Source organism: Pseudonaja textilis, chromosome 1 (genome assembly GCF_049901715.1).
Source record: "Pseudonaja textilis isolate UNSWEBS1 chromosome 1, rPseTex1.2, whole genome shotgun sequence".
NCBI lineage: Eukaryota > Metazoa > Chordata > Lepidosauria > Squamata > Elapidae > Pseudonaja > Pseudonaja textilis.
In genome coordinates, this window is record NC_141990.1 from 21,113,953 (window position 1) to 21,171,479 (window position 57,527).

The 57,527-nt window shown below is 40.6% G+C and overlaps 2 protein-coding genes across 3 annotated transcripts; one reads left to right on the plus strand and one right to left on the minus strand.

The window, feature by feature from the left end:
- The first annotated feature begins 801 nt into the window (after positions 1-801).
- Positions 802-29,447, plus strand: LOC113441577 (eosinophil peroxidase-like). Of its 2 annotated transcripts, none has more exons than XM_026708653.2 (13): positions 802-938; positions 3,842-3,919; positions 8,221-8,335; positions 10,337-10,512; positions 11,794-11,917; positions 13,292-13,421; positions 14,493-14,696; positions 16,819-17,134; positions 19,654-19,814; positions 22,557-22,809; positions 24,789-24,959; positions 26,926-27,163; positions 27,832-29,447. In XM_026708653.2, exons 2-13 carry the CDS (start codon positions 3,844-3,846, stop codon positions 28,028-28,030), a joined length of 2,163 nt encoding a protein of 720 aa, XP_026564438.1. In that variant the 5' UTR covers positions 802-938; positions 3,842-3,843; the 3' UTR covers positions 28,031-29,447. The 2 variants fall into 2 exon arrangements, with proteins under 2 accessions (XP_026564438.1, XP_087783782.1); XM_087927656.1 differs by having other exon boundaries at positions 809-938; positions 8,254-8,335.
- A 508-nt stretch (positions 29,448-29,955) lies between these two features.
- LOC113441576 (myeloperoxidase) lies at positions 29,956-55,787 on the minus strand. Its single transcript, XM_026708652.2, has 15 exons — positions 55,773-55,787; positions 54,705-54,754; positions 52,776-52,853; positions 51,638-51,731; positions 50,847-51,022; positions 48,357-48,483; positions 46,260-46,389; positions 43,923-44,129; positions 41,247-41,565; positions 38,740-38,900; positions 34,912-35,149; positions 33,424-33,594; positions 32,994-33,231; positions 31,287-31,504; positions 29,956-30,113 (listed from the first exon to the last, which is right to left on the minus strand). The coding sequence occupies exons 2-14, from the start codon at positions 54,709-54,711 to the stop codon at positions 31,300-31,302; spliced, it is 2,151 nt and encodes a 716-aa protein (XP_026564437.1). The 5' UTR covers positions 54,712-54,754; positions 55,773-55,787; the 3' UTR covers positions 29,956-30,113; positions 31,287-31,299.
- Positions 55,788-57,527: the final 1,740 nt, after the last annotated feature.

Consider the following 57,527-nt stretch of genomic DNA (forward strand, 5'->3'; position numbering starts at 1 on the left):
GAATTCTGAAGAGCTTGTTACTAGAGGGATGGAGCAGAACTGGGCAAAGACATCATCTGTGGACTACACTTACTTTATTTTTTACTATTAGAATAATGTTTAGAAATGAAAGGGAAACAGATATGGCTAAGAAAAATAATATAGAAGCCTCACAAACACCATTGAATGATTCAATTGTTGGATTTTGCATGGGAAAACCCAGGTTCAAGTCCCCATTCAACCAGGAAGCACATTAGATAACTTAAGGTTGTTTTGGCTCAAGCAACTCAAGTTTCTTTTTGTAGAGGCAAAATGAAAAGACATCTCACATGTGGTAGTCCTTGGTGCTTTCTAATCTTGGTAATTTTCTTGCAGATGTTTCATTACCCAAACTAGGTAACAGCATCAGTGATAATAGGGAACCATCATTTCCTACAAGCACTGATGGTGTTACCTAGTTTGGGAAATGAAACGTCTCCACTCTCAAGCTCTGGGCTGTGAGCTTTCCAGTGAGTCTTAACCACTGAATCATTATATCACCTCTTCTATTTCAAAATTCCTTCAGTCCTTTATGATTATCTAGAAATTACCATTCTTTTGTTTTCCTGTGTACTTAGTTTAAAACGCCTCCCATACTGCACAAACATTAATCTGCAGGGTATGATGTGGGTTATAGTCCAAAAGCATTGGCAGGCACAGTGTTAGTTAATGATGTCAGATCTTTTCTTTGCTAATCTGAATGAATATGTTTCAGTTTCCAGAACAAGGAAATGGGCTTTCTAAGTTTCATCTTGGAATAGCCCACTAAATACTTTCTTTTGGTCCAAATCAAACAAAGTTTTTTTTTTAAAAAAGTCCCATCTTATTCATTCATGTCCACACCCATTGATCCAAGGAGTATAAAAATTTAGATCATCTCTTCTCCAGAGTGGAGAATCATCTGAAGAAAAACAGAGCAGGTGAGGATTGCTCTCCTAAGCACTTATCTTGTGGCTGATGGGAAGGCGATGGATTTGCCAATGAGGAACTGATCTCCCTTTCTCTTTCTAGTTGATTGTTAAGCTTGATCTCCCCTTTCTCTCTCCAGTTAATTGTTGATCTGCTTCTCAACACCAGTTTGGGTTCTTTATGGGGTTAGGAAAGTGAAAAATGATATTTGAACAGAACAGAATAACAGAATTGGAAGATCTTTGAGGTCTTTCTAGTCCAATCTCCTATTCAACCAGGAGACCTTATTCCATTTCAGACAAATGGCTGTCCAATCTCTTTTAAAAACCTCCAGTGATGGAACATCCACAATTTCTGAAGGCAAGCTCTTCCATTGATTAATTGTTCTGTCAGGAATTTTTTTCCTTATTTCTAGTTTGGATCTCTCATTGATGTATTTCCATCCATTGCTTCAGATGCTTTGGAGAATAGGTTGACTCCTTCTTTTGTGGCAGCCTCTTAGATATTGGAAGACTGCTATTATGTCACCCCTACTGTTTTGGGATCATTTAATCCAGAATGATCAGTGTTAACACCGCAACAAGGACTCTTTGGTTCTATTAATTTATTTAATTCACCATGTTGGCTCTCCAATTTACTCCAGAACAATTTAGTTAAATAAGCTAATAAGGTTTTGTTATTAGGATTTATTGGGATTTGTTTTTCAAATAATTCTGAAATTCAGTTGCAGGATGGGGCAAGGCGAACCTGCATCCTCCAGTGCAGCTGTAATGGTGCCCATCTGGGAAAAACTTTTCCTGATGACCTTCTGACTTTCCTCAGAATGAAATTTCATTTTAACGTATGCTGATTAGTGTACATTCAAAATAAAGTTAAAGTTATTCTTTTCTCTACCTGATAGAGATTTGACTTTATATGGATAGTCCTCGACTTACAACAGTTCATTCAGTGACTGTTTAAAGTTACAATGGAACTGAAAAAAGTGACTTATGACTATTTTTCACACGATCATTGCAGCATCCTCATGGTCACATGATCAAAATTCAGATGCTTGACAACTGACTCGTATTTATGACGGTTGCGGTGTCCCGGAGTCATGTGATCCCCTTTTCCAACCTTCTGAGAAGCGAAGTCAATGGTGAAGTCAGATTCACAACAACTGTGTTACTAACTTAACAATTGCTGTGATTCCCTTAACAACGGTAGTAAGAACTGTTGTAAAATGGGGCAAAACTCACTTAACAACTGTCTCATTTAGCAATAAAATTTTTGGGCTCAATTGTGGTTGTAAGTCGAGGACTACCTGAACTCATATTTCTGATCTCTCCATACAGTCTTCTCTGACTAATAACATCTCTCAAATCGTTTCAGGAGGGGAAAATCCCTGACTCTCACCTTTGCCTTATTTTTCTCTGATCCAAGATAATGAATCTGATGTCTTTCATTTTCAAATGAAGGAAATCTGTCCATTTTAACAGCACTTTCTCGTAACCTCGATGTCCTCCAGATATGTGAGGATCATCAAATTGCAAAAATCTCAATCAGTTGGAAGTTCTTGGAACTGGTCCACACATCTGGAAGACCCTAGCTTGAGAAGTCTGCAGAGTCAGGCCACAAATTCCTTTAAAATGATGCCCAAAGGTCAACAGATAGATATCCTAATCCTGTTAATTGGGAAATGTTGAGCTGCAATTGTTAGAAATTGAACATAGGGCTTTAAAAAAAATATTCGTTTGCCATGGAGATTATGTCTTATTATGTAAAAAGTTGACTTGGAGATCCTAATTGTCAGGAAGTCTTCTTGTGGCTGTATTTCTGAGATCCCATTGCTTCTTCTTAAATTCAGTGCTATTTAAAATTCAAAATAGATTAGAGCTGGAAGGGACCTTGGGAGGTCTCCTAGCCCAGTCCCCTGCTCAAGCAGGAGAACCTATACAATTTCAGATAAGTGATTGTCTCTTCTTAAAACCCTCCGGTAATGGAGTGCCCACGATTTCTGAAGGCAAGCTGTTCTACTGGTTAATTGTCCTCACCATTAGGAAGTTTCTCTTTAATTCCAGATTGCTTCTCTCCTTGATTAGTTTCTATCCATTGTTTCTTGCCGTGCCCTCTGGTACTTTGGAGAATAATTTGAGCTTCTCTTCTTTGTGGCAGCCCCTCAAATACTGGAATACTGCTATCGGTATCATGTCACCCCTAATTCTTTTCTTCAGAATAGCCAAATCCAATTCCTGCAGCTGTTCTTCATATGTTTTAGTCTCCAGGCCTTTGATCATCTTAGTTGCTCTTCTCTGAACTTTTTCCAATATCTTTTTTGTAGTAGGGTGACCAAAAATTTTCAGATCATATTCTGCATCTTAGGATAGGTTTATGGTATTCACACTTCAATGGCAAATATTGTCCAAGAAAATTATGGAAATTATGTGGAAATTATGTCCAAGAAAATCAGGAAACAGAATTAGAACAGAATTCAATATTCCAACACTGGAGATTTTAAAGAAGAAATTAGACAGTCATTTGTCTGAAATGGTATAGGATTTCCTGTTTGAGCAGGTGGTTGGACTAGAAGACCTGCAAGGTACTTTCCAACTCTGTTATTCTGTTAGAAATTAATCTTAGAAACTACCTTGACACATCTACAAACAACTGTGAGCTAAATTATAAGCCGCCCAGAGTCACTGTAACTCCTTTACTCTAAGAAGTTCTAAAGGCTTTATGTCCTATAAAGGTTACCTCAGGTGCCAATAAACTCATTTAAAAAATGAAGCCTTAGGAACACAAACTAGTTTGGGACAAAATTAGAAAGTCACAGATAAATTAAAGAACATGCTGCATCTGTGTTTACTTTTGTAGGGTTCTAAAAGTATATTTCCCTAAATTGATCAACTTGTACCTTCTCTCTTTTCTTTTTCAGAGATGGGGAGAACAGTTGTTTTGCTCAGTCTTTTGATAACATTCAACCTCTTGATGGTATCTGAATCTTATGTGGAAGGTAAAATTATAAGTCTTGCTTTGCTTCTGGAAACTTTTTCACCAGCATAATTCTTCCTGGGAGAGAGAAATGCAGCTTTTAATGGCCTCTTGAGGGATTTATAAACAAGACAGAAATGAAGATTTTGTTGATGATCCAAAGTCTGTCGAGGATTTTGGAGTACTCATCTCTAATGATCTAAGTGCTAGAGCCCACTGTAACTACATAGCCAAAAAGGCATTAAGAGTTGTTAACCTAATCTTACATAGCTTTTTCTCTGGTAATATTACACTAATAACTAGAGCATATAAAACATTTGCTAGACCAATACTCGAATACAGATCATTAGTCTGGAACCCACATTACGTATCTGATATAAGCACAGTTGAGAAAGTCCAGAAATATTTCACAAGAAGAGTTCTCCACTCCTCTACTCGTTGCAGAATACCTTATGCCACCAGACTTGAAATTCTAGACCTAGAAAACCTTGAATTACGCCCTCTTCGGTCTGATCTAAGTATGGTATATAAAATCATACATTGCAATGTCCTACCTGTCAATGAATACTTCAGCTTCAACCATAACAACACAAAAGCAAACAATAGATACAAACTCAAGGTTAATTGCGCCAAACTTGATTGCAGGAAATATGACTTCAACAACAGAGTGGTCAATGTCTGGAATACTCTACCTGACTCTGTGGTTTCTTCCCCAAACCCCCAAAACTTTAACCTTAGACTGTCTACTATTGACCTCACTCCTTTCCTAAGAGGTCTGTAGGGGGCGTGCATAAGCGCACCAACGTGCCTACCGTCCCTGTCCTATTGTTTGTTTTATTTTTTTTCTTATATGTATCTATTTATTCATAACTATGTTTTTTACTTGTAAGCAATTGACAAAAATAATAAACAAACAAACAAACAAACAAACAAATAAGTATCAAGAGCAATTAGCCTTGTTTAACATGGGCTATTAATCTTGGTGGCCATCTATTGAGAGGCTAGAGAACTTGCTTATGCACTTGGTTAGTCAGTGTGAGAACCGACTGCTGGACTAGACGAGCCAGGGGGCTGATCCATCAGAACAGGGGTCTCCAACCTTGGCAACTTTAAGACTTGTGGCCTTCAACGTCCACAAGTCTTAAAGTTGCCAAGGCTAGAGACCCCTGCATCAGAACACAGCTTGTATTAAATGGTGGGATTCAAGAAATGAACATGGGATTTTCTTTAAAAAATATATTTATGGGGCATGGATAGGGCTAACAAATTCTTCTAGGGAAGGTGATGGGAAAAGTACAGGTAGTCCTTGACTTATAACCATTCATCCATCAGAACAAACACTTTGACTGATACATTCACACACTGTAAATATTACTAATTACTACGGTAGCCTCAAAACTTCCCAAATGGTTGCTACCTTGATTGCTGTATCCCATGCTATCAGAGAGGCCACCCTTCTTTTCAAGCAGTTTGTCCAGTGCATTTCTTTTGTGACCTTCTCAGAAATGGACCCAAATTTCTTCTGACGATATAAAATTACAGCTTCCAGCATCAGAAAGATTGTTTTTTTTCTCCAATGGCAGGAATGTACTGGAAAAAGTTAAAAGGCAAAAGCTTCCAGGATGCAGCTGATCGCTTTGTTCCTTGTATGTACACTGAGTGCTAATGCACTGGAGATAAATTCCTTGTGTGTCCAATGCCACTTGGCCATTATTCTATTCTATTCTATTCTATTCTATTCTATTCTATTCTATTCTATTCTATTCTATTCTATTCTATTCCATTCCATTCCATCCCATCCCATCCCATCCCATCCTATCCCATTCCATTAAATTTTGTCACCTTTCAGGCAACAATTGCCAGCCCGAGTTCATAACAACTAATTAAAGTTTCAGGGGTAGTTTAGGGAAGCACTGGCCTCAAACAGCTGCTCAGAAAGCAGTAGCTTGTAGCTACTCTAAAAAGGCAATATTTGATTTTCAGGCTATGCCTTGAATATTTGATTTTAAGGCTATGTCTGCAGGGTGAAGGACATGAGGACAAAAAGGAGGACCTGTAGTCCTTTTGCCAGAGGACTGCTAACCCTAGGTGTGGCATTAATTTTCAAAAAATGTCTTTGATTTTGTGGTAGACAAACTCCTGTGGCTAATCTGTCTATCTATATAAAAGCAAAATAGCACTCACGCATCATCACAAAATCTCCAGAACCGGAAAGCATACAAACTTGAAATTTGGCAAGTATGTTCCTCTTGGCTTCTAGGTGCTCACTAAAAAAGGATTTTTCAAAATGACCATCAGAGCATTACTATTTTATATCTTATTATTAACACACTCTGATGCTAAGCAGTTCTACTGCCCCTCCCCACCTGAAAAGAAATCTGTTCCAAATGCAAAACATAAGAAGAGGAGAGGAGTTTCAGTTTCAGAGTACCAAGCAGCTTTAGTACAGAACAGTTGAGCTAAGCCACGCCCAGGCTCCTTGCTGTTTCCTTCTTGTTCACACAGCAAATACTGTTTCAGTTTCCAAACAGCCCTCAACTCTCTCACACACTGACAGGACACTAGCCAATACAGATGGATACTGGTAGGCAGAGGCAGAATTCCCCCCCACACACTATTTTCCTCCCCAAAAACTAAGCCCGACCACATAGTTTTTTAGCGAAGCACAGGTATTGAGCTAGTTGAGACTATTATCAAAATGCCCAAGAAGGTTCTTTTTTAAATAACCTAAATGTAAGGCATCCAGAAAGTATCCATGATATCAATCACTCTGAGACATTTTCTCTTCAATTGATTTATTTAGCAACAGATCTGGTACGTCTAAGGCAATTTCCCAAAGTGAAAGTATTTTCGCTTATTACACAGAATCCACCTTCTCTCCTCCCACTTCTACACTTCATAAATCATGAGAACCAATTAACTGCAACTGGAATTTCTTAGTACGACATACAGAATAACTTTGAACTTTTCAACTCCTCCCCCCCCCCTTCCATTAAATGTGGCAGCTGAATTTCAAAGCTGACACTAGAATCACATCTGTTCCTCTCTAGTGTGCCACCAATAATTTAATCTGAAGGTCTGTCATTAAGTTGAGCTCATTAAAAAAATGAGAGGAGGCTTACAGATGTTAAAAAAAGGGGAAAAATTTATGGGAAGGGAACCTTATTAGCAACCCTAACCCTAACCCCTTATTAGCAACTGTTGGAACTGCTAACATAAGTGTAACTTCCTACAGTATTCAGGGAAGGTCAAAAATGGCAAAATGAATCATACCATTGTCTTGAGTTGTTTGGCATACATGCAGTGTAGACACCCCTGATTTAGGGCAGAATGCCATTAAATAGTTCAGTCAGACTTTATTCCTTACTTCTGGCTAGAGAATCCTGATAGTCATTGCTGGTAACAATCATTTTTGTTACATCTTATTTATTTATTAGGAAAATTTGTATGGATGCTTAACTCACAGTGACTTGGGGTAGTTGGGCTTATAAAATATGTTACAAAACATATTCAGTGTTGTTTGCTTATTATTCAATTTCTTATTTTGCTTCCCAGCCAAGAAGATTTTTAGATATACAATTTTAGATTTAAGATTTTAAGATATAAGTAGCAGGGCAGTATTTGCCTTCAGGCTTAACAATTAAATGATATTATAGCAGGGGTGGGATTCAAATTTTTTAACAACTGGTTCTGTGGGCATGGCTTAGTTGGTGGGCGTGGCTTGGTGGTCATGTTATTGGCTGGGTGTGGCCAACTCAATATCACTCACATCGAGGCATGCATCTCCTCGCCTGACCTCTCATGACTGTGGGGATGATGCAACAGTCATAGGTGTGAAAAATGGTCATAAGTCACTTTTTTCAGTGCCATTGTAACTTTGAATGGTCACTCCACAAAAGCAAAGTACCAGCAAAGGAGGGGGGAAAAAACTCCAGAGAAGTTCCAGAGAAAGGAAGTCTAGTCCTGCCAAGAACATAATAAGGGTTAACGGAGAGGCAGTTTCTGTAAGCAACACCAGAATGTTTTCTTCCTGCCTTCCTTACAGGATTAGGCCAGTAATTTCTTCTAACAACCGGTTCTCTGAACTGCTTAGAATGTTAACAACCGGTTCTAGCGAATAGGTGTGAACTGGTAGAATCTCACCCCTGTATTATAGGCAAGAAATAAAAATGGACAGGGAAGCAGATACACACTCTGCTTTCTTAAAGTGTTTAAAGTGTGATGCTCTAGGCAGCCATCCTTTTCATCTCTCCTGCTCCTGGTTAATGGGGAAAAAAAGCCAGAATCTTATTTTTCTTCTAACATTGTTTTATTCTTCCAAAGATCATGATGATGATGATGATGCTTTTTCTGAAGAGCTGACTGGTAGAGAGTTTTTCAACAGCATTAATGAAGCCAAGCAGAAGGTGGATCTGGCATTTAAATTATCCCGGGAAAGGTGAGCTTCTTCTGTATAAAACTATCAACAACTTCCTTTGTGGTCTAGGGTTTCCTCCAAAGTCCCTTTCAACTCTGTTATTCTATTCTGTCATGTTTCATCATGGACTCTAAGCCTCAATTTTTCATGATGAACGTTTAGAATGCCTAGGAAACAGATGGGAGAAAAAAAGTTTAACCTAAAGAGCAATAACACACACACAAACACACACACACACACACACACGGACAAACTTGTGTGGGCCTGAAACTTCTAGAAGCTTAAGAGGGCAAGTTTATTGGGACCTTCTCAAAATTGCCACTAAATTATAAACTTTATATTGACGCAGGTAGAAAATTATTAAATAAATGGGGAACAGTAATTTTAAATGTAATTAATTAGATGTAAATACATTTAATTTCATTTTCGTTCTATCCACATTTTGGTCCCATCTTTCCAATTTGAGAGAATGTACCTTCGTCCGACTTTGGGTTGGGATAAAACCCCCATACATACCTGCCTTACAATAAATTACATAACTGCAAAAATAACAAAAATACCAACTTGATCTCTGAAGGCTAAGATTCTTTTCACACAGGACAGCTTCAGCCATACAACGTATTTAAATTGGCTGCACAATTAATCAGTATTTTGTGTTAGAACAATATAGTGAAAGATCATAAATAATTCAATGAGCTATGACAGGAAAGTAACCTGAGTTTATATGTAGTGCCAAGGAAGCCTCAAACTCTTTCAGGGTCCTGGTTAAAATTGTTTCAGAATCAAGCAATGAGTCCCAACAGAGGAGGAAAGAGAAATGGTTGGTTCCAAACTCTCATTGCATAGTGACATGCACTGCAAATTTCCTTTTCCTTTTTCCTTTCCTTTCCTTTTTCTTTTCCCTTTCCCTTTCCCCTTTATTCCCTTCCTTTCCCTTCCTTCCCTTTCCTTATTCTCTTATCCTCTCCTCTCCTCTTTCTTTTCCCTTATCCCTTTATTTCCTTTCCTTTTTCATTAGCCTCTCCTCCCCTCTCCTTCCTCTCTTTCTCTTTGTTTCTATTTGAATTTATATGGCTGCCTACCTCAGTGTTGTGACTCTCAAGCCCACACCTGTTTACTAACTATCCTCCTCATTCATTCATTTGCTCTGCTGTAACAAAAACCCCTCTCAAAGCTGACTAGTTAATCCATTATCTCTGAAGGAGCTTGGGTGTCCAGCAACTTACAATCATACAGGAGTCTGAGTATATACTTCTTAAATATGATATTGTAGGAGGACTCCCTTTCCCCCAAAGACTTAAGTCTTATGAAACATCCAGATGTTTGAGCAATAGTAAAGATAGGAGAGAAGAAGAAAAATACACAGATTTATTGTGGCATGGAAAAATAAGAATTCAGGCTGCATACATTAATCCATGCGTATTGGCTAAATGGGGTTCTCTGGTGAAGAGGCAAAATGGTTATGTGGAAGATTTTTATAACACTGGTTATAGTTGTTTTTCTACCTAGAAAGAAAGGAAATAACATGAAAGAGTAAGAATACCTCCGGTCTATTCAGTGGTGGCATTCAAATTTTTTTACTACCAGTTCTTTGGGCCTGGCTTGGCAGGCGTGGTGTGGCTTGGTGGGTGTGGTGTGGCTTGGTGGGCGTGGCTTGGTGGGTGTGGCAGGGGAAATCCCTATTCCCTCCCCACCCCACTAACCTGCTTTCCAGCTCCGTTCTCCTGTGCAGGGCAACAAAAGAAGACCCAGCTGATCAGCTGGGACTCAGGAGGCAGAGAATAGACAGGGGTGGGGTCAACCAGAGGTGGTATTTGCTGGTTCTCCAAATCATTCAAAATTTCCGCTACCGGTTCTGCAGAACCTGTCAGAACTGGCTGAATACCACCTCTGGGTCTATTTTTCTCTTTGTGGTGCAACTTTCTTGCTGCTATTTTAAAAACAGCATTGTGTAAACACAACTATATTTTGCATGGGATTTTCTATTGTGGTTGCTGTCATCAACTCTACTTCTTTTTCCAGAATAAAAGAAAGTTTGAACAAGGATGATCTCAACCCTTCTGATTTTCTGAAATATTTAAAAGCACCCGTGGCAGGAACCAGGACTGCAATCCGAGCTGCAAGTTATATGGAAACTGCTTTGGATATTTTAGAGAAGAAAATACAAAATAAGCACCTGAGACCATTCAATATTACAGGTAGGATGAAAAACCAGAGATACCTATGAGGATCAATGAAAACAAGGCCTGATCACAGTGCCTTTAAAGAACGTCCCACTTCTGGAGTGCTCCAGAACTTTTACTTAGATAGGTAATTCAAGAGGATGAGAAGTGGACAAAAAAACGAAAATCCCACATGTTAGGTCATGAATACTACAGCTTAGACTCCAGAAAAATTCTTATTTCCAGAATGAAAGCAATTGAACACTGTCCTTTACGTCTAATTTACAGTTTTACAGTATAGGTCGGTGGTCACCAACCAGTGGGCCGGGGACTATTGGTAGTCCACGTGAAAATTTTGGTGGTCCGCAATGAAATGTCCCCCCCAAAGCAATCCAGGCTGTGCGGGAACACAAGGCTGTGCTGCCCACATGGCCTGCCCACCTGCTGGCCCCCACCCTTTGGCCGAGCGCAAACCTTACCTTGAGTAGAGCCATGAAAGCTGGAACTGGAAGGTAAGACCAACAGCGGGGGAGGAAAATCCGCCCCGGGGTGGCTTGCTGACGTTGGTGGGAAAGTTGGTCCCATATTCCAGAGCTTCAGTAGTCACAGGACTGGCCCTTTGGTCATCCCGGAGCTGCTCCTCCAGTCCATGGCAGGCCGGTGCACCTGGATGGAGGAGCAGTTGCTCTGGGATGCCCAAAGGGCCACTCCTGTGACTACTGCAGCTCTGGAATATGGGACCGACTTTCCCACCAACATCAGCAAGCCACCATCAGTCAAAATTCACATTAGTGGTTCGCGGGATTTAAAATTATGAGTTGGGTGGTCCCTGGTATAGGTAGTCCTCAACTCACAACCATTTATTTAGCAACTATTCAAAGTTACAAAGGCACTGAAAAAAAAAAAGACTTACAATCCCACACTTATAATCTTCACAGCAACCCCATGATCATGTGATCCAAATTTGAGTGCTTGGCAACCAGCATGTATGGTATTTACAATGGTTGCAACATCCCAGGATCATGTGATCATCATTTGTGATCTCCCCAGCCAGCTTCTGGCAAGCAAAGTCAACGTGGTAAGTTGGATTTGCTTAACAACTACATAATTCATTTAACAACTGCAGTGATTCACAACTGTGCAAAAAAAGATAATAAAATCAGATATGACTGATTCAACAACCAACTGGCTTAGCAAGGGAAATTCTAGGCCCAATTGTAGTCATAAATCATGGACTGCCTATATTGATATTAGCAATTAAATTAACATTAATTAAATTAATATTACATCAAATCCTTGATTTCTTTTCCGGTTTAGACATATTAAACAGACAGCAGAAAGAGACACTCTTCAGAACAACTGGTTGCAATTATGTGACGCGGCCAATCCGTTGTCCACTGAACAGTCCTTACCGCACCATCACTGGCGAATGCAACAATAGGTACACAACTCTGGCTGAAAGTCAGGTTTTAAATCAGGTCTTTTTAGGATATGGTGATTTTGTGGAATCAGAATTGATAGAGCTGAAAAGTTTAGGCTTACTTTCTGTGCAAAGCATTAGAGCTGTTGAAGGAGCAAAATTGATGCCTGCAGCCTTTCAAGGCATCTCTTCTGCAGCTTAGAAGCCCTCTAAGATGCGGGAAAGTTGATTGGAAGGATTTTGAAGGGTGCAGTGAGAATCCTAAGCTTTTCCCTTCTTTACCTCTTGCTGGGTTATCCACTTAGATGGAAATATGGTCTGACTGGCTGAAAAGCATCTTTGTATGCTGAGCTATTTGTCTGAAAAATAAACAGGTCCTATGAGAAAAAAGAATTTTAACAGACAGAATGCTAGAATAACCGAATGGAAGGGACTTTGGAGGTCTTCTAGTCCAACTCACTGCTCAAGCAGGAGACCCTGTACCACTTCAGACAAATGACTGTCCAGTCTCTTTTTAAAAGATTCCAGAAATGAGCCTCCACAAGTTCTGAAAGCAAGCTGAAAGCAAGTTCTCACTGTCAGGAAATTTCTCCGTAGTTACAGGTTGCTTCTGTCCTTGATTAGCCTCCATCCACTACTTCTTATTTAGCCTTCTAGAGCTTTTGAGAATAGGTTGACAGCCTCTTCTTTGTGGCAGCCCCTCAAACATACCATCTTGTCAGTGGTGGTATTCAATTTTTTTACTACCAGTTCTGTGGGTGTGGCTTGATGGGCGTGATATGGCTTGGTGGGTATGGTGTGGCTTGGAGGGCATGGCTTGGTGGGCGTGGCAGGGAAAGGATAGTGTAAAATCCCCATTTCCACCCCATTCCAGGGGAAGGATACTGTAAAATCCCCATTCCCTCCCCACCCCACTAACCTGCTTTCCAGCTCTGTTCTCCTGTGCAGGTCAACAAAAGAAGACCCAGCTGATCAGCTGGGATTCTGATCAGCTGGGACTCAGGAGGCAGTCTTCTTTTAAAAATACCAGGCACCACTGGGTCATCCGTGTTAATAGCAATCAGTTCCAGAATGTCTGTATGGAATTGTTTTATTTCTAGCCATTTTAAGTTTAAAACTTCATTTCATTTGTTGGTTAATCTTAAGGGGGAGTTCTAAAACAAGCTTTCAAAAGGCACATTGAATCAGTTATAGTTTCTCAAAACAGATATTTACACAGAGGTTTCATGTTCAACATTCAGAGGAGAACAAAACCTGCCCATTAAATAAACTTCCACCTTCAGGGAGGGAAAGGAGATAATTTTTGTATAGAGATTATTGTTCCAGCATATTTGATTAAATGATGGACATATCCCTAAAAGACCTCCCATGCACTACATTATTTTCTCATTCTAGAGAGCACCCACATTTTGGAGTAGCCAATCATGCCTATGCACGCTGGCTTCCAGCAGAATATGAAGATGGCATATCCCTTCCAAGAGGACTGATTGGGGGGCAACTTTATCATGGACATCCTCTCCCTCTGGTAAGTGGTAGGAAGTCAACTACCTGTTTGGGTCATGCGTACAGTTGAGGAATTGTCAGGGGACAATGGTAAAACCATTGTGGCATAGGATGAGATGATCCTTGTAGAGCAATACCTAAAGTGGCCAATAGAAACTGGCCCATTTCATCATCCCATTCCTCTCCAAATCACCTGACTTTACCACCAATAACATGATTAATGAAGTGGATTAGGTCATACCCACCCCCCACCCCCAGTTGCCATTGTGTATTGTTTACCTTAGAACAGAATTTCTCAATCTTTGGCTTGAAGATTTGTGGACTTCAACTCCCAGAATTCCCTAGGCTAGTATGCTGCCTGGGGTTTCCCTTGAAGAGCATTCAGAAGCTAGAGCGGGTAGTTTTGTGAATCCCAAGAATGGCCCCCTGTAACACCACTGCTCTGCGAGCTGCATTGGTTACCAGTCTGCTTTCAGGTGCAATTCAAGGTGTTAGTGACCACCTTTAAAGCCCTTCATGGCATGGGTCCAGGTTATTAGAGGGATCATCTCCCCCACTGGGACTGGCCCACTCATGCCGGCAGAGGAGGCATGCTGCGGGCTCCTGTTAGCCCGATGATTCCGGCTGGTGGGGTTCAGAAGGAGCGCCTCCTCTACTGTTGCTCCTGCCCCCTGGAATATCTTTTCCTCCCTCAATGTAAACGGTGTGCCCCCAACTGTCCTATCTTTTTGTAAGGGCCTAAAGATGTGGCACTGCCAGTTGGCTTGAGGCCCCAGTGGGGGAACAGCGCAATGGGGGTGATTGGTTGAGTAATAACAGATTCCACCCACCCACTACTCTGCCCCTGCCCTCCCCATGTGTCTTTGGTTTTAATGCCTAATTTTAACTTTTTATGTGTAAATTTATAGGTAACTATAAGTGCCCAGAGTTACCCTATGGGTGGCCAACAAATTTTATAAATAAATAAAAATAAATAAATAATAGTTTTAATTCCCTTTGTATGACCAAGGAAAGACCACTTAGGAAACTGGGGGATTTCAATCCAGACAAATTAGACTTGCTTATCTGACCTTCTTTGGGGGCTTCCTGGCAGGTACGGCAAGTGTCTAATGAGATCATCACAACTTCCAACGAGGATGTGACAGCTGATGACCAACGCTCTCTTGCATTCATGCATTTTGGGCAATGGATTGACCATGACTTGGATTTAGCTCCTGAAAGCTCAACCAACATGGATAATGGGAATGGCCACTGTGAATCTTGTTGCAATTATGCACCTCCTTACTTTCCAATTAAGGTAATAGAAACTCTGCTCTGGGGAAAAATGGGGACAGCATTGTATAGCCACAGATTAATTTTAGCTTTGAGAGATATTCCTTCTGAGGAGATTTTTTCCATGGTTTTGATAAGGTAATACAACATAAAAATTCTGTCTCTTTAAAATAGTTTAAAATAGTAACTTTAAAATACAGTAGTATCTCTCTAAAATAATTGACAATAGTTATGCGACCTCTGGGCATAATAATGACTTTTTATAGCACTTAGACTTAAAACTATTATTTATTTATTTATACCACTTTACAGCACTCTCCAAGTGGTTTACAAAGTCAGCCTCTTTCCCCCAACAATCTGGGTCCTCATTTTACCAACCTCAGAAAGATGGAAGGCTGAGTCAACCTGGAGCCAATCAGAATCAAATTGCTGGCAGTTAACCTGCAATACCACATTCTAACCACTCCACCACTATGGCTGTTTTATATTTTCTAATGATTATTTTTTTATTTTGTTTTTATTGATTGTTGTACATAGCCCAGAATGATGTGTGGCTATATAAATGTGATGATATAGATAGATAGATAGATAGATAGATAGATAGATAGATAGATAGATAGATAGACAGATGATAGAAAGATAGATGATAGATAGAAAGATAGGTAGAAAGGTAGGTAGAAAGATAAATAGAAAGGTAGGTAGAAAGATAAATTGAAAGATGATAGATGGTAGAAAGAAAGAAGGATAGATAGATAGATAGATAGATAGATAGATAGAGGGGTGGGATTCTACCAGTTCGCACTTATTTGCTAGAACCGGTTGTTAACATGCTAAGCAGTTGTTAGAAGAAATTATTGGCCTAATCCTGTAAGGAAGGCAGGAAGGAAGCATTCTGGTGTTGCTTACAGAAACTGCCTTTCCGTTAACCCTTATTACATTCTTGGCAGGACTAGACTTCCTGTCTTAGGAACCTCTCTGGAGTTTTCTTTCCCTCTTTTGCTGGCACTTTGCTTTTGTGGAGTGACCATTCAAAGTTACAATGGCACTGAAAAAAGTGACTTATGACCATTTTTCACACTTACAACTGTTGCAGCATCCCCACAGTCATGAGAGGCCAGGCGAGGAGATGCATGCCTCCATGTGAGTGCTGTTGAGTTGGCCACGCCCAGCCAATAACATGACCACCAAGCCACGCCCACCAACTAAGCCACACCCATTTGAATCCCACCCCTGGATGGATGGATGGATGGATGGATGGATGGATAGATAGATAGATAGATAGATAGATAGATAGATAGATAGATTTAAATTTCGTTTGTCTCCTTTGTAAAGTCAAGGGAAAATGGTGATGATGAAGACTAATTCTTTAGTGGGTGTCCTGCTATGTATTTCTAATGAAATGGGGCTTATACAACACATTTCACTTCTTTAGTCAATTATCTTATTTTCTGGACTCATGTAATTAATTGACTAGAAGTGAATCAAATAAGTTGGTTGACAAACTATGCTGAAATACAAGCTCTTTCACGGACCTGCTGGCCTCTTATTAGTCTTGAAATCTCATGAGATTTAAAAATAATTTTAAAACCACTTTAAAAAAAACCCACCCCATTTATTAAAAATCAACTGAAAAATCAAAGTATTTAAGTGCTGGAACCTGAAAAATATAGAAACATAGAAAAAGGATAGCAGAAAAAGATCTAATGGTCCATCGAGTCTGTCCTTTGAGATTTTTGTATTTTTGTTTTCTTTTCAGTGAATGAATGAATGAATTAAACCTCAACCTTTTACTTTATCCTCTTAAAGCATTATAGCAGAACTCTTAAAATAAAATAAAATAATTAATTATTTTATTTTATTAAGAGTTCAGGTATAATGTTTTAAGTTGGTAAAGTAAAAAGGTTGAGGCCATTGTTGTATTCTATATTTATTGTGCTGAAAAAATCCGGAAGTCAAATGCTTTTTCTCTTTTTCCTTTGTATTTACACCTTTCCCCACTCCCTTTTCTCTCTTTCCTATTTTCCTATCACCTTCATTTGCATTAATATTATGATAACATTAATAAAAAAATTAAGAAAGAGTTCAGGCATGATGCTGATTAGACTGGGATCAGAAAGATGTTTTGACTTTGTGACCTTTTTATACAGATCCCCCCTGGAGATCCACGGATTAAGACTCCGGGCATCTGCCTGCCGTTCATTAGGACAGCTCCAGCGTGCAACCCCAGAACATTTGTCCGTGAGCAGCTCAATTCAATCACCTCATTCATAGATGCCAGTAGTGTGTACGGGAGTGAAGAGTCTCTAGCAAGAAGTTTGAGGAACCAAAGCAACTCACTTGGTCTCATGGCAATCAATCAGAACTTCAGCGATGCCGGGTTGGCCCTTCTGCCTTTTGAGATAAATTCCAATAGCCTCTGTCTTCATACAAATAAAACTGCCAAAATCCCATGTTTTAAAGCAGGTATTTACTTGTTTAATTAATGTATTCGATTTATAAGAGCATCCATCCTCAAAGCGCCTCTGTGAGTGGTTCAGTAATAAGAATATTACAGGTAGTCCTTGAATTGAACACCCATTTAGTGGCTGTTCAAAGTTACAACGGCAGTGAAAAAAGCGATTTATGACCATTTTTCACAATTACAACTTTTATAACAGGGGTGTCAAACTCAAGGCCCGAGGGCTGAATTTGGCCTGCGGGGTGCTTAGATCTGGCTCATGGGGCTGGCCTGGAAATAGCAAAGGACTGGGCTGCAGTGCCTCTGCCAGCAAAAACAGAGCTTGAAGGGAGGGCTGCTTGTGGCCCACTCAAGCTCTGTTTTCGCTGGCAGAATGCTTGGGCCGCCACAGGCGCCCCTAATACGAGTGATGTTGAGCTGGCCACACCCACCCTGGCCACGCCCCCTGCTCCCCCCAGGTCAAGCACAACTCTGATGTGGCCCTCAATGAAATCGAGTTTGACACTCCTGCTTTATAGCCATCCTTATGGTCATGTGACCAAAATTCAAATGCTTGGCAACTGCTTCATACGTATGACCTTTGCTGTGTCCCAAGGTCATGGGATCACCTTTTGCTAACTTTTAACAAGCATAGTTATTGGGGAAGCCAGATTCACTTAACAACTGTGCTACTAACTTATCAACTGCTGTGATTCACTTAAGAGCTGTACAAATAATAACGTAGGCATTTGGAGAAAGAAGAACTGTGTCAGGTGAAGCTCCATTCAAAATCCAAGAAAGAAAACCTTAGACTCCATTGTTATAGAGAAAAGGACTTTTACTGAAAATTGAAGTGGTAGCATCGGGAGAATACCAGATCTGAGGCAATAGGTGCAAAAATCACATATAGAAAGTTATTTCATGTTCCCACCCCCAATCGTTCAGACTGGCCATCCAATCTGAGATGTGTATAATGGCATGTGGGACATCTTCAGGTGGTGTTTCAGACATCTGGTATGCCAAGACGGTTGACCTTGGCCTGGACAGATAAGAGGCTACATCTGCGCAGTAAGCAAGTAAGCATAGTAAAGAAACATTTCACCAACTTTTACATTTCACCAACTTAAACCTCCAGCACACTTGCCCCCACGAAGCCCAATTTTTCTTCCCTCCCCCCATTTCTATGGCAGTGTTGTGGTTAGGACGGGTGTGGTATGGACGGCTGAGGAGAGCAAGGGGCCAGGACCGTTAGGGAGTGGACTTCTGCCTTCAGAGATTGTGGGGGCTGGCAGCAGCGATGAGGAGGTTCCCCAGGAGCCTGTGCCAAGTGCGTGTGCGCGCAGGGCTGCTTGCAGGAAAGAGCAGCTGCAGCAGCACAGGCGACTCCAGAATAAGGCTGCAAGGTAATGGCCCCTCCTTCAAGAAGATAAAAGCCAGCTGTGAAGTGGACGTTCTTTGTAGGAAGCAAAAGACATTTTGAAACTCGAGCCTCGTGGACATTGCAGTATCTTAAGTTGGTTTTTGAAGACTCTTGTGTTGTAAAATATCTCTAGATAATCTTATCTGTTATTCTTGGCAGCCTCGCAGTTTTGGTGAGGCTTGTGCTTATCAAAGTTAATTACTTTGCAGCAGCCTTTTAACCGGGAGGATTCACAAGAATCATTAAAAGGTTTCTGTTCTCTTTGGTTCGTGTTTGTTTTATTGGAAAAGGGTTTGGGTCAGAAGAGGCAGCCGGAATGACAAGCAGAAGAAGGATTCCTGGAGGATGACAAACTGTTTTAAAAAGTAACACAACCCCCAGGATTCACTGTCCAAGCTGACCAAGGCCTGGAGGAAGAGTCACATTTTAAAGAACTTTTATAAAATGTTATTTTAAAAAAATTAATAAACCAGACATATTGTGTATTCAGTTCTGGGACATTGCATGCTGGTTATATGTGCATAGTGGGATGAAATCTGCAAAGTAGATAATACTGGATAGTGTCCGCTAATATCCTGCTTTGATAAAGATCCATAGCCCAGCATGGCCAAGATGGGTTTTTTGGATGCAGAAGTTCAGCTTTAACATCTCTAGTTAATTAATCACACTAGGGACAAGGCCTGAGCTGGACACCTTCTTGTTATCTAAAAATGCTCTGATGATATAGGAAGAGGCAGAGAGGAATTAGAGTTTGGTAGTCTGTTTTCCAGTCAGAACATCCTCAGGTTACATCTCCAACATAGTCAGGAAGAATAAGAAAAGGGTCTCTTAAAATTCTGGAAAGCTACTGCTGGAGAGTTGCACTGTTATGGACACCAGTTTTTACACCTGTGAACATCCCTGGGATAGATGCCTCCTTTCACAACCAACATGTTCCAGCCAAATCCCCTTACTTAGGGGTACCAGATTTAGACTGCAAGAATCCACATAACCTCTAGATTGCAGAGGGTATCCTGCAAGTTAACGTTTTCCAGCTTCCTTTCTGAAATGTTTAGAATATTTGTTTTTGTTCATTTGTTTTCATTGCTAAAACCAAATAGAACGTGTCATGGTTCAACTTTGTAGGAGATGCAAGGGTCGATGAAAACCTGGGACTGACAGCTATTCACACCCTCTTTCTTCGGGAGCACAACCGGATAGCCGGGGAACTGAAGAAGTTGAATCCCCATTGGAATGGAGAGAAACTCTATCAAGAAACGCGGAAGATTATTGGTGCTCTCAATCAGGTATTGAATGTTCTCATGTTTATCTCATAGCTTTTGCTGCTTTTAAAGAACGTTTTGTTCACATAGCGGTATCCAAAGGGATATTGCAGGACTGAATATTGTGTCCAAAATAGATGTCTTTTTAGACAGAAAACAAATGAATAAAGGAGGGGGGGGGAGTCTTGTCCAAACTTTTATCTTACATGACTTGTTCTCAATATTCAAAACACTTTTCATCATTAAGCACAACATACATATGTCTCTTCTGCTGTTTTAAGTTAGCACATTTCAGAACATGGCTAATTACTCTACAACTAATACCTCAAATAACACATGGAATTTTAAAACATAGGCTAAATATACTGAATGCTTTACCTTACTGTAATGAATCCCACTGGACAACAGATGGTAGATGAAGTAGTGTGGTGGCCTAGAGGTGGAGTTCTTGCCTCGCAATCAGGAAGCTGTGAGTTTGATCCTAGATAGAGGCAGATGTTTTTCTCTCTGGGCACAATGAGAATATATCTGCTGAATAAAATCCCACACTGGCGACAGGAAGGGCATCTGGCCCGTAAACATTCAGCTCCATTCAGTTGCCCAGACTCCACCCCATAAGGGATTATGGGGTCATTAAAAGGAGATGATGAATAGATGGTAGATGAATTGAAGCCACAAAACAGTTGGATCTTCAGGCATTCTTTTTCAATGGTTTCAATTGTCAAGAATGGAATATAATGCCAGAAGATCAGCTCATTTATTAAGGTAATGCTATTATTGATTTGGCCAGAGAAAGCAAAGAGCAAGATAGGAATAAAGGCTACCAGTGTCTGAAAATAAGTTTTTCCTTTCCTTTAAAGTATTTCATCGACTGCTTCTTAATGCTGATATCTCTAGATGTCAGAATGGTACTTTTCTTACTGTTCTCCATTTTACTCTATTTCTCTGACCCATAGAACTACGCCGCCTATGGCTGGACTTAAGCGTAGTACACAAAACTATCTGCTACAATGTCTTACCAGTCAATGACTACTTCAGCTTCAACTGCAACAATACAAGAGCACACAACAGATACAAACTCAATGTAAACCACTCCAAACTTGATTGCAGAAAGTACGACTTCAGGAATAGAGTGGTCAATGCCTGGAATGCACTATTGACTCTGTTGTTACATCCTCAAACCCCCACTCCTTTACCTTCAAACTATCCACTATTGACCTCGCCACATTCCTAAGAGGTCTGCAAGGGGCATGCATAAATGCACAATCGTGCCTACCGTCCCTGTCCTATTGGCCCCATTTATCTGTACCTATTTCCTGTATTCATACTCATGTCTATTCTTATACCTATTATCTTGTAAGCGATTGACAAATCAAATCAAATCAATCAATCAATCAATCAGTCAATCAATAGTTTAGGAGAGGCATTGTCTTACTGGAGCCACTAATCACCACTGTGCAGTAGTGAAGGGAAGCCATTTTGTGATTTAGCTATGGCTGGTTGATGCTATCTATAGTGGTGGGATTCAATTTTTTTTACTACTGGTTCTGTGGGTGTGGTTTGGTGGGTGTGGCAGAGGAAAGATACTGTAAAATCTCCAGTCAGAGGTGGTATTTGCTGGTTCTCTGAACTACTCAAAATTTCCACTACCGGTTCTCCAGAACTGGTCAGAACCTGCTGAATACCACCTCTGGCTATCTATCAAGAGTGAGGAAATTGCCTCAAGTTTGATTCTTCACCTCCAAGTGAAAACAAACCAGTGTGATGTAAGAGATATAAGAGAGAGTTTTTCCCCCTCGTCTGTAGGACTGAGTAAATCCTGTGGAGAGGATTTCATAAATGAAGGCAGCGTTGACTAAGGTTAAATGCAAATTTCTGCAGGTTGCTATTAAGCATTACTTCCTTCACAACTAGTCCCCTAAGTTGTCAGGAGACCAGAACTAATATTTTGGCTGGGGAATTCTGGGAGTTGAAGTTGCTAAGGTTAGGAAACACTATAGTAGTTGAACTGTAGGGAATTTTGCAAGGCAGATGGCAGGCAGAAAAGTGATTCTTCTAGAGCAGGGCTGTCAAATTCATGGCCCGCAGGCCGTAGGCGTTATGTACTGTCCCACACCCGGTTTAGCGAAGGGGAAAAAAGTCACGATACATCATATGACGATGCCATGACAGCGTGAGTTGATACCCCTGCTCTAGAGGATGAAAGGTAACGGAGGGCACACTTAACAAAACAATCTGGATAACCTGGTGTTTTCTGTATAGCAGTGCCTGCCCTCTACAATGAGACTCTCCTCAAAAACCCTGTTTCCCCCATCCCAACTGGTATTTCAAAAGTTTTATAGATCTGGCTCTTCACCTGGGCCTTTGGTTAGAATGAGTTACCTCCTTTTAATGATGTTTTCCTGTTGGTTTTGTCATAATGTCATCTTTACTCTTCTTTTTCTTTTGGGCTGTTTGTTTTTAATATTTTAAACAATTTGTAAATCACCCAGATTTGCTGGGACTCATGCAGGATATGGAACTGGATATTTGGCTACGCTATTTCCAAAAAGCAAAAGAATTACATAAGGTTGCCGTTGAATCAGATCAAAAGATCTACCATTGTTTCTTAAGTTAGTTTATAATTTGTCCTCATTTTCTGAATGCTTGGTATTAATACTTAATACTTAATACTCTTGGTATTAAGTCATCAGGTAGGAGTAAATAAAGAAAATAAATAAGTAGGCTGAGGCCCTTGGGGCTTACATTGTCTTTGTATCATTGCAGATATTCACATACAGAGATTACCTACCTCTGCTGCTGGGCAATGATTTCTATAAACGGCTACCTGTATACAGAGGCTACAATAAGAATGTGGACCCCTCCATTTCAAACGTTTTCTCCTTGGCCTTCCGATTTGGGCATGGGTCTGTCCCACCCTTTGTACCCCGCCTGGATGAGAAATTCCAGAACTCGCTTCCCTATTCCAGGACCCCACTTCATCTCACTTTTATGGCTCCATGGAGGATTGTGGCGGAAGGTGAGTTAGTTCTCTGAATCCCTCTTGCGCTGGGTTTCTCTAAGATCCCACCCATTTCTTGAGAACTTAAACCAAGCCTGTTCAAAGCACAGCCCATAGGGCTAGGAACTATTCAATGCTCCTAGAAACAACCATTTTTGAAGAACAGGAACGAGTAACTCTAAATCTCAGGCTTGATGTTGTTTTTCCTAAGTGTTAAAATATTGTAAAAATGTTGTCATGGAATATGGGTCATGCTGATCTTTTAATTTAGCTTTTCTGTCCTAAAGTTTCCTTTCCTGTGCTATTTGCATAGCTCATTGCTATCAGTATGTCTAATCTTTACTGTAGGGTAAAGTGTTACAAACCTATCACAGATATCTAATACTTCCTTTTCACAAGATAGTAAACTCCACCAAGGTGTTCTAGATCCTCCTAGAATGCAATGTAAACATGCCCGAAATCTGTCTGATGCAATCCTGCAGCTTTGATCCAGGAAGTAAACAATCATTGTTCTGTAAATAGTACCATTGTCTTTTAAAAAAGCAAAATCCTGCCCAGGCTCTTCCCCCTCCACCAATACAGAACCTTAAAAAAAATCCTGGGCCCACCCATCAGTTTGAGTTGCCTATATGACATTCTCTAAAGCAATGTCAATGCAGCCTTGAGCCCTTAAATGCTGCTCATCTCTACTGCATAATGGAGAAATAACAATAGCATTTAGACTTATATAGCGCTTTTACAGCCCCCTCTAAGCGGTTCACAGCGTCAGCATATTGCCCCCAACAATCTGGGTCCTCATTTTTCCGACCTCAGAAGGATGGAAGGCAGAGTCAACCTTGAGCCTGGTGAGGTTAGAACTGCCAAATTGCAGGCAGCTGGCAGTCAGGAGAAGTAGCCTGCAGTACTGCACTCTAACCACTGTGCCACCACCTCCTGCCAACATTGGCTCACTGAAGCATAGGGCTATCCTACAATGATATTTCAAGGAGACTGACATTTCTAAAGCAGGGGACCAACTCCCACCCAGAGGGACTTTGGGAGCTTCTGCCACCAGGGAAGAAGTATGAAGAATAACTGAGATACTGGGACCTGGGAAAACGCCTCTTTCAGACAATGGGCCTTGGTGGGCTGCCTGGGGGTTAGAATAGGCAACATTTTCTAAATTGAGGTCCTCATTTTCATGTCTTGCTGGCTGCTGCATTCCAAACTGTGATTTGCGTTCATTTAATTCAAATGTATATTAGTATGGATTAATTTAAATTATGTTCATATACTTAATCTGATGATTATGCTGCATGTATTATGTAAATGTCACCAGTTTCACATTACACGTGATAAATTAACAGCTACTTCTGGAATGGCTCTGAGTCTCAAAGATTTGGGGAGCTCACTAGGACCATGGGGTCACAGATTATGAACTTTTGATGTGGACAAATTATCAATTAATCCTGTTTAGTGATGTAAACATGGCCAATAATGAGAGAAAAGATTGAAATTGTAATCTAAACACAAAGATCGATATATTTTGACCTTCCATGGGATAAACATAGCCAGTTTAATTGTGCCAGTATAATAATAAATCATAAGGCAGCTTTAAAACTGTTAAACCCTGTATCAAATTTCTCTTTTTTGCTTTCTTTCCTTCCTTCCTTCCCTCCTTTTTTCTTTCCACCCTCCCTCCCTTTTCCCTTTCCTTCTTCTTTCTTTCTTTTTTTCTTTCTTTCTTTCTGTTTTCTTTTTCTCCTTTAAGTCATTGCTGACTGCTGCATTAGTTACTATACTTTTCTTGGAGATATTTCTTAGAATATTTTTGCCTTCTTCTTCCTAAAATTGAAAGAGAGAGAGTGATCAGCACAAGATCACCCAGCTGACTTTGGGCCTACAGTAGAATGGAAATGTAGGAAGCAAGCTACTAATTAAAAAAAGACCTAAAGCTCTGGAAGCCTTGGTTAGAAGATACTTTCCTTTCAGAGACCATAGTTGTTTTTCTCTTCTAGGTGGCATTGATCCCCTTGTCCGTGGCTTCATGATAGACCATTCCAAGCTGATGAGGCAGGACCAGATGATGGTTGAGGAGCTTCAAGAACGGCTCTTTGCACAATTGGAACATATTGGTCTTGATCTATCAGCTCTGAACCTGCAGAGGGGACGAGACCATGGTTTGCCAGGTACAGTAACCTATTGTAAAGGCAGATTTATCATTGTCCTTTCAAAAGCAACTTAAGAAAGGCTGTCCAAATTAACAGAATAACAGAGTTGGAAGGGACCTTGGAGGTGTTCTAGATCTAGTCCAACCCACTGCTCAAGCAGGAGATATACCATTCCAGTTAAGTGTCCGACCAATCTCTTCTTAAAAACCTCCAGTGATGAAGCACCCACAAATTCGGAAGGCAAGCTGTTCCACTGGCTTAATTGTTCTCACTGTTAGGAAATTTCTCCTTAGTTTGCTTTTCTCCTTGATGAGTTTCCATCCATTGTTTCTTATCTTGCCTTCTGGTGCTTTGGAGAATAGTTTGACCTCATCTCTTCTTTTTGGCAAATATTGGAACACTGCTATCACCTCAACCCTAGGCCTTCTTTTTGCTAAACAAGACATACCCAATTCCCCTGTTCTTCATATGTTTTAGCCTCTAGTCCCCTAATCATCTTTGTTGCTCTTTTTAGAATCTCTACATCTTTTTTGTAATATGTGATCAAAACCAGTGGTGGGATTCAATTTTTTTTACTACCAGTTCTGTGGGCGGGGCTTGGTGGGTGTGGCAGGGAAAGAATACTGTAAAATCTCCAGTCAGTGGTTGTATTTGCCGGTTCTCTGAACTACTCAAAATTTCCGCTATCAGTTCTCCAGAACTGGTCAGAACCTGCTGAATACCACGTCTGATCAAAACTGAATGCAGTATTCTAAGTGTGGTCTTACTAAGGCTTTATAAAGTGGTACTAATTCTTCACGTGATCTTGATCTGGTCCCTCTGTTAATCTTAGAGCCTTAGTGGACAAACACTTAAATATGAGCCAGCAGTATGCAGCCTCCACCAAAAAAGCCAATGCAATCCAACATCCCTAGTTACCGCTATTGAGCCAGGGTTCACTTAATCTCTACCTGTACATTTGGTTTTTCTTGCCTAAGTGTGAAACTTTTCTCTACACTGAATTTCATTTCGTTAGATAGGTCCCAGTGCTCAAGTCTTTCAAGATTCATCTGGATCTTGAGCCTATCTTTTGGAGTGTTGGCTATTCCTGCCAATTTAGTATCGTCTGCTGAGTTGATGTGTCCTTCTGTTCCCTTATCTAAACCATTTATGAAGATATGCTGGGCCTAAAACAGAACCTTGTGGTACCCCACTGCTTACTTCCCTCTATGTAGATGTAATTCAATTGAGGTACAGATATTTGTCTTCCTTTCCAACAGCTTTCAGAACTGGTGGGACCATAATTCCCAGAATTCTAAGAGCAGAGGTGGTATTCAGCAGGTTCTGACCAGTTCTGGAGAACCAGTAGCGGAAATATTGAGTAGTTTGGAGAACCGGCAAATCCCACCTCTGAGTGGAGATTTTACAGTATCCTTCCCCTGCCATGCCCACCAAGCCACGCCCACAGAACCAATAGTAAAAAAATTGAGTCCCACCATTGTCTTAAGAGGGCTGACTGATGAATTCTGGGATTTGCAGTCCCAGCATATCTGAAGTAGGAGAAGACTGTTCTTACACTTTATGGGCATTTTTTCTTTCCTGTTATCCTACCCTACCCTGCCCTGCCCTGCCCTGCCCTGCCCTGCCCTGCCCTGCCCAAACCCTATTGATATGCATGATTTCACTAGTTTTTTAAATAGACCCAAAATGAATCCCAGTCTGACAGAGACACTAAAAAGATGCCTATTATGTAACACCTGCTTGCAGATCCTACAGAATTCTTGAAATAATTTGTGTGGGAAAGTCACCTTTTTCTTTACGTTCTTAAAACATACATCAGATTTGTTTCCTATTTAAACAAATCCAGCAACACAAGTTGGATTACTTGCAACTAGGGATACTTGGGGAAGGGGGGAAAACTCAAGATGGTTGCTGTGATACAGCCCCACCCCCTTTTAAATATAGGAACTTCCCTGTCTGTAATGATGATTGTTCCTTCTTGTAGGGTACAATGCCTGGAGACGTTTTTGTGGCCTTTCTGCTCCAAGCAACGAAGCCCAGCTTGCTGCAGTCCTTCGCAATCGTAAACTGGCAAAGCAGTTCATCAACCTTTATGGGACACCTGAAAATATTGACATCTGGATCGGAGCCATGGCTGAGCCCTTCGTCCCAAACGGGAGGGTGGGACCTCTCATGGCCTGTCTCATCGGAACTCAGTTTAGAAAACTCCGAGATGGAGACAGGTGGGTGCTTTTCAAATCATTTATGAAATCAATGGCAACATCTGGATTTGGCATACAGATTTAATCCAGATGTTGCCATTGATTTCATAGCTATACTTGTTTTTGATTTTAAGTGATTGTGTGATATGGTAGTTTTAATTATCATTTATATTTTGATAATTACTTTGCTACAAAACTATGTAGTCGTACTTAGTTTTTTGGGAGGAAAATAAGGGGGAAAAAAGCTGCTTACCAGCATCCATCAGTATTCTTCTGGTAGCGTGCTACCAGTGTGTGAAAGAGGTGAGGGCTGTTTGGAAAGTGAAATAGTATTTGCTGTGTGAGCAACTGTTCTGTACTAAAGCTGCTAACTATTCTCTAGTCACATTGCCAAGGCAATCACCAAATTACCAACACTGAGGGTTTCTGGTGGTCTCCTATAGAAATACTTCCAGGTACAGCCCAGCTTAGCTTTTTAAGATCAGCCAAGACGATTAGTTGCTTCTCCCTGCTGTGACCAATGTCCAGAGAAGCTCATCAAAAGAAATGATTTTCTATGATTAACCCTTCAGCTCTTGGCTCACTAAAGTACTATTTTTACTTCCTCAGGTTAATTTTATTATCATTTCTATTATGATTTCTATCATCATTATTCACCTATTGCAACTTTTCACCCTTTTTTTTGGCAGATATTGGTGGGAGAACCGTGAAGTTTTTACCTCATGGCAGCGCCGTGCTCTGAGAAGTGAGTCATTTTCCCGTGTCATTTGCGACAACACACACATCAAAGAAGTGTCCAGAGACATTTTCAGAATGAACCGCTATCCAAGAGATTTTGTGAGCTGCTGTGACATCAAGAGTCTGGATTTGTCAGCTTGGAAAGATTAGAATCAAAATCAGAGCAGAAGGATGAGACAGGAAGTGTGGGACAGGACCTTAAATCTGCATGGAGAACCTGGAACCTGAGGAACTTATAGCCCCTTTCGCTCATTACTCTAAAACATGAAACAGAATGGCGCTAACCAGCTTCTTCTGTCAAGGACAGTTCATTTTAATAAACCAGACACTGGGAATCAAATAAAATTGGGCAATTAACAAACTATATAAGTAAATACATAAGGAAGTTGTGGTCTCCCTGCACAGTATTGCATATTTGTCAGAATCCTGATTCACTTCCCCAACTACCACATTTTCCTGAAGTGAAAAGCATTTGGATCAGTTGTACAGAGTATTTCCAGATGGGAGCATTCATTGGGGGGGGGGGAGGCAGGGGGGAGGGGGAGATCAGGATAACCATGCAGCCAAAGCCCTGAATCTTTTTTTAATACATCAAATGTGTAAAATTCTCAGCCCAACTCACCTCACAAGGATGTTGTTGTGGGGAAAATAGGAGGAGGGAGTGTGCTGGATATGTTCACCACCTTGAGCTATTTGTGAAAGTAATAAAGGCAGGAAGTTAAATAAATAAAATATGGAAGAAAAGGGTGAGGTTTTGACCACACAGTTGTAGGTGTCCTCTTGATTTTTTTGATCTCCTCCCCCAAGGATGTCCTGTTGGGAGAGTCTTGTAGAGAGTTGGTGCCATAACTGAGCACTATTATGTTGTTGTCCATCAAGTCTCCCACAGGAGAGGAACCTTCAACATAACTAAGTTTGTACTGGAGAAGTTGAATCAGTCTGAAATATATGCTATATCCTATAGGATTTTACAGACCAAAACTAGCACTTTGATTTGTAGCCAGAACCTACTGGGAACCATTATATAACCATTATCAATGTTATGTGTGAGTAGTGACTTTCATCTGCCAACAAATAGGCTACTTCATTTTGCAACAGTTGTTTTTAAGTAGTCTTCCATGGTAGTACCATGTACAGGGCATTCCAGTAATCTAATCACTTTCTTGAGCTTCTGCTCCACAAAGCTATTTTGTTAGCCAACATTAAAAACTTTGGATCAGGTGCATTGTGTTAACTTTGACCCTGAATCAGGAGTAGATGTTTGCATTCTCTTTAGAATAAGGTTTTTAATGGGGCTCTGAAAAATTTACAGACACGAAGCTGGATTTAAATTCTTCTCTTCAGTTATGTACACAAAGAACTGGTATTAGTTGGGCATCTAGCACTGTCACTTATAAACTCTGGGTATGGGTATGGGTATATAATGTATATGGATAAATAGCCTGTTGCTTAATATCAGTTTTGTATTCTAATAATTGCTTAGGCATAGCTGGGAGAAAGATCTGGTTATTTTTTAAAGAGAACTGTTGATAGGATCGCATCATTAATAAAAATGGAAGGATACAAAGAGCTGTGTCAATACTTTTTGAATTCAGAAATATAAAAAGATAATTATGCTTATAGGCTGCTGTTTTATGTGGCACAATATTGTCTGGTTTATTCTTCTGGTTTTCTATGAAATAGATCTCTCTAAAGCAAAATAAGTTTGCATCCACCCTCATTTCTCTCCAGATTCAAGCTTTCTGGATTAGAAATGTGCAAATGAGCATATATTTTTGTATATGTTGGACAAAAAGTGAAATGCATCAGCTCACAAGGTGTTAACTTCTAAAGTTTCCTGGGGGAAATTTAAAGCATTTTTTTAAATGCAGGGGATTACAGTATTTTTGCGCAGAGCCTTTCCTATTCACCACTGCTAACATCCTTGTCTAACCTAGTAAATAATGTTGTACATTCCACAAATTCTGTTCTATTCTGCTCAAGAAGGAAATCGCAACAGTAGTTCATGCACTCCACAAATAGAGAACCTTCTATAATTTGATTGCCTTGTATGATTTTAAAAAGTGGACATCTCGAACATTGCAGACAGCTATTTTAATTTGGCATTCCTTTCTCATTGCTCCAGATTAAGCATAAACAATGGCAGCGAGGGGAAACAGCTAAAGCAGGTTAAAGAACGCTTTCTCAAAAACAAAAATTCCAGGTTGCTGGCAGAACTTGCTTGGATGTTCTTCTATAGAGGAGAGAGAGAGAGAGAGAGAGAGAAAACATAAAAATAACCTATTATAGGAACAAAACAACCAAACTCAATAAGACCAATAGCTATTCTGTCCTGTCTTCCACCCCACTCTATCCATTGTATTTCACCAAAATTCTCTCTTTTTTAAAAAAACGTTGAAAATTATTCTGTTTCCTCAAATTAAATAGGAAGTGGCAAAACTGAATTGCTGCTTGCAGAGCAAAATGACAATGGTGCTTTAATAGGATAAACTGAATAAACCTCTGGAGAAGAGGATTTCTAAGTGAGGGAGGAGGAAGAGAGTAATTTGTTAATTTTCCTTTAAAAGTTGTGCACAGCAATGAATTTGAGGTTGGTTTAGAAACAGGGCACAGAATCTGCACTTGGTGCCAACCCCAACAGTACATCAGATTAGAAAGTGACTTCTAACAAAATCGGCTTTTCCCATCTAGCAAGATTGGCATGTCATTGGGGCTTTGCAGTATCGCATGTTGTACTGTTTGTATGAGCATCAGGTGAGACAAGGCTAATTGGGATGGGTTGGCTTATAGTTCAGAACGTTACAGGAAACCACATTGTTGTAAGAGGTTCTTTGTTTGACATTAGCATATTTTGGAAACAGTTGTTGTATTATGATTTAGCAAGTTGTGTGAAATAAGATTGTGTGTGTGTGTGTGTATGCATGCACACATATGACTCTATTTGCTTTTCCTTTGCAGCTCCAGTTATTTCTATTGTTTCATGGGCTTCCTCCCAATCTCAGAGAAAGCAAGGGCAATGTTTCTCATTCTAAGCAACTTTACAATGTATAGACTTCAACTCCCAGAATTCACTAGCCAGGAAACTTGCTGGCTGGGGAATTCTCGGAATTGAAATCCACACATAAAGCTGCTGAGGTTGAAAAATATTGAGAGAGGGGACAGAGGATGAGGCACTGGGAATAGTTATGGTGGGGAGGAGAGGGCTCAGAAAAGACTGCACATATCCTCTGTGACATACACATACACAACCCCGCTCAGACAAACGTACACATGTATACCCACATGTTTGCATTCTCTTCTGAGGAATATTGTTTTATAACTAAGGCTAAAATGATACCCCAAGGAAAAGCTCATGAATGCAAATGTAAAGATTGCATAGTTGTGTCCAAAACCAAATGCATCTTACCTTCACCGATCTATTAAGGAGACTTTTTCCATGGAAAGAGGCTGAGCCTTGGGATGGTGTTGCAGTTGACAAAATTACGTGGATACCGGTTGGCTCGGAAAATGAACTTAGGTACCTCACGGATGTAGGTATTGTCACAGATGATGCGTGGCAATGAGGCTTGCCTAAGAGCCTGTTGCTGGGCTGGGGTGAACACACCAGGGTTCTCCCACCAGAACCTGGGGGGGAAAAAACCAGAAAACTTGTCACATGAAGAGCAGCCTCCCAAATTTACAGAAACTTTCTTGCTGGAATGAAGCAGTTACAGAAATTCTAGACCTAGAAAACCTAGAACTACGCCGCCTTCGGTCCGATCTAAGTATAGTATATAAAATCATACATTGCAATGTCCTACCTGCAAATGAATACTTCAGCTTCAACCATAACAGCACAAGAGCTCACAATAGATACAAACTCACGGTTAATCGCACCAAACTTGATTGCAGGAAATACGACTTCAGCAACAGAGTGGTCAATGTCTGGAATACTCTACCTGACTCTGTGGTTTCTTCCCCAAACCCCAAAAACTTTAACCTTAGACTGTCTACTATTGCCCTCACCCCTTTCCTAAGAGGTCTGTAGGGGGCGTGCAGAAGCGCACCAGCATGCCTACCGTCCCTGTCCTATTTTTTCTTCTATTTTTCTTATATGTACCCATGTATTCGTAACTATGTTTTTACTTATACCTATTATCTTGTAAGCCATTGACAAACCAAATAAAATAAAATAAAAGAATAAAAGAGTTGGAAGGGACCTGGGAGGCCATTGTCCAAACTCCTGCTCAGGCAGGAAATCCTATACTATTTCAGACAAATGGTTTACCAATCTCTTCTTAAAAACCTCGTGTTGGAGCACCCACAAGCGATTCCACTGATTAGTTCCTCGCCTTAGTTCTTGGTTTTCCCCTTGGTTATTTTCCACCCATTGCTGAAGCCACTAAAGTGCCTGTTGTTTCAGAGGACAGCCTTTTACTTCAGAAAACTGTCCTTTAAACTTATTTTTCAAAACCCCGCTTGTCCTTAATTTGGGGCATTTAATTTTTAATGTACAAATGGAATTACTTAATGCAGTCTTTTTTAAAAATGGATTTTTCCCCCATTAAAAAGCCATTTAAAATTGCTTTTAAAAATAAATTGATATCTTATGATTTGATTTTACAATATTTTTGCTCTATAAGATGCTCTGGACCATAAGACGCACGTTAGCTTTACTCTCCACAGACATGAGACTCCAACTTTGAATAGGGGGTTGGACTATGAAACTCCAAGGTCCCTTCCAACCCTATGATTATATTTTTCTTTTTAAATGTTTACATCAGTTTTAATCTGTAATTATTTATTTTTTGGGGGGGGGGTGGCTACAGGGTGGGGTGAACTCCACGGATGGTTTTAGCTGGAGTTGGTAACTCTAAGTTGATATTATGGGAAACTGAGCAAAACAGATTTTGTCTGTGTTTATTGTGCATATAATTTTTTTAAGGGATCATTTTCCTTTCAGGTTAATATAGTGTTTGGGAATGCTGAGAACTGAACCTTATTCATTCAAAGCATGTCTTCTATCCCTAAGTAGCAGCACAACTTTCAATTTTTCTTTTCTGTAGTGAAAACAATTGAGGTTCATTTGCTATGTAGTAGATCAAGTGGATACAGTGAAATAGCATTTACTCACCTGTCCCCATCGCGAAGATTTCGGAACTGTTTCCGAAAAATACACGCAAAGAGAGGCCCAACCCTGGCATTCCGGAGGAGTGGCTCAGCCACTCCCCCAATCCAGAGGTCGATATTCCTGGGTGTCCCATAATGTTGAATGAGCTTCTTGGCCAGTTGAGGATTCTGGAGGACTTGGGCCAGCTCATTTTCATTGCGAGGTTGTGAGAGGCCACATAATTGCCTCCAGGCATTATAACCTATAGAACAAGAGTAGTGGTCAAAAGTTCTGCTCAGCTGAAAAATGACGGTCTCTCTAGTATCATTCCATGTTGCAATCTCAAACATTTTTAAGGCTGAACTGTAATTTTCTACATTAGTTATGGCTATAGTGGCAGCAATCCACAATCTCTGATATTTCCTGCAAAATGGGAACACTCTACTCTTGTTACCTGAGAGGCCATGATCTCGGCCACGCTGCATGTTGAATGATGGCAAATCCAATCCAAATTTTGCAACTTGCTGAAAGAGTCGGTCTCGGAGACCCTCTACTACCATCTGATCTTGTCTCGGCTGTTTGGCTGGTGTACCTATTAGGCCTCGTAGAATGGGATCAATGCCTCCTGGAAGAGACAGGAAATAACTTTCAAAAACGATGCCCATCTTGTAGCTCTTAACCAAACATAAGGAGAAATCTCAGCAATTGAGTGGATAGCCTTAGAGGTCTTCATGAAGCTGAACTGAAAACCCCCCCTGAAAGTTCTTCAGCCAGCAGAAAACTCAATAGGTATAAAATTTGCTGATTTGGGGGCAACTCCAACCTTTATGATGATAGAACATATTAAGGACAAAAAATGGTGGATTCCCCCGAATTTCTTACTTCTCCCATCAAACATTACTTGATAGTAGGAAGCACACACCAAATAGTGTCCTTATTGAGGTGTAAAACTGAGATGAGGAAAAAGCAATATTTTGACCAGCTGATTTGGCTATCATTCAAGACTTATTCCCAGTTATTTTTTTAACCTTATTTAAGTTTAAACATTATTTAATCTTAGAAGATTGACTTAATTGATTTATATGTCCACTCATCTCATAGATATGACTCTGGGTAGTTATAACAAAAATAACAACAAAATAAATAATAAAACACCAACATTTTAAAAACAACATCAATAACATAAAAGAGTAGCTGAGAACATTTACAGCACCCCACATTCAAATAAACCATGAAGCCAATTCGCCCATAGAACCGGGGCACCAGGCTAGATGGCAAAGCCAAGCTTTTAATGTCTGATGAAAGACCAACAGTCAGGGCAGGTCTAATCTCAAGGAGGATATTCCAGAGGATGGGCACAATGTGTTTCTGGGTCAGAAGAAACTCTCCTGTGGATAGGACCAGTGGTCGGATTCAAAAAATTTTATTAGCGGTTCTGTAGGTGTGGCTTGGTGGGCATGGCTTGGTGGGCATGGCAGGGGAAGGATACTGCAAAATCCCCATTCCCTCCCCATCCCACTATTCTGCTCTCCAGCTCTGTTCTCCTGTGCAGGGCAACAAAAGAAGACCCAGCCAATGAGCTGGGACACAATGGGAGGCAGAGAATAGATGGGGGCAGGGCCAGTCTCACATGCCAAACAATTAATATTCACAATTGTCTGTGACATTGCAATTTGCAGCAGATTAAGCTTCTTCTCATGAGCAGCCCCATGTGGAACATGTTGCAGTAACCCAAACAAGAGATGACTAAGGCATGAGTTATTGTAAGCTGGGCCTCTTAGTCCAGGATTGTATACAACCAACACACAACACAAAACTACACAAAGGTTCTTGTGGATACAGCTACTATCTACTCTAAGCAGCACCTTCAGGACAACTCCCAGATTGTGCTATCCAAGAACTTTTTGAGATCATCCAAAATTGGCCGCTTGCTGGGACTTACCTTCATAGATGACTCTCCATGTAGCAAAGAACTCATTTTCTAAGGGTGTTTGACTCAGAACCTGGTAACGGCTGTCTAAGCGAGGGACAGTGGGCCGCACCAAAGTATGCCCAAAACGGAAAGCATTGGTAAAGGAGCTGGAAATTCGGGGATCCACAGAGTCATTGTAGCCCCTGTAAGAAGGCAGAGGTCTTGAATCCCCCAGGACAGCAGGTAAATAGTCTATATAGGTGATTTTCTGGAGCAAAAGGACAAAAAGTAGAGTCATTCGGACTAACAATCATCAAATACTAGAAGCAGAAGACCAGTCTTCCTCAATATGATGCTATGAGGTTTGTTCTTAACTATACATTTTTATATATACTTATTTGGCTTCTACAGTATCTCTTTTGCAGGCTTACAACAAGACAGAATACAGACAGTCCTTCACTTACAACTGTTTGCTTAGTGACCATTTGAAGTTACAATGGCACTGAAAAAAAGTGGCTTGAATAGAATTGAACAGAACAGAATAGAATAACAGAGTAGGAAGGAACTTTAGAGGTCTCCTAGTCCAGCCTTCTGCTTAGGCAGGAGACCCTACACCATTTCAGACAAATGGTTATCCAACATCTTTTTAAAAATGTCCAGTGTTGGAGCATTCACAACTTCTGGAGCAGTGGTGGGATTCAATTAAGTTTGACTACCGGTTCTGTGGGCATGGCTTGGTGGGCGTGTCAGGGGAAAGATACACTGCAAAATCCCCATTCCCTCCCCACCTCACTAACCTGCTTTCCAGCTCCATTCTCCTGTGCAGGGCAACCAAAGAAGACCCAGCTAGTCAGAGGTGGTATTTGCCAGTTTTCTGAACGACTAAAAATTTGCACTACTGGTTCTCTAGAACTGGTCAGAACCTGCTGAATACCACCTCTGCTCTGGAGGCAAATTGTTTCACCGATTAATTGTTCTAACTGTCAGCCAATCTCTCCTTAGTTCTAGGTTGCTTCTCTCCTTGATTAGTTTCCATTCACTGCTTCTTATCCTGCCCTCAGGTGCTTTGGAGAATAGCTTGACTCCCTCTTCTTTGGGAGTATTACTTATGACCTTTTTTCACGCTTATGACAGTTGCAGCATCCCCATGATTACGTGATTAAAATTCAGATGCCTGGCAACTGATTCATATTTATGACGGTTGCAGTGTCCTGGGGCCACGTGGTGACCTTTCGCGACCATCTAACAAGCAAAGTCAGCAGGGAAATCGGATCTTCTTAACAACTGTGTTACTAACTTAACAACCACAGGGATACACTTAACAGATATGGCAAGAAAGGACATGAAATGGAGCAAACTCACTTAACAAACGTCTCATGTAACTACAGAAATTTTGGACTCCATTGTGATCATAACTTGAGGACTGCTTGTCCTTTAAACTGATATGCACGGATATTATTACGGATATAATATCCTTCACGGATATTATGTCAGCAAATATCTAAGACCCCTTTTCTAAACCATGGAGCTGGGCTCACTGAGGGAGGAATTATTACCAGACCTAAACTGGGATTAACCAGCCTTTTGAAATTGCACATGAATCTTGTTTCACACATGTTGTTTCATAGGAATGTCGACACTAAGTTCCCAGTGATTGTGCACCTTCTGTAGGGATGCACCACAACCCTCAGTGATCAAACCCTGGCAAGGCAAGCTGCCATTGAAGCTTTCTTTTTGGTAACTCCTTTTCCCACAAATGGGGAAAGCCATTCCTAAGAGAGAGACTAGTTAGCTGGGAAAGCCTCATTCAGACCTACAAGGTGTGAAACGCAAGCGTTAAATTAAAGACTGCTTCGAAACATCTTTACAGTTAAGATTAGGCCTAACATTTGATGGATGAAGGCCAGCCATAGAGCATCATGTTAGTCAAGAAAGTTTTGAAGCAAAGTTTCTCAATCTCAGCTATTTTAAGATGTATTTCAACTTCACAGAGTTGTTGTTGGGGAGGGAGCAGTGGTGGGATTCAAATTTTTTTACTACTGGTTCTGTGGGCATGGCAGGGGAAGGATATTGTAAAATCTCCAGTCAGAGGTGGTATTTGCTGGTTCTCCAAACTACTCAAAATTTCCGCTACTGGTTCTCCAGAACTGGACAGAACCCGCTGAATACCACCTCTGGGAGGGGGCACATCATGGAGTGAGTATTTCATATGTTAACTTGAGCTCCTAGAGTAGGCGTGTCAAACTCAATTTCATTGAGGGCCGCATCAGGGTTGTGTTTGACCTTGGGGGAGCCAAGTGGGTGTGGCCAGGGTGGGCATGGCCAGCTCAACATCCTGCAGCCCTCTGCAAGTGAAAATGGAGCTTAGGAGGGCCACAGGTGGCCCTCCCAGGCTCCATTTTCTCTAGCACAGGGCTGCAGGAGGCCATCACAGCTGAAAACGGAGCCCGAGAGGGCCTCATGTGGCTCTCATGAGCTCCATTTTTGCTGACAGAGACACTGCAGGCTGGTCCTTCACTATTCTCGGGGCAGCCTCATGGACCAGATGTAAGCACCCTGTGGGCCGGATCTGGCCAGCGGACCTTGAATTTGACACCCCTGTCCTAGAGGAAAAATGAGATAGAAATTTAAGAGATGAATACAGATAGTCCTCGACTTATAACCAATTGTTTACTGACAGTTCAAAGTTCACTGAAGAAAGCGACTTATGACTGGTCCTCATACTTATGACCATTGCAGGATCCATGATCAAACTGAGATGCTTGGCAACCAGCATGTATTTACAATGATTGCAGCATCCCAGGGTCTCGTGACCACCTTTTGCGACCTTCCCCACCAGCTTCTGACAAGCCAACTCAATGGGGGAAGTCAAAATTTACTTAATGATCATATGAGTCACTTAACAACTGCAGTGATTTACCACAATGGCAGTAAAAAAAGGTTGCACAACTCACTTAACCACCTTGTTAGCAACAAAAATTCTGATTCCAACTATGGTTGTTAAGTCAATGTCAGATCCATGTATCTGTCATTTCTTCAGTGGAAGAAGAAAAGGGGGGTGGGGAGGCTGATAAATAAATCCTTTCTTGATGTAACCTGAATATATTTAATCTTATATCAAATTTGTATGACCCACACATGATACGATGGAGGGAGAAAAGCCAGATGGCCAGAACTATCACCTTTGAGAGGCACAACCAGGAGATGAGAAGGTCATAAAAATTCCACAGTGAGATTGGTACTCTGGGAATCTCTTGAATAGTTCATTCTAAAAAGAGGGGTCGGGGGGGGGGGGGAAATTAGGTATGCCCTGGGAAACTGTGAAAAGATCGTTCCTTACAAGAGGGGTGGGGAGGAATTAACATACTGGCTTTTGTTTCACTAAATACACATCGAGATAAGGGGAGGGGTTCTAAACTCCCTTATGTGTCCCTGTATGCCTGAGAGACCTCAGACGCTGCTTTGAACTCCTACAGGAATTGTCTCATCTCAATAAAGAATTCCTTTGTGATAACGTTTGGATACGTTTTCAGAAGTTCATTCTAGTTGAGTGAATGGGAAACGTTCTGTAGCCTGACAGTCAATAACTTCCTGTAGATAAATAACTAAATTTAGATGGCAGGTGTCATGCTCAAGTCAGTATTCCACCCTCACGGCCTTACTCTATAGAAAGGGAGGGGAGCAACCAGGCTCAGGAATTCTGGGAGTTGAAGTCCAAAGGTCACAAAGGGGCCCTAGTTACCCTTACTCCTGCTCTATAGGACTGGTTACTCTGGGCTGCCCAGAGGGATTAAGTCACTTAAAGAGAACTGTGCCTTCGTTTTAGGGGAAACAGTCATGGAACTATTCATCCCCCACCTGCATCATCGCTCCCAAGATTTTCCGGGACTCCTGGTAGAGTTCTTCTCCTCTCATTTGTGGGTTCAGCCTCTTCAGCTCAGTGGCCAGACGGTTGTGCTCCCGCATAAAAAGCGTTTGCAATGCCATCAACCCTGGCATTTCATTAACTCGGTTGTCGCCTTTAAAAGTCAGAATAAGAAAGCATCATTGCAACAGAGATGTCATAAGTCAATATTTTGTTCCAGGTGAGAAGTTTGAACAAGAAGCAGACATTTGGAGGGGAGGGTACGTCACCCAAAAAAAGACATCTTGTGTAAATCTTCTCCAGTGATACAGTTAAGTGAGTGAAGGGAAAGGGTTAATATGTCATGCAAGTAATCCTAGCCAGCCTGCAATTTAGAGGAAGTTAATTTTAGCTTCTGCAAGGTTATGTGAAGCCAAGCTAAGCTCCGCAGATCATCCACATTGTCTTAAATCAGTGTTTCTCAACTCTAGGAACTTTAACATGTATGGAATTCAACTCCGAGAATTCTCCCACCAGTAAGGCTGGCTGAGGGATTCTGGGAATTGAAGTCCACAGATCTTTCGGTTGATAAGGTTGAAAAACACTGATCTAAATGGAAGGAATAAGAATAATCATTTTCTTGGAGTATGGTAGAGACTGGCCACACAAAATCCTGACTTCTGTAGGCTCCCTGACTCCATTTTACTATTACATCCCCACCCAGAGGGAAGAGACAGAGAGTGTGAAACAAAAGATGAAGTTCATGATGTCCATTCAGTTGAATCTGACTCTTGGCGGCTCTATGGGCCAGGTCTCTCCACATCTTCTGATCTTGTCCTATTTCTTTGAGTTTTTCCATGTTCTGGCTGGTGTCAGCTTTGATGGCGTCCAGCCAGTATTTTCTTTGCCAGCCTGGTATCCTTTAACCCCTAACTTTTCCAAATGTAATTGCTTTGTCCAGTGAGAAACAAAAGATAAATGGATGGATTGGTGGACGGACGGACAGACAGATAGACAGACAAGAAATTGGGAAACAGTGAGTTCTAGTCCTGCCTGAGGCATGAAGCCAGATGGGTGACTTTGGATCAGCCAGTCTCTCTCAACTCTTATAAACCACTAGCAATGGCAAACCACTCTTGAAAATATTGGCAAAATAACCTTTGTATGCTGTAAAACCATCCAGGTTTCAGGGAATGCCCCGGTGAACAGGCAAGTCTGTAGCTGTTCTCTAAAAATCTAAATTGAACAGTTTATCTCAGGTCCACTGGAAGCCCATTCTGAAAGTCTGGTGCTATCACCTAGTGGCTTGCTGACAGAGCCATGTGCAAAACGCTTCTCTTGAAGTCAGCAAGCCGTCTTTAATGGGTTTCATGCTTGGGCAGAAGAAACTACAGCTTCTTTGAAGGTGCAAAGCATATGGCTTCATTTGCAGATCTACAAATACCACTTTCAAAGGCCTCATACAACCCTGGTCAGATATTGTTCTTCACACAAGGGCAACCTCCTCCAGCTTTTCCCAAAAGTTTCATTTCGCCGGAGACTACTAATGATAAAGAATTGAGAACTGAAAACTCTTAAATGAGTTACACCAGCTCTCCAAGTGTCTACAGTATTCAGACCAGCCTTTTCCACAATAACAGAGTTGGAAAAGACCTTGGAGGTCTTCTAATCCAACCCCCTGATCAAGCAGGAAACCTTATATCATTTCAGACTGTGGAAAGGGAACTTCACCAGGACAGGAGTGACACCCAAGCAGAAAAAATGCGAGGGGAACATCAGGCTAAGCCATAAAAGCAAACTTGCATAGGAAAAGAGATTTGATAAAAGGTATTGAAAGAAGCCCCCTAGACAACCCGCCCCCCCTGACAGGATTTAAGCACTCACACACAAAAGGAGAAAAGGTATAAAAATCAGGAGTTTATTACACAAAGCTGGCTAGCCCCAGGAACGCAGACTTCTTGATATCTCTTGCCTTCCTGAAAATTAAAGGAACCTGCCTTCCAAGTAGGTGCCTGTCTGTGTCCTTACTCTGGAGCACTCCCAGCAGGAAAAAAAGAACCCTTGGAAGAAAGGCATTTTCAAGCCTTTCAACAAGACAAATTAAAATCATTAAAAACCTCCAGTGATGGAGCACCCACAACTTCAGGAAGCAACTGTTCCAGTAATTAATTGTTCTGTCAGGAAATCTCTACTTAGCTTAGGTTGGTTTTCTCCTTGACTAGTTCCCATCTGTTGCTTCTACTCCTGCCCTCAGGTGCTTTGGAGAATAGCTTGACTCCTCCTTCTTTGAGGCAGCCCCTGAGATACTGGAACAGTGCCATCATATCATCCCTAGTCCTTCTTTTCATTAAACTAAACAATTCCAGCAACCCTCCTTTATATGTGTTAGCTTCCAGTCCCCTAATCTTCTTTGTTGCAGCCATCTGTTCCTTTGATCTCTTCCTGCTATCCCTTTCACTAGGTGTGACTTTGGTTTGCAAGAGCAGTCCTGAAGAAATGATGCACCTTTCAAATAACTTACCTGCCAAAAAACAGGGGATTTTGGCGGTTTTATTTGTTATATTGCAAGTTTCCGGAAAGCCTTGAGGATTGCCAAAGGGGAGTAAGGTAAGGCCTCGATCGTTGAACCTGTCATTCACAGCCAGCAGTCCTAGGTTGCTCGTGAGATTTCTTAGCTGCGTTGCCCACTCATCTTCACTGGCATATACCATACTGGTATCAATAAAGGATGTGATCGCATTGATCTGATTGCGAATGGCATAGCCACCGTTGCACGCAGGAGCTGCCCGGGTAAAGGGGATGCACATAAACTGCTTTTTTGTAGGATCATTGGGTGGGATCTAGAGCAAAAAGATGAAGAGGAGCTTAAATTCTCAGGTCCAAAAAACATATTTCCTTTATTCTGCCAAGCAGAGGAATATTGCCAAGCAAAGGAATATCCAACACTCTGCAGTTTTACACAGGTAGGCACCATTATCCTCAAATCAGGGGTGGGACTCAATTTTTTTTTACTACCGGTTCTGTGGGCGTGGCTTGGTGGGCATGGCAGGGGAAGGATACTGCAAAATCTCCAGTCAGAGGTGGCATTTGCCGGTTCTCTGAACCAGAGGTCTCCAACCTTGGCAACTTTAAGACTGGTGGACTTCAACTCCCAGAGTTCTCCAGCCATAGCTGCCTGGAGAATTCTGGGAGTTGAAGTCCACAAGTCTTAAAGTTGCCAAGGTTGGAGACCTCTGCGTCTGAACTACTCAAAATTTCCGCTACTGGTTCTCCAGAACAGGTCAGAATCTGCCGAATACCACCTCTAATCCTCATGCTTCCCCCCTTCCCCCCATTAATGTTTAACAGGAACATACGACACAACAGAGGCATGCTTCTTCCAGACAAGCACCCCTCCCAACGGCGGCATCTCTTTAAATCTCGTTCCCCAGGTGAGCCTTGCAAAGAGAGGCAGGGTGCCCTCCTCCCAAGTCGTCAGATTGTCCTGTGTTGATCCCGCCTCCTCTTGGGGATGGGGGTGGGGGGGTGGGGAGAGGGAGAAGTAATTGCTCATCACCAGAGCTCCGTTGTTCCTCTACGCTGCTGCCTGCCATCTTCTCCCCCTTCCCTTGGTTATCCTGTGCCCACTCGCCTTTGCTGGTGACCCTTCCCAGGTGCAAGGGACCCAGGATCGTCTCATCCTGCTCCTCCAGTCATTCCTCCATCGGCCCTAGCTCTGTCTCGTCATCGTCCTCGGATCCAGACTCCAATGGGGCTGTGACACAGGGCCTTGTGAAAGAGTGTCATAATGGGAGCCAACCTAATCTCCACAGAAATGATGTTCCACAGGGAGGGAGCCATCGGGCAGAAATGGCCTCTTCTTGGTCCCACTAGATGGACCTCCTTAAGAGAGGGAACTCATAATATTCCCTGCCTCCCTGCCCTGGTGGGTCAGGTAGATATGACAGAGAAAAGGCCGTCCTTCGATTAACCGGATTCTAGGCCACACAAGGCTTTGAAGAGAACAACCAGCACCCTGAAATGCAACCAGAAGCAAATTGGCAGTCAATGCAGCTCCCGCAAGAGAGGTGTCACAGGTGCAAATCTAGGCTTGCACAAAACCATGCAGGCTACCAGATTTTGAACCAATTGTAGCTTCTGGATACTTGTCAAGGGCAGCACCATGTAAAGTGCATTGCAATAATCAAGACTAGGGTGCAGTTAACAATGAGCAGATATTGTTGGTCCAGGAAAGGGCATAACTGAGGAGTGGGCTGTAAACCAGTCCAGGAAAGGGGATAACTATATGAATAAGAAATCCAGTCTTGATTTTTGGGGGAGAAACCCCTCTATAAATAAAATGTTGAGGATTCAATGTCTCCTGTACTTTAATGACTTTGGACAAAATAGTCATTTATTATTACATATTCTCTCTCTTTTTGTTTTAGAGACTTATATACAGTTCCCTCTTCATTTTTAAGGTTGGCTGAGCTAAGAGAGAGAAGGAGTGGTTAATAATAAGAGGAGAAAACTCTTGCCCCAAATGTCATTGGGGAGCCCAAATTCTTATGAATCGCACTGTTAATTTCATCATGCTTTCCTCTGGATCTAGTCTATTAAGAAGACCAGAAAGTTATGGACATGTTCTATCTCTTCACTTGCACATGCTTAGAATAGACACCAAGTGGACAGGGAGATAAAGATGGAAAAGCAGAACTAGGAAGCATTGGGAAGATGAAGAACAGAGGCTGACAAATGTAAGTGGTTGTCAGTAGAAGCCCTGAAAGTATGAAGACTCAGGAGTCCCCTACTAATGAGCTTTCCACTCATCCTAAATGTTTATGGAGATTCTCAGTCATCCAGGTTATGGTTGTCCCAAAGGTGCTTTTTCAAGAGACAACTGGGTGTTCTTTGTATTTGAAGACATTTTGCTTCTCATCCAAGAAGTTTCTTCAGTTCTGACTGGAGGGTAAAGAATGGAAAGATTTATATTCTGTGCAGTCATCTGGTCATTAGCACTACTTCTGAGAGTCCTTGAGGTCACTTGGAGGTTTATCAGTCAGACCTGAAAAAACTTCTTGGAGGAGAAGTGAAACACCTTCAAGGAAAAACAAAGGAAATCCAGTTGCCTTTTGAAAAAGCACCTTTGGGACATTGGTCCTGAATGCCTCTTGGTAGTTGCTAATCCATGCAGAATTAGATACAGAATGTATCATACCTTGATTGGAAAACACGGTGGCGCTTTCTCACAGCTCTTTTGACAATCTATCCCTTCCAGGAAGGTGAGGGTTGCTGTTGCGGAAGGTCCAAAATCCATATCATGATCTAAAAACTGCCCCCACTGCATAAACAAGACTGAACGGAAAGCATCATCTGTGACGTTCATATTAGGAAAGAAGACGATGTCATTGGATACAGCCCGGACCTGTTACCAAGAAATTATTATCAAGAGTGGCAGAGACAGAAGGAAAGGAAAGGGGTTTATGAAATCTCACCTGGAAACAACTACAAATTGCTACATGCTAATTTAGGGGAAAGAATGTAAAGATATACTTGCACAATCTGCCAATGAAATCATCTAGGACAGTGGTCCTAAACCTGTAGTCCATGGACCACTGTGGGGCCACAAGGTTGTCACCGGGGGTCCATGAAGGCTCAAGGAAATGTTATGATTTACATCTTGAGTTTAGTCTTGGGGTCTGTGACCACAAAAGGTATTTAAAGGGGGTGCATGCAGGGGTGGGATTCAAATTTTTTAACAACCGGTTCTGTGAGCGTGGCTTAGTTGGTGGGCATGGCTTGGTGGTCATGTGACTGGGTGGACATGGCTTGGTGATCATGTTATTGGCTGGACTTGGCCAACTCAATATCACTTACATCAAGGCATGCATCTCCTCGCCTGGCCTTTCATGACTGTGGGGATGCTGCAACAGTCATAAGTGTGAAAAACAGTCATAAGTCACTTTTTTCAGTGCCACTGTAACTTTGAATGGTCACTCCACACAAGCAAAGTACCAGCAAAGGAGTGGGGGAAAAACTCCAGAGCCCTTCCTGAGACAGGAAGTTGAGTCCTGCCAAGAATGTAATAAGGGTTAACGGAGAGGCAGTTTCTGTAAGCAACACCAGAATATTTCCTTCCTGCCTTCCTTACAGGATTAGGCCAATAATTTCTTCTAACAACCGGTTCTCCGAACTGCTTAGAATGTTAACAACCGGTTCTAGCGAATAGGTGTGAACTGGTAGAATCTCACCCTTGGGTGCATGGTAAAGAAAAGTTTGTGAACGACTGATCTAGGAGTCTCCTTCTTGATGAAACAAGAGAGAGGAATGACTTCACAAGGTCTTCAGGCAGAAGACTTAAGTACAAATGGTTGGCATCCTGGAACTTCATTAAAAGCCATTAAATGCTTTTAATCTAATTAACTATTATTTAATCTTATATTATGTTTTGTTATTATATCGAATATATTATGTGCTTATTATTAGGTATTAGAATTTCAAAGGCCTTATATATGGGATCTGAAGTCCTTCTGCTCAGCATCCAGTCAAATAGTCAAGTCATTTTTCAGGGTGCTTGGATCTTTCCATCTGTTTTGAGAAAGTTTCAATAGCCTGTAGATGCTGAGCAGATCAAATCATCATGAGATTGTCTGGATGTTTATTTGTGCCCTCTTGTTTATTCCTCCCTTAACTTTATTGCTGTTTCTCTCCTAGGGTAGGGCTTACAAAATATTTTTATGTGCATGGTGCCAATGATGCATTCAACCTCCAGATTTCTACTCCTATGCTGGATTAGCAATTCAATTGCCAAGTACCTGATTTTTGATCACATGACCATGGGATGCTGCAACGGACATAAGCGTTGTAACTTCAAACAGTCAATAAATGAATGATTGTAAGTTGAGAACCAACTGCATTTTAAAGACAGCACAGCTAGCACGCTAACCTAGTAGGAAGTGATCATAATAAAGGCATCCAGATTGTTTTTTCAAAGAACATACCAATGCCATGCTATAAATGACACTGTGTCTCCCTCTTAATTGGTCTTGTCTTTGAAATATAATAAATAGACAAAGGCCTAAGCTGCGGCTGTGATTTTGTTCACGGCTGCTCAGCAACTTGGGAGCCCAATGTGCGCTGTATTAGTTTTCATACTTGATATATTTATGTTATATCTTCAAAGTTTATTTAAATGAGTCAGGATTTAACCACAACAAAGTCTCCATCTTTTCATCTGCAAAACTATAAGATACGATTCTTGCCGCTTTCATGAAAATCCCACTCTATTCCTGTTCTCTATGGCTGTAACTAGTGTACAAAAGCACCAGATCATTTATAGGCCTTAAACTCTACCTGGATTGCTTCTGCTTTGGCAGACAAATTTAGGACTCCTTAATACATTTCTGGCTACAATACTTCAATTACATCAATTATTCCATTTCTCTAATCCCTTTGTTTCTTTCCTCCCCTTCCAATTGTTTTTCTCCCTTAAAATCCTTTCCTCTGTTCAAACTGAGCATCCTGGAATTAGAGAGAAATAGGGGTTATATCTTACTGAGGGCAGACGAAATCCAAAATACGGCTTTGTTTCATTCCAGCCACGTGGGAGAGAGACGCCATCTTCATATTCTTGAGGCAGCCACCTGACATATGGACGGTTGCTAGCTCCCAGAGTAGGAATTCTCCTGCAATATTTCATTCAATCCAAAAGGACATTTAGAAGAGAGTTCTTAAAAGCAATAAGTCTTGGTTTACACACAATGCTAATCCTTAAAATTCAGTAATAAAATAATCTTCACATGTTGCAGCAAATAAATCATCCATATTCTGATTAAACCTTGAGGTTTAGTTCCAGAAGAAAGTCCAGTACAGGTAATCTTCAACTAACAACCACAATTGAGGCCAACATTTCTGTTGCCAAGAGAGAAATTTGTTAAGCAAGTTTTGCCTCATTTTAGGATTTTTCTTGCCACCATTGTTAAGTGAATCACTGCAGTTGTTAAGTGAATCTGGCTTCCCCATTGGCTTTCCTTGTCAGAAGGCCACAAAAAGTAGGTCACATGAACCTGGACACTGTGATTGTCATAAATACGAGTTGGTTGCCAAACATCTGAATTTTAATCACGTGACCATGGGGATGCTGCAATGGATGTAAATGGGGAAAACGGTCATAAGTCACTTTGTTCAGAGCTGTTGTAACTTTGAATGGCCACTAAACAAACTGTTGTAAGTTGAGGACTACCTGTATTTGGATTCTCATATGTTGAATTACAAACTGAGATAGAAAAGATGCCAGGGTAACCACCTTCTTCCTGAGGATGGTATACAAGCAGACTTCTTGGCAATGGGCATGTCATAAAAGTGATTTGACTCTCAATTTCCAGGAAGCTTCTTGAACTTCCTTGTCTAGCCAACCATCCTGTACTCTACCCTAAACAGGCCCAAAGTCACCCAAGGTTGGTAGGTATCGACATCCATTGCCAACTCCATTCTAGTGTAAATCTAACTTTACAGATTAACAGAGTTGGAAGGGACCTTGTAGGTCATCTAGTCCAACCCCCCACCCCACCCAAGCAGGAGACCCTACACCATTTCTGACAGATGGCAGTCCAATCTCTTCTTAAAAGCCTCCAGTGAAGAAGCTCCCACAACTTCCGAGGACAACTTCTGTTCCATTGGTTGATTGTTCTCACTGTCAGAAAATTTCTCCTTATTTCTAGGTTGAATCTCTCCTTGAACAGTTTCCATCCATTATTCCTTGTCTGGCCTTTGGGTGCTTTGGAGAATAGCTTGACTCTTTCCTCTCTGTGGCAGCCCCTCAAATATTGGAACAATGCTGTCATGTCTCCCCTGGTCCTTCTCTTCACTAGACTAGCCATGCCCAGTTCCTGTAACCATTCTGCATATATTTTAGTCTCCAGTCCCCTACAGGATGTAATTATCCTGGTTACTCTTCTCTGTACTTCTTCTAGAGTCTCAACATCTTTTTTATAATGTGGTGACCAAAACTGGATGCAGTACTCTAGGTGTGGCCTTATTAAAGCTTTATAGAGTGGTATCAGTACTTCCCTTGATCTTGATTGTATCCCTCTGTTAATGCAACCTAGGATTGCATTGGCTTTTTTGGCTGCTGATGCACACTGCTGGCTCATATTTAACTGGTTGTATTTAACTGAACAATAATCGCTGTTCTACAGGGAAGAGGGCTGATTTCATGGAGAGCCAGATAGACTGACATTCCATGCCTGAAGAGTGCTTGTTCCTGATTGAGCAACTGATTTTATTCATCATGCTAAACTTTAGTTAATGTAACCATAGTTTGTGGGATAGAATTCAACTGGTTGAGTTGACAGAACACATCTAGTTTGTGAATGCCAACTTCAGAGATTCTGGGGAATTCTGGAGAATTTCAGAATGTTTTATTCTTTGCCAAACCATACCATTCTCATCAGTTGAGGGCAGCCCTATTGTCTTCCAGGAATAAATCTCCCAGCAAAAGGAAGTGGTTCATGCCATTCTAGACATGGTCAAATGATTCAAGGCCCAGTTCTGCTGCTAATCCGAAAAGATTAAAGAGTGATAAATGACTTCACTGTTGGAGTGCAACTTTCCCTGGGACAATTAGACTAGGGTCTTAGTCACCAAAACATACAGGTTATTGCATTCGCCTGTAATGGTCCTGTAAGGGCTCTTCTCATCACATGGCTTTGTACTGATCTCTTGGGAAGCACATCCAGATGCCTTGTAGATAGCTTGCATCTGGGAAGGGGACAGCACATCTGTAGGAAAATAAAGGGATTTAGACTTCAAGGCTGCAAAAATAACAGAAGAATGCAAGACTAGAATCACTTGTCTCCTCAATTATACTTTAAAAACTGAAAGCAGGATTTATGCTTTGTAAGGATGAGGAAATTCAAAAGGTGAAAGTCTATGGAGATTCTCAGTCATCTACGTCATGATTGTCCCAAAGGTGCTTTTTCAAAAGGCAACTGGACATTGTTTTTTTTCTTGAAGATGTTTTGCTTCTCATCCAAGGAGCTTCTTCACTTCTGAAGTGAAGAACTGAAGAACAGAACTGAAGAAGCTTCTTGGGTGAGAAGCAAAACAACTTCAAGAAAAAAACATTGTCCAGTTGCCTTTTGAAAAAGCACCTTTGGGTCAAAAGGTGAAACATTTTCCTTTTTCAAAGAAAAAGAAATTCCTTGGTTAATTTTAACCGATTCATTTTTTGTCAATGTATGAAACTTAGCAGGTTATGTGGCTGCTTTATGAGTCAAGGTATTATGCAAATTCAGAAAATGGATTAAGTAGCAGCCAAGTTAAGCATGCTGTTCAATAGCAGCCATCTTGAAGTCTTCGAGTCAATCTGTTGCTCAATGTAGGATCTGCAAAGCAGAATACAAGTATAGCATCTCTGAAGCATGACTACTTGGGTGGTCCTTAAATGACCTCAAGGTAGAAGAGACCACCACTTCCCATCACATGATGTTCCAGTGATTAGCAGCTCTTACAGGGTTGGGTTTTGTTTTTTGTTTTTTTTGTCAATCTCTTTCTCTTTAATTTCCATCTATTGATCTGAGTTCCACCTTAGGAACAATGAAGAACATTGTAATCTAGCTTCTCCTACCAATTTGCAGAACTTCTTTTCTCTAAACTTAAAGATATCCACCCCTTGGGTAATATTAATAAATAGGAATTAATTTCTAACTTCCTACCATTTTAGCCATTCTTCACTGGATCATCTCCAGTTTACCAATGTTCTTAACATTTAATGCTCTTACAGGCTTTGGCAAAGTGTTATAACAGTAATCTTGACATAATTATAGGTATATCAGCATTAAGGTTTCTTTCTGCCATACCTTGCAGATATTTATTGATTTGTTTATATTTCATATTACTAAACTGCCCATCTCTCTTAAAGAGGGCTCTGGGAAGTGTTTTAATTCAGCCGCATGCATTATTATGCAACTGAATCTATTTAACACATCATTAAAGATATTGAAAATGATAAAGAAAACCAAAGGGTCTTTCTGATGCATAGGATGAGATTTGAGAAAAAAAAGACAGTCAAAAGCATTCTCTGAAAAGATTACCCATGAAATTATCATGAAGGCAGATGCTTCCATATAAAAACATTAGCTTCTTACAAACAATTATTATCCATGTCTTTTTTTGTTGTTGCCCCACCCAATCATCAACTGACATCTGACATAAAATGATTAAATTCTTAGATTAAAAAAAAACATTTCCCTTTTACTTCCTCTTTGAAAATGATTGGACAAGAAATATACATGAACTCTGTGGTCAAAATGAATGGGTAAATCTGTCAATTCAGTTTTTTCTCAGTTCCTCATATTTAGTTCAGCTTATGCTTCTACAAGTTTGAGATTTAAAAAAAAGATTGCAGGCATCTTTTAATTCATTTTTTGCACATTTTTCCAAACCATACAGTTTTGTCTACAATTTTGACAAATGCACATTGTTTTTGCAAAGTTTCTCCTAATAAATCTGTAGTGCACCTCTGTATCTATCTTTCTGGTATATTTTCCTGCAGTTTCCCTTCATATAGATTTGTTTTCCATGAGGGAAACTGTATTGCAAGAAGTAGAGAAGGGCAAATGTAGTGTCCACAACCTAGTTTCTGTGAGTTGATAATGTGTGAGGCTGCATGCTTATGAGCACCATTTGATATTTTAAAAGCTTACACTGTAAACATTTGGATTGGAGTTTTCAAACTGAAACACTCAGCCCTGGCATTAATTTTGAACTGTCTGTGACAAGCTAAGTTATTGCAGAAGTGATGATGTGCAAATAGCAAAGAATGTAATTTAAGCATGGAAGAAAACCCAGCATTTTATTTCCCCTACTTTTGGTTACTTTTTCCTTCCCACCTAGTAGTTTGAAAGCAAGCAAATGCAAGTAGATTAATAGGTATCACTTTGGTGGGAAGGGAACAACATTCCATCCACTTTTGGCATATAGCCATGCTGGCTACATGACCACAGAAAATGCCTTCAGACTACACTGGCTCCCTCAGCCAAGAAATGGAAATGAGCACTGTGCCCTAGAGTTGGACACAACTGACAAGGAAAACATTGTCGTATACTTTTAGTTAGTGTGTTAGTTCAAAGATGCAAAATACCTGTGATATTGAATTCCTGAGGAAATGCATCCTGCAGCTTCTTTTTCAAGAGGTCCAAGGTCACCAGCATATAATGAGCAGCTTTCACATGCAACCGAGTTTTTCCTATAGGTTGTTTGAAAGACACTAGGAGCTCTGAAGGACGTATTGTCTCTTTCTTTAGTTTTTGTTCTAACCTGGTGAATCAGAAAATACCTATAAGGTGTGTGTTACAATGACGCGGCCAAGGATGCTAATTTGAGAGGCAGAGACTGTTTTATGTTATCTAATGAAATCTAAGGATGAACTAAAGCTCCATAATCCTAATCTAATACTTTACATTTCTTCATGTTAATCATTCGTCCTTTGATTTCATCCCATTGGCTAAAATGAATATTATCATCTTGATTTTGTAAGGCTTCTGTGCCTTTAATGACCCGCAGGCAGGCAAACGGTATGCCTGTTGGTATTTTGATTCCAATTATACACTGCCACAATTCCATGCTGAGAGATTTTCAATCATAATGAAAAATAAATAAAACATCCACAATTCAAAAGCTGCAGCAATACATGCACAATAAAGATATGGGATGAAATGAAAACAGGAATAGCTGAAATACTGAATCAGTTTGTAACCGGCAGAAATATCCATGTTTTCCAAATGAAAGAACATGACACATTGCCTGAATGTTTGTCTGAACATTCATACAAAGAAGTCATCTAGCAAGCAATGCAGCAAATCTTCATCAAATAAAGCAGACGGAAAAGGGCAAAATGAACCTGGCTTCTGGAATCTTTGTGCAAAATCTTACCATTTCTGGGTGTATTCATAGGCAGCATCAACTAATTTCTTGGCTTCTTCCACATTCTGCAGAAGGAATCGAGGTTCCAGTTTCTTTGCAGTGTCTAAAAGAGACACTTGGTTTGGATTTTGTTGAAGGAGACACTTCAATCCAATCCCACAAAAACAAACCAATGAGAATATAGCTTCCCTAACCTGGTCCCTAATCTGAATTCCAACAGTTACATTCCACCATATCTAGAAGCCACTAGCTTGGAGAAGCCTGTTTTAATATCAGTAGTATATTTCATTAAGAAATCACCTATTAAAATTGTCTCTATGCTCACGCAGTACTTTAAACTTTGTTAGTTACTAATAACATAGATGGATATCTTGGTATCTACTAGGAAAAGCTTACACAGGTCATTCCTGTGTAAGAGATTGTTTAGAGCAGGGTTCTCCAACCTTGGTAACTTTAAGCCTGGGGGACTAATTCCCAGAATTCCCCAGCCAGTTGGCTGGGAGTTGAATTCTGGGAGTTGAAGTCCTCCAGGCTTAAAGTTGCCAAGGTTGGGGAACCCTGGTTTAGGGTTCTTTTCTCCTGGTGGCCCTTCTCTATACTGTGGTACCACCAAAGATTTGGAATAGACTTGTAAATACGAGTGCCAATGGAGGGAATGTGTTGACGGCCCATGTGCTTTCATGCCAATGATGCAAATTATATACAGCATTCACATGACATGGCATGTATCAATTCCATCATTTTCACAGAGATGCCCTTATGCACAGACACCATCTTGGCAACTATTAGAAACACCTGCTTCCAGTGAGAATTGTCTGTAAGGGAGATCAAAATAATCAAGATAGCAGTCGCACAATTTGGAGTTGAAATCTACAGGTCTTACAACCACCAAGGTTCAGACATACTGCCTTAGGGATATTTGGCAGACTTTTGAGTGTCCACTAAGAAAGGAAATGCATGTTTTTTTTTCCTGCTGTACTGAGTTGTTCACACTGAGGCAATCAAAAACACTTGGAAAAATGCATTTGTTAGTTCTTAAATGATGACATATTTCGGCTGCATTTTTACAAGAAATGGGGACACATGCAGCTCTCTACAGACACTTCAACTCAATTTTAAAAAGGGGTTCTAAAGTGAAGGGCCTTACCTGTTAGAGAAAGGTTATCTGCTTCTCCAGGCTTTACTGCTATAAGAATACCCAGGAGAACAAAGACCAACCGTAGGCCTTGAATAAAGAAGAGGTTGATATGAGTTACTTGCAAATCATTTGAGAAAGAAATCTTTAATTGTCAAACTGAATTTTAATATGGATTTAGAATGTCAGAAGCCAGTTACCCACACACTTGGACAGGACAATGTGTGGGCATAAAAATGCTTGTCCTATATCTGGAATTTCCTTTCCTTCCACTATTCTAGGGCTATCACAACTGGGCAGGAAAAATCTGGATCATCCATGGGTGATAGCAAATGGGGCAGTCACCCTATTTTCTCCAGCCCAGATAGGGTAATTATATCCCTCTTGAAAAATACAAATTGAAATAAAAATCCCAAACCCCCTTTATAAAAACACAAATGCCACAATTGTATTATATAAGATTTGCTTGTTTCCCTCCCTTCTGTCTTTCTTTCACTCTCCATTGTTTCTGCATACAATAGCAGGGGGGAGGGGCAAATAAATTTATTTACATTAAAGTGCATCCTTGAGTGACTCTATTTCTCCTTTCCTCTTTGTCTCCAGACATATGACAGAGGAAATACCCAAAGTTGTTGAAATCACCACCATGGGAACTAAACCTTGGATGCCCACAGAATGACACAGATCACAGCAACTCAAAAAGAAGAGGAAAATCCTACAGCTGGTGGATGTTTAGTGGCCCTAAAGGATTCAGAGTAAATGCATTTGGCAAAAGAGAGGAAAGCTGTGAAAGAGTCATTTTTGGGACAACAGCTGTCAATCACAACCACAATCACATCCAGAAGAGCATGCTGTACATGCAGTTTCTTCGTTCTAGATAATTTCTGCATTCACAATGTAGAACAGGGGTGTCAAACTTGCAGCGTCACATTGTTGTCACATGATGCATCACAATTCCCCCCCCCCTTTGTTAAAATGGAGATTTAACGGGGGGGCCAGCGTGTGACACATCTGGCCGGTGGGTCACAAGTTTGACACCCTTGGTGTAGAACATCTTCATAGCATCACCCAACCACAGTTAAAGTCAAGTAAAGCTCTGTCCGCAGTTACAATTATTGTGAACCAATTATGATAGGATGACTACCAATTATGGTAGGAGGAGCTGCCTGGAATCACCTTGTAGGGGGAAATGGACAGCTTAAAAATTTAATAAATAGAACCAATGACTGCAGCTGGCACTATAAATTGTTATTAGACAAAAGAGTGAGTCATGTTATTTACTCATAAAAATATCAAGGAAGGTTACATTGTTCTTCAAGAACAAAAGTTCCCAAGCCTATAAAATTTTAATAAATAATTTTATTTGCTAATCGTGCCAAAGGAAAAGTTAAATATGGAAAGTTTTTTTGTTATACACTAGAAACTTTACTCTGGAAATATTTAAAATATTAACACATTGTACCTATGATCATCCCGTCAATATTCACAAGAGCTTGGATAATAAGGAAATTTAGCCTTATTGCCATGTAGATACTTTGCTTCAATCCTATTTGTTAAAATTACCTAAAACTCAAACGCCTGCAATCAGCCCTGATTGAGCAAAGCTGATGCAGGAAAATAAAGACTTTTTTTGACACTGTCACTTAAAGATGCAATGGTTCTGCTTCCCACTGTAGTTTTCCTAGTCAAAACAGAATGACTTCATCCAGTGTGATGCTCTCCAGAGACACTGAATTACAATGCACACTATTTCTTATCTATCTGAATAGCAGCTGTAATCTAACATATCTGGTGGTCCTCCAGTTGAGGAAGGCTGAAATAGGGAATTTTCCTAGTCAAGGAGATCTAATGGAAGAAATGAAAATCAGTCAAGTCCATAAGGTAGTTTCTGAGCAATGCACTAAGATAATTAATTTTAAGAAGCATTTCAAAATCACTTACTTGCCATCTTCTCCAGTTCTGATCTTAGATGCCTCGAAATCAACTATTTTCTAGAAGATGGGAGGAACCATTTACAGAAGAAAAGTCACACCCCTTTTCTTTTTCCCTCCTTTTTTAAGACACAACCTACTGATAATGCTGTGAAAATGTAGAAGAGTCACACAGCAGCTTTTGTAGGGTTTTAGATCTTGTCTGCAAAAGTCCAGAGGACTGCTGAAGAAACAAACTTCTCTACCTCTTCCTTTTTGCTATTACGGTGATCCAGAATTTTGCAGGCCAGATTTGGTGTCCTACTTTCCCCCAGCCTAGCATACTTTTCATGTGCTGCAACCCAAGTGCTTCTGGAAAGTATCTGGTAGCCTTTTGGGGGAACAGAGCAACAACTCCGTTCAACTCAAGATACTTTGTCCTGAAGAGCAATTTGAGAATCAAGTCACAGCAGAGCATAGGACATATTGGGAAGTTGGGCTTGAGCTATCAAAAGCAAAAATCAATTGTTCTGCAAGGTCAGGAGAGGGATGCTGTGTGTATTTCCTTTGCTGGAGGAACCCTGTCAGGAACATTAACAGAAAAACAAGCTTTACGTGTGGAACATGATATTTTATGTTTAAAAATACATCGATTCTTCCATACTCATCGCATTAATCCCTTTTGGGGAAGCAACTTTATGCAAATCTTAGAAAAAGAGTAATAATATATAATGGACAAATAAAATAAAGGCAGGAGATGAAAGAAATGGAAACCTAAATCTAGTTCATGCAAACACCATTCACTGTTCTTCTTCATACCTTTCTATCATTATTTCCACCAATTTCTATGGATCACTCCCCACATTAACATCTGTTCTTTAAACATCTCACCTCTTTTTCAGCATCACGTCCATCACATGCAACCAGGATTTTCCTTTTTCCCTCGACCCATTTCCTCTTTCTTCATACATTTGTTTTACATTTTGATCCTTATTAACACTCTTTCTGACCAAGTCATCTCTATGTAAAATATTTCTTTCTTTTTTAAAATTCTATCCACATTTATTTATCAGATATACATTCTAATGTTGACCCCTACCTCTTCTTGCTTTATCACATATATTTGGGGGAGTATTTATTCAAGTTACCGTTATGTTTCTTTTGACGTGTATAACTTTCACTTCCTTATGAGAAAATGGGCAAAAGGATACAGTTATGCTTAGCTCCATAATTTATTCTTTGTAATGGGCTACAGAATATCCATTACGGTTCTGCTGGCATTTGCATGTCATAGTATTTCTCCTATTTCCCCCCACCCCAATCAGCCCTGGTCTTTGATACATTAACTTTCAGATCCATATTCCTTGTTACATGCTTGATATCTGCAGCAAATAATTCAGATTCTCAGTCAACAATGCAGCATAACCTGCATATAAAAGTACACAGTCACAGCCCCAAGCAAAGTTATTGCAAATATACCTTCTTCATTTGTCCATAAATATATAAAATAACAAAGGAGCTTCTTACATAGTTGTCTTAGTCCCTGTTATTCCACTCTTATTCCATTCCATTCCGTTTATATTCACACATCCTTTATTTCCACTAGATTGATTATGTGCTATTAAATCAGTGTTGACTCCTAGCAACCACATAGACTTTTTCTAAAATGATTTGTCCCCAATCTGACTCTTTGGGTCTTCCAATGGTGCATGCTGTAAATGAGTCAATTTTTCTCAACTGCTAGTCATTCTCTTTTGTTCCACTTTCTCTACCATTATTATGAAAGGTGCTTTTTTCAAGAGGCAACTGGACTTTCTGTTTTTTCTTTGAAGACATTTTGCTTCTCAACCAGGAAGCTTCCTCAGCTTTTCTTGGATGAGAAGTAAAACATCTTCACAGAAAAACTGGAAAGTCCAGTTGCCTCTTGAAAAAGCATATTTGAGTCAACCATGACCTGGATGACTGAGGATCTCCATAGATTACCATTATGAACATGTCAAAGAATCTGGTCTTCACATAATCTCTCCAAAACATTGAGCCTGGTCTTTTGTGCCTCAAATGAGAACTCTGAATTTATTTGTTCTATGATGCATTAATTTGCATGGCATATGCATGACATTCTCTCTGGCTCCCTTTCAATAAGGTTCAGAACAGATTTCTGATTTTCTCCTTGAAAATTAGGGATACATATGGTCAGGAATTTATTAGGGAATCTGGTTGTCTTTGTTCTGCTTAAGCTTGACTTGAACTTGGGCCCAAGCAGTTTGTCTTCTGCAATTAACTCCTGGCCACACCTTTGTTGTTACAGCTGAGCTCTTCCACCTCTTTGTACAGTTTATTTTATTTTTATTTATTTATGATTAAACTTTTGCCACCCATCTCACCAAAGGTGACTGTTAAACAGTTAATTTTATTTCCTGTGCTGTCTGGTGATATCTGTATACTGTATTATTGATGTTATTTTGGTTATTTGAAGACTGTTTGCCAGGAAGAAAACATTGGATTGGCAGAGACAAAACTCCTTTACTTATTCCAGACAATCCCAATAAAATTATCAAAAAATTTTTTTGATGATATAAATAAGGTAACTCTTAAATTTATTTGGCAAGGGAAAAAAGCTAGAATCAGTATTAAGGCCTTACAAGATGCAAAAAGTAGAGGTGGGCTAGCGCTTCCAAACTGGGAATTATATTATTGGGCAGCCAACTTACTATGGTTAAAAGACTGGGTCAATTTATGGAATAAAAGAACTCTAGCCTTGGAAGGGCACGACCTTCAGAGAGGATGGCACGCATTTCTATGGGATGTGGGGAAAACTAAACAGGCGTACTTTCATAGACATCTTATTAGAGAT

What these genes read in the sequence shown, in the direction of transcription:
- LOC113441577 (XM_026708653.2), top strand. Translation starts at nt 3,844, where the DNA reads ATGGGGAGAACAGTTGTTTTGCTCAGTCTTTTGATAACATTCAACCTC. An exon ending in GAGACCATTCAATATTACAG is followed by an intron (nt 10,513 to 11,793) that starts GTAGGATGAAAA and finishes TTTCCGGTTTAG; the next exon opens with ACATATTAAACAGACAGCAG. An exon ending in ACGAGACCATGGTTTGCCAG is followed by an intron (nt 24,960 to 26,925) that starts GTACAGTAACCT and finishes TCCTTCTTGTAG; the next exon opens with GGTACAATGCCTGGAGACGT.
- LOC113441576 (XM_026708652.2), bottom strand. An exon ending in TTGGATTTCGTCTGCCCTCA is followed by an intron (nt 44,130 to 46,259) that starts GTAAGATATAAC and finishes TCTTGGTAACAG; the next exon opens with GTCCGGGCTGTATCCAATGA. An exon ending in CCGAGATCATGGCCTCTCAG is followed by an intron (nt 33,232 to 33,423) that starts GTAACAAGAGTA and finishes CTTGTTCTATAG; the next exon opens with GTTATAATGCCTGGAGGCAA.